General features: G+C 33.6%; 2 protein-coding genes across 2 annotated transcripts; one reads left to right on the forward strand and one right to left on the reverse strand.

The window, feature by feature from the left end:
- Nucleotides 1-406: 406 nt before the first annotated feature.
- LOC138329471 (beta-1,3-galactosyltransferase 5-like) lies at nt 407-2338 on the reverse strand. The gene has a single exon (XM_069276496.1). The coding sequence runs from the start codon at nt 1916-1918 to the stop codon at nt 860-862; it is 1059 nt and encodes a 352-aa protein (XP_069132597.1). The 5' UTR covers nt 1919-2338; the 3' UTR covers nt 407-859.
- A 16116-nt stretch (nt 2339-18454) lies between these two features.
- On the forward strand, nt 18455-56363 carry LOC138329031 (gamma-aminobutyric acid type B receptor subunit 2-like). The gene is made up of 17 exons (XM_069275728.1): nt 18455-18673; nt 26037-26174; nt 28116-28286; nt 28974-29081; nt 31460-31525; nt 36695-36895; nt 37455-37688; nt 39388-39448; nt 40898-40981; nt 41307-41457; nt 42520-42649; nt 42987-43094; nt 45880-46002; nt 49743-50075; nt 50819-50933; nt 51296-51345; nt 53496-56363. The coding sequence occupies exons 1-17, from the start codon at nt 18455-18457 to the stop codon at nt 53553-53555; spliced, it is 2352 nt and encodes a 783-aa protein (XP_069131829.1). The 3' UTR covers nt 53556-56363.
- Nucleotides 56364-72089: the final 15726 nt, after the last annotated feature.

Raw genomic sequence — 72089 nt, forward strand, 5'->3', positions numbered from 1 at the left:
TAACCTAATCCTCGGTAGTGACAAACAAATCAAAAAATCACATTACAACTGAACACGTCATAACTCACATGATGAAGATCAATGACTAGTGAAAACAGTGCAGGTTGTTGCCTCTTTACATATATACCTACAGATACTGGGATTGAGGTAGTAGTAAAGAGCCGTCGATTTCCACTAAAGGATACCCAACTTATTTTTTTTCGTTGATAAAAAAACTTCGAAGTGCATTCCAAATATCGATATCTACTACACTTTAATTTGTCTGAAGATACTTCTTTAAGTATAATCAGTGATTATCATTTAAGGATTAATTTGAATCGATTTTTATGTTATGGAGATATAACACATAAATCTGAGTGTACCCTAATTTAACCACCGAATGTTATATGATAACAGAACACGATGATGTTTGTGTTACATTTCCATAATATAAATATCTTTGTAATCCTTATAATCCAAGATTAACCAGTTGAATTCCAAATGAATTGAAGGATTCTTTTAAAATCATTTCACCATACATTTGTTTGAGTCAATTCAATCAGATACAGTGTAAGAAATATTGAATTATAACACAATTAATTATTTGCAATCATGTAATAATATCGACATTCAGTATGTGGATAATGTTTGATGGTATCATGGTGACCATTACAACGATTTATCATAACTTTATTTGGTGTCGTATATTATTCGAAATGACAGATGTGTGAATGGCTATCAATAGGATGTACTTTCATCATTGTTTTGGAAATGTCCAGATGATATTCGCCAGATAGCTCCTTACCAATAAACGTTTTGATCATCGCCGATTGGACAAATTCTTCGACAATGTTATCAGTAAAAACGGCATAAAAACGGTTCATGTTTGGACATTAATTCGTCTTCGAAGAATGAGAAATAGAAAAATCAAAAATGTAGATAATACCATGATTGTTACAGGTATCAGCACGTCCTTGTAGTCAACGAAGCACGCGTGAAGGTCCTCTACACCACGGGACCATCTTTGTCTACAGTCAATTAGTTGTTTAACATAAATTTCCCTTTGTCGTCCAGCATCGATATTTCGAACCGTTCCGACACATTGACAGTACTGGAAAGCGTCATAACCGTCATACTCTACATGGGCCCTCGGTATGTCGAGAATGTCGACGTTAGTTTTGTACGCACAGAATCCTATATAAACATCATCTAAAGGAATGTAAGGCGTATCCCCAAACACGTCCACGAATTTCACCGCTGTCCTGCGACTAATTACATATCCCGATCCTGTACAATATGGCGGATATTGTGAGCTCTTAAGATCCGAATACCTTTTACTTCGGTCGGAAATTTCACTTTGATAGTTGCAATGACCAGCTAAGGTGTTTTCTATATCGTATTTTCTAAGGATTCGAACTATATACGGCACACTTATGAACACATCAACATTTGTTTTCATCACATATTTCACACCAGGACACCGCCGTACAAACCAACGTAAGGAATGTACTACTTTCTCAGTGATGGCCTTCCTTGTATCTGGTACGTTAACTTGGAGAATATCTCTTTGATCCGAAGCCTCTCGAACTATGTCTGTCGACTTCATCTTGCCGATCACAAACACTATTCGGAAGTTACCAGATTTTTGGTCTGTTTCTCCACCCCATGTCTCTCTGATTGCCTCCCTTGAGTTCCTATCGTTCGCTGAACTCATAATTAGGATGAGTAACTCTGCCAGACCGGAAGATGTGTTGCCACCAATTCTACTACATACTTCCGGTGGTTCTATGATAGGTTTATCTTCGAATTTATTACAATCGATACATTCTATTACTTTCATCCTGTTCCAACTAATGTCTATTTGGAAGTTGTTTTGTAGGATAATAAGTCCTGTCAGCACACACAACGATATAAAAACGTTCCGGAGAGTCTTTCCCATGGGTTTTCTATGTCGTTGTATGATGACAAATTCTATTCTTCGGTGTCAAGAACGTCAGTGTGAAAACTGACAATTCGCCTGTTGTTTCTCATATATGAAGAGATATTTCTTCCCATGAAATACATAAAAGTTAATATCACGTGCCATTTTCATGATTAAATCCACGTACCATATTTTACGGATCATAAATCAGAATGACAGGTCTATATTGAATGTAGTCCTAGTGTCAGACATAAGATATACCAAGATAGCAGAGATATGCCGATATTTGTTATTGTCCTCACCTTTGTCTCAAATCTCCCAAGTAGAAGTAATTGACTCACCACGACATACATCTTCTGGCATTTTTAATTGTGATTTATTGGAATCAGCGTAAGTTTCACATGAACGGAGGAACTGCATTAACCGTCCAACAGTATATTACCACACACAGTCCGCTAACTCTGATGTCATCATTGATAAACAATTATAATCATAATTAGTCACACGATGGGATAGGTAGCACGCCTGTCAATCAAAGCCAACAGTAGAATAGGTCCATACACACATGAAATACAAACATGAAGCCAGTACGAATGCACTGTGCAGGTTGATTTTTATAACCACAATTTAAGGTTTTATACACTACATAATAGTGCTGGTTGGTTGATAATGCTTAGCATCTTGATAGCATTTAACGTTATGTGTGTAAAAAATTGTTTTATAGACCTACACATAGGACTACAAGTTGGGAGAAATAAGTCAATTAGGATGAAGAGAAACGATAAAATACCAAATTTAGTCGCCTTTTGTGTTTTCATGCAATGGTGACACTGGATCCGCGGTGGCTATAAGCCTTCTTTGAAGCGTTAGTTTGAACCACATGTGATGATATTGCAAGGTAATAGCCATAGTCCGGTGCCTTTTCCGGCTTTCCTGTACACTATAGGTACATTTCTGACGATCTTCTAAGGGGGAAGAAGGACAAGTCTAAGGAGATTTAAAATCTTACATCCCTCAAAGGTGTCAGAGTGACTATCGTGTCAAAGATTGGTGACTATCTTATATTATCATTATCTATGTCTTACATACATTTATAAAAAAAATATATATATTTATGTTTATATAAAATGGTTTTACTTCATATAATATAAGTTAACGAGACGTTTGATGTCGGTTTTATTCCCCATGGTTTTCGTGATATTGGCATCAGATTTTACCATAATGCTGTCTCGAAATATACAGACTTACTCATCACACGTGCGCATTGAACGTCCTTAAATTAAGTGTAAATAAACTGTCAAGCAAACTAAAAACTAAAATAATGTTTCATACAAGTTCTATAACCTTGATAAGATTTGACCCTGTTTGGATCTAAGTCTAACTGTCCACGATCTAGGCCAATACGTTTTAATAGGAAAAACATAATTTCTTTCCAAGGCTTCGTCTGGTTATTCTGACTGGATTGCTTATGTTACTTAGAGAGACATGAATGGAAAGTTAATTGTGTCTACTCTGTATTCTCTGTTCCATATCTGTGTTGACTCTGCAGATTCTTAAAATGTTTGTATGTTGAACCTATATGTTTTTGATTTGTCATTTGTATTTTTGTTTGTTTTGTTGATCTTATGTTCATGATAAAATATTGACATTTAGGGATAAAGGCAAATAAGATATTTCACTGATACATGATATCTTGTTGACAATGAAACGTGTTTTAATGACTAATCATTCCTCGATGAAAGGCACGACTCCTAGATAGTTTAGAGAAAACATCATCATTATATCAATTGGAAAACGTATGCCGCATTGTACAACGTGAGTGTTGACGTTCTTTGGCTGTTGGCAATTTTCATTTTTATAATGTTGTTATTGCATGGAAATGGAGGGATAAAATAACTATATTAAAATAACAATATAGGGGTATTATACTTCGATCATCATACACATTACCGATATTGAATAATAGATCGAATGAACATCAGAACAGGTAATTTCTTTTCTACCACAATAGGCGGTGTTATTCAACTCTCAGTACATTGAATAAACACTGCAGCTGTTGATTAACATTTTGTTTATACCACACGTGGTATAAACTCTGTACGCAGTCTGATTGGCTGACACGGTGAACTTTGACCGAACTAAAGCTCGTGCCTTTTATAACTTTTAAAAAAATGACTCACTCGTGTGGAATAAATTCAATATTCAACAACCACTCATTGTGTAACCTCTATATATACATTAAGTGTATTATAGCTACATAAAAGCGACTTATTTTTATCTCAACATTGGTTTGGATTGAACCTTTATTTTCTGGATATTTATATACTAAGGCATTATATTATAAATGTATACTGTCTGTTTCATAAAATAATCTTCGTTACGAAATGACGAAAATTTCCACCATTGCAAGCGTTACAATTGAAATGGCAGTCATGGAACATATTGAATATTTATTAGCTAATATATTTCAGGTTTTGTTTTATGACGCGTTGTAATGTATATAACATGTCGGTTATTGAAATCTTGCTTATTATAAATGACCGACTACAGTAGCGTATATTAAAACACACGATGTGTCACACTAACATTTATTACATTTTCTTTCCCAGTCTTTAAAAATTAAACATTTCCAATGACATGTCCAGTGTCTTATTCTATTCTATTCTCTCTAGCCAAAAACAATGTAACAACCGGATAGAGCAAAAATATCGCTTCCCTGCAATCTGAAAATCATTTGTGAAATAAACCACCACATATGGTATAATGTAAACAAAAACCGAAAACGTATATACATTGATTTGGCTATTGGAATTTTATATGTAACAAAAGCTAAGTTATAAATCTCTAGTCCCCATCATCAGACAAATCTAAGAAGTAAACATAACACGAGTATTGTTTGCTTTTATATGTTAGATAGACGTGTATTGCTGTCTTCTCTTCCTTTAATAGTGACAGGTATCGCAGTGACATGCTTTTTAACAGTAAACAATTCACTAAGTACCTTACATCTGATAAGACAGTGAAAACAGACGTTTTTAATATCCTTAACGACAGGAAATACGTATCATCGTAATTTCACGCTGTCACTCAAACACGCGTGCATATAAGGCAGAAATTTTATATGAAAAACAAAACATCGTTGTAACGATAACCTGATGTTATATTTATTTAAAAATGAATTATTGAATATGAAAGACTAAAATGTTTGGTGATGTACAGAGATATACAAAATAGATCAAACATAAACACATTGTGAGTAATCGAAATTAAGACGGATGTGTTTAATACGCTCTACAGAACACACGTCATAGTAACCTAATTGCACTATCCATCTTTTCTTCTTTATGACTTCTTTAGCAGAGCCAAACATATCGAACCAAAAAATGGTAATATCATTGCGTGATGACGTGAAATAAGTATGTGATAGGATATATATTATTTGTCGCACGATTTATTTTCCTTTGAATGTAACGACCATTGACAGAGAAGGTATGTCTAAAGGTGATTATAGATAAATAATATTGATAAAAACAAATCTATGATCAGGGATTAATAAATCTTTTTGTGTGTGGAGGAACATCTAAAGGATCAAAATCTTGATTTTGAGTGATTGAGGAAAATTTTGTAAATATTTGAAAATCGTTTCTAAAATCCTTTATCCCTTTCAAACAGTCAATATTTATGCTGTTTGTACTATTTTCACTCCCCTTTATATCGTTATTGTTTATGGAATAATGTAGGATTGTCGTAGTACGATAGACTTTCAGTCGTAGCAGACGGTTTGATTGTAGCTAAAGTTGATAGAATGTTAACTGCGTTGGGTATTAAGAAAGTTGCTTTTTTATTGTACTTTTTTGGGCTTATGTAACTCGTATTTCAGTTCTGCAAGAATTAACAAGTTTTCGTTTTTTTGTCATTCAGATGAAAAGTTTTGCATATTGTGAACCCAATCATACATTATTAGTTATATAGTCAGTTACTGACCCCCTATAAAGGCATAGAGGGTCAGTAAGATTTATAGGGGGCGAGGGCGTAGCCCGAGCCTCCTATACTTCTTACTGACCCTCTATGCCTTTATAGGGGGTCAGTAACTGACTATATAACGAATTTATCGCATCGAGGACCATTTATTTGTTTCATTAGATCTTTGTTTCCTATTTGTTTTCTCAAGAATCCGATATCAAACCTGAACCATGCTTGCGAAGTATACAACAATCGCCGCATTTTTAAATATTTGGCCTACAATAGGCCTACGTATTTATTTACATGTATGTATTTCTTTCCGGAATCTGCAAATAACTGTATAAGGAACCTGAAGAACAATACTGAGTAATTCATAAATCAACAATAATTCGACATTCCTAGTGCACAATATAGGCCTACCTCAATGCGACATCAGACTTGGTGCACAAACAAAAGTGACACAAACATCCATCCAACATTTATAGCGGAGACTCATGATCATCTCTGCATTCTCGCTGAGATAATCACTTAAAGTAATGCCGATAAATTAGCTGTAGAGTGAGGGTTGATAGATCTAAAGATACGAACCCCTCCATTTGTTTATGGTCGCAGTCAAGAAAACGCTTGAATTCTTACGTTTGACTTTCTCCGCGTCATCAACTTTCAAACTGGCGTAGGGGAAGGAACTCGTATTTAAAAAATGCGTTTCATTTAATTTGAAGTATTAAAACGATTTTAAATGAATTTTACATAAAAGATAATAAATAAAATATATTTTTACGGTAAAGAAATGGTATATTTAGTTGAAGAGAATGTGTTAAAATTTTGAAGCGAGGGCGACAGCCGCCATATTGCACCATAATAAAATTTACTGACCCCCTATAAAGTGTTAGGGGGTCACCACGTGACGGCTCTGCGCCAATCATTTGGGGACATTTCTGTCCGAGGTGCGATAAAATATCATATTGACTCCGTGGTTCGCTTTTTGTCAACTCTTATAACCTACTGCTAAATACCGCAACTTTTGTAGATCAACGTTAAAACCAAGTTGTGCAAAGATTTCTTAGCCTTACTCCGAAATATTTCAAAATATTGACATTCGATAATTTTCTTTGACACCACATACATTACACAAATTGTTTTCCTCCATTTTCCATTTGTATAGTAGATATTTGCTAGGAATAATACAACGTAACAATTTCTGTCAAAAAAGTTATGCTTATTTTATTTCAGCATATTGAATGTAAATTGAATCTTGTCTGTAAATCCCTTTATATCGCATTGCTTTCGCCAATAATCGAAACTATGTATGTGAATAAATTTTCTAATGCCTTGTTATATAAACTTATGTTATTTTGTTTATCTAGCGCCAAATACGTTTCTTCGTAATGTAACATAAATGCTTCTGCTGTTTTTACCCATGTTTTTTTTAATTCTTCCATCTTTAATACTTGTTTCCAACTATTTGGTATCATTTTTTTTCAATTTTGTGATTTCTCATTTCTTATATACTTTATTAAATCTTGTCCTGACTGTGTAATATTTATGCACATGTTACTATTTGGTGTAGCGATTTTTTACTTCATGTGTCGTGCAGGAAAAACTTTGTGATGTATGACATGCTACATTGCATTCGAATTCCCTAACGAGAATCAAGTTTCGCTAAATGAAACGAATACTACCTCAATGAATTTCATATGGCATAACAACAATATGCGGTATGTAAAGACATTTGTGAGATTTCAGAGTTCAGATGTAGCATTATAACACCATTAAAACTTATCTCCAAAAAATGATAAAAAATTAAAGTAAAATATTCAAAATTGAGAAGGGCAGTTTTCTTAAACAAAACATTTAATTGAGCTGTATCACGATTCGCTACGTTTTCTAAAATGCCAGTATAAATGATTGTTTTCGGCATGCTGACGTCACAATGTTGCCTCTAATGACTCAACAAAATATACAAAGTTAAACAATGAAAAAGTATTGCATCATAATTTTATTTAATGATTACACTTGAAAGGAACATTTAATAAATTAATACTGTTTAAATGTTCTGTTCATGATCTTCTAGGTCCATATTGGAAAAGTTTACTTTCAAGAGCACTCATATCAACATTCTTCAGTCTTCATATGATGCTAATTGTATGTATATGTATACATATACACTTGTATACAGGTCCAAGGGATGAACTTTCTGTATTCATGTCACTATGCATGCATGGTGCCTGAAAAAAAGAACCAACAATTTTTTATATCTGTTGAATATGACAAAAATTAAAATGATCAATTTCAAATATATATAAATGAATAAATGTAGGTTCATTCTACAGGTTTCTTTTATTTTAGAGAAAACATTTTATAAGTTGTGAATGTGTCACTGATGCATTTGATAGAATCAAATATTGTTTCAAAAAAGATACAGAATTCATTATCTATAGTTCCAACAAAAATTCAGAATAATTATAAATGATACATGGCTGCAGTACATTTCAACTCTGTAAAGTTTGTCATATACACATGAACCAGGTACAGTTGTAATAAATATACAAACAATATCTATTATTATGACCAGAAATAATACTGTATGTGTCCTCCAAATATATCTAAAGAACAAGCTAAAACCTACATGTACATATGTATATGTGTATATCAGAACATATACAATACAATTTTACCAATTAACCTACAATGTAAATCCTATATACAATGTATGTGTATAACACTACCAGAACATGTACAGAACAAAAATTTACAAATTAAAAATCTATAAATATATACATCAGAACTGTATGAATTGACCGGTAGCATAATATTATAGATTAATTGAAACAAATCTTAGCTTGATAATGCACTAGCGGTTACATTCTAACTGTACATGCATTACAACGGTACATTTTATAAATATACAGGGCATTCATTACCCCTAAAGAGGCCCCACGAAAGAACCGCTATTTACCCCAGGGTTACGTTTTACGCGATTGGGGAACAGGTATGAAACATGTGACCATATGTGACCACTCATTTATGAAAAAAATACTGCTAGGGACTATTTACATAATGATCAAAATACGAAGACTCACTCACTATCAGCTGAGCAGGGAGTACCGGGTAGTAGGCCTAGGTACGTACAGTAGCGGTCCGGAGCCGCGTGCTCGTTTGAACTGTTCTCTTCACTATAACAAGTTGTATTAACACTCTCCATGCGTCGTAATGTTTACCGAGTCAGTTGTAGGGATTGTCGCTGCTCCATTGCCTTTCCTTTCGCATTTTAGGTGAGTCAGTTGGTTGTTTTGGCGGAAACCTGTTGGTTCAAAACTACGGTAGCCATGTTTTGTTTACTACGGAGAGTGGTGGATGTTGCGCATGCGTTAAGATTGACCTGCACTCATAGCCGGTCGGGAGGACTTTTAGGATTCCCATAGATATTATTATTTTCTTCGCATGTACAGCGATTTTGACGGAAAGTTTTATTTTTCTTATTCATAAGAAATTATACCGGATATATTAATACCATTTTTACCGATTTTACAGTCACTTGCCCGACTATTCGCTTTAACAATGTCGTAAAATTTGTCAATATTTCGTATTATATGTTTCCTAAGGAATGAAAAACAATACAATTATGTCATATTTTACTTCGTGGCTTTGTTACAGAATCAACACGATTAATGTGACCGTAAGAGCAAACTTTGAACTTTAATTCTGGAGACTGAACTTTATATGTTTGTCAATAAGTTGTTGTCGTGTTTTTTAGAAGATACTTCATCTTGCTTAGAGTTTAGTGTTTTACATTTTGATATACTATTATACAATAAAGCATTATAATCAAGAGGGAATTAAAAATAACAGTAATAATAACCGAAAAAACCCGTTTGGATAGGTACAAATGCAACACTATGAACTTAAGTCACTGAAATATCTACAAGTTTAAGCATGAGTAATTTATTTACAAAAAGTTGATTTTAAAACTTTATTCATGTATGGAATATTAAATGTTACTCTCAATGCCACAACGTCAGTAGAATGTTCACCTTTGGTATTAATCTAGTATGGTATACTGGAAGTCATCTTCTATTTGTTGGATATTTAGGATACAAGATTCTGAATCCTTTTATTATGAACATAAAGAGATTAATTCGTAGTTATCGAAATCATTGCCTTAGCTGATGATGTAAGCGTGGATTTATTTGTGCTAGTGCTATACTGTAATTTAAAAATTAACAACAACATGCGGTATGTAAAGACCTTTGTGAGATTTCATAGTTCAGATGCAGCATTAGAAACACCATTAAAACTAATCTCCAAAAAATGATAAAAAATAGTTTCAAAATTCTTAAATAAAATGTTCAAAATTGAGAAGGGCAGTTTTCTTAAACAGAACTGTTGATTGAGCTGTATCACGATTCGGTACGTTTTCTAAAATGCCAGTATGAATTATTGTTTTCGGCATGCTGACGTCACAATGTTACCTCTAATGACTCGACAAAATAGTGCATACCTTTTTTGGACTGTCCGTAAAATAGAACCTAAAACGTCACACCCATGCACCGTAGCTGTAAATCACAATGGAATCATGATCGAGTTCAATACACTTATTAGTTCTTATACACTGCGATATTAGGTATATTTTAGGGTATTTGCTTGATTGATTATATCAATGATAGCCATGTGAAAGACTCGAAGAAGGCAGGCGTGACCGAATCTAATTTAACTGAAACAAACACTTGTATATATTTGTTTTATGTTTATCCCTTATCATATAGTATTTTGACGGAATAGAATATAAACTTTCAAAGTATTGATTGAATTAGAACGGAGATATAACAACATTCCGTCAGTGACCCACACAGTTACTGATGCTAGCTTTTTGTAGTTGTCCACAACGCTTCTGGTTTGGTGAATACTGCATTTTGCCTTCGGCTTCTGTATGATTTCGTTTCCAAGAACGGAAAGAGATGAGACGGCACTCCTATTACATTGTATATACGCCATTAGGTGTCCATTCAAATCGACTGTTGTCTCTGAAGCTCCTGAACATTCATTGTTCGGTAAGTTCATAACCGTGTGTTGACCTCAGTGTTTTCTTGAACAGTACAGGGGATAAGAGAAAACACTACATTTGATGATAAAAGCACCAACTTTAACATGAACATTTCTTAAAATGTATAAATCAATTTTAGATATGGAGGTATTCACAAAAAACATCACTTGTTAACTTAAAGTTGTATGTGCGATAACTGGGCGAAATATTTGACACGCAATTATTTTATTAATCTTTAGAAAACCTTAAAAAGATTTGATGAATTTAGCTTTGAAAATCATTCAACATGTTAAACCTTGATGCCTTCTGAACATCACAAAAATGTTGCACTGTAATAGGTCTTGTTTGTATGCTTTATGTATGTTAAGATGAACAAATATCTGCGGAAGTTACTTCACAATTACTAATAACACTGTAAAGACGTGAAATGAAACTATAGACAACAACTTAGGTTCATGGTCTCACCATATGTACTCATTTTACTTTACAAGTAAAAATGATTATTTAAAATAAAATATTTTGAGCTTCGTTTGTGTAAAATTACATTGTAAGTATTGTAATTAATCCGATATGATATAAACACATCTCAAGTTATATAAATAATAGAAATTATATAAATTGGTTTTACTGATATGCCAGAAACGCCCACTATAGTGAAATGTATGTAAAATATTAAAACTCGCTTACTGTCTGCCATTACACATAGTGATCGGATGTCTTGAATGCCGAACCCTGGCCCTTGCCAGTGTAGTAAAGATTTTTTTTGTCTAAAATTACTCAAATCGCTCTTATTCTGTCTTAACATAATTTCATCAACTTTCTCAGTATTGCATTAGTTTAACGTGTGTGACTTTTGCTCAGATATGGGTACAACGTACATGTTGTACCTGCTTAATAGTATTGATCAACGATTTGGAATTCCAACGGTATCAATCAAAATCCTTAACAATGTCGTAAAATTTGTCAATATTTCGTGTTATATGTTTCCTAAGGAATGTAAAACAATACAATTATGTTATATTTTACTTCGTGGCTATGTTACAGAATCAACACGCATAATGTGACCGTAAGAGCAAACTTTGAACTTCAATTCAATTCAATAAGTTGTTGTGTTTTTTAACTAAAAAATTCAAATGGTTTAATATTACTGCTCATGACGTTTAGCAAATACTACAATTGTACAATGTATACACAGACAATATTTTTTCACGTTAATCACGGCAAAAAAGTGAATTCCACATGAAATTCATACAAAATATACGTGAAAATTTTCACATAAAATTCACATGAAGAAGCTATGCCTATGTATGTAAATTGAGCGAATTTAGATAAAACGTTGAAAAGATGAATAAAAATAATTCCTTAAACATTAGTTTTTCAATGTAAAATGACATTTATCATTGTACACCTCTCTATTACAGGACATTTCCGGACAGAGTAAAATGACTGACGATATTTGCCCCACCTAACCTATTGCTTCCATCGTCATGTATTGAGACATATAATACGACATCCAATATAATATTTTATATGTGCTTCTATGTAGAACAGTTTAGACAGTGTAAGATCCCAAGACTATGTTCACTACGCAGGAATAGAAGATACTTCATCCTGCTTTGAGTTTGGTGTTATACATTTTGATATACTATTATACAATAAAGCATTATAATCAAGAGGGAATTAAAAATAACAGTAATAATAACCGAAAAAAAAACTGTTTGGATAGGTACAAATGCAACACTATGAACTAAAGTCACTGAAATATCTACATGTTTAAGCATGAGTAATTTATTTACAAAAAGTTAATTTTAAAACTTTATTCATGTATGGAATATTCAATGTTACTCCCAACGCCACTACGTCAGTAGAATGATCACCTTTAGTATTAATCTAGTCTTGTATACTGGAAGTCATCTTCTATTTGTTGGATATTTAGGATTAAGGATCCTTAATCCTTTTATTATGAACATAAAGAGATTAATTCTTAGTCGTCGAAATCATTGCCTTAGCTGATGATGTAAGCATGGATTTATTTCTGCTAGATTGATGCTTGCAACACTGACCGATATTTCCCGTTTTCCAGTATACAATTTTATTCATGTAAAGACCTGGTAAATGTTTTCCCCCTTATTATTACTAATTGAGATTGACTTCCATGATATGCATTGATATTTATATGTTTCTCTTTGTAGAAAAGGGTTACTACGGTTGAAATCTGGTGTTATATCGCGAAGTACGCTAATCTCTTACAAACCATTAAAGTTTTTTTTTCAATGAAATTACAAATTATAAAGTATGATAATAGCCTTATCGTATTGAAATATGGCGACCACATAGCATACTTTGGTTTCATATTAGTTTCATAGGCAAGGTATGCTAAATTAAAGAATCAGTTTTATAGGAAATACGAACTACCTTTCTATTTCCTCATTCGACTTCCATCATTCAGGTAGTCACATGTAAAAATGTCGTCTCCATATGTAAATGGCTATGTAAGAAGAGAAAATGCACCAAATCAAAGTATTCTTGTTTTAATTTGGTTTGTTGTTGCTTTTGTTTTATTACCAGCTGATTGGTATCGGATGAAATCCATAAAAATGTTCATTATCTTGGTATCGGAGTAAATCCAGTAAGATATTTGATATAACAATCACATTCTAATTAATGCTTAGTATCGATTGCATTCAAATCAATATGGTGCATTGTGTTGTATGCATTTGTTTAACCGCGGGCTGGCTTGGGAATCCCAATGGGAAACATGTTGATGGTTTATGGCAAGCATCACACATTCTTTCTCATTAATAAAACAGAGTGTAGGAAAGATTAAATTCTGCATTGTACAAATTGAAATTTCAAAGCTGTTATAGTGTGTTTGTAAGGGACATATTATTCATTGATGGATTTTTTAAGCATTGGTTGACATATTTTTGACATGCATTGATGTGTAACATACATACATGTAGGAGTTCTAGCATAGCCAACGGTGCAAATATGACAACCAATGCTTATATTTACATTTATGTAGTCATTACCGTTGTATAATGGGGTGAAATATAAAGTATAAAAATAATACGCTTGTATAGTGAAAAATATCATTTGATGAAACAGCCAATTGTTTGGCGGGAAAGAGATGGAATAGTCCCATCGATAAAACAGGATATACAACGATAAGTACATTTCAAGGCATTTCTAACATTTTCATAAGAATACACAAATTTCCATATTGATAAATTATCAGAATATGTTTCATTCTTCAGTGAATTATCATACTGACGTAAAACTCTGTCATTTTTTGACCTATTGAACTCTGACTGTGGTATTAGTACGCAAAAGCCTAACTGCTCATGTAAATACTGGAATATATCATGCCGTGGGCTTAGTAGCAACATATAGGTACTGTGCAATGACATTGTAAATTTAGATATGTATTGCAATCAATTTGCATTGTGAGTTACATTAATGGGCATCTCCGATACTCCATGGGTTACTATCACTGGCGTCATATCCATCCTGGACTATCTCAAAGTAAAACTGGAGATAGTTCAGGAGAAAAAAGCTGACCAATCATAGGCCTTCAGAGACTTCCTTTGAAGATTACAGCGGCGTCTCACTTCAAATCCGCCATGCTGTTAACCACAGAGTACCGTTACTCGATTCTTTTGATGCACAGTAAAGGACCAAATTTAGCTGAAATTACCTCTGTCTAATGTTGCTTTCAGTTTTACTATGATATGGATAATAACCCCTGGAGTATGGCGGATGATTAATGCGAGGAGGGAGGTGCTTGAGTATTGGGATACATTAATACCTATGTTTATGGCGATAATTGGATACATCAACACCTTTGTTTATGTTAATATTGGGTTATATCAGCATCTATGTTTATGTCAATATAAGGCTAATCGCCTTCTTTCTCATTAGCGATACATTTAATTAAACATGTAAATCCTGATTATATTTTCTAATTACGGGTACTTTGTAATCGTCTTAGGGTGTAACTAAACATACCTCGCCGCAAAATCATCGTAATTTCCGCACTCGCTTGACCGTTAAACATCAGCACATAGTAAACATGGATCTAGTAATAGGAAACGCGCATCAGAGATCAATAATCTTTAGTACTTATTTAAGGCTATTTCATGGGAAAACTGATAGAGAGCAAATTATGTTTTAAAAAAATAAATAGCTCATAATGCTAGAAATGGATGCCACGCGAAGATTGTTTCTCCGCGAATCCGTACTAAAGATATAACAATTAACGATAAAGTAGGATACAAAGTTTTCAGTTATACTTGCCGTAGAAATTATGGTAGCATTTTAGCAAGAAAACATTTCAATTTAAGACTTTGATCAGTATGAAAATCAAAATTACACATAAACAAGGTTTTTATTAATTTTCAGCCAAAAAATTGTTATGGTAATCAGGATCTTAAATGAGTATTCATTTCATTTTTAAGATTTAAGATACATTTCATTACATAAAGTACATTGTGTCACATGGCACAAACTGTATAAAAGTCTTCTGTACAATTAAAAATAATTTTCTTATTAACCATCTGTAGAAATTTTCGATGAATGGATGGCTGTATGATTGGATTTAACGTCTTGTTAGCGGCCCCTCCGTATAAAAAGTGTTGGATTTATAACGGTCTGTATCAGACGGTTGTGCTGTGTTTGTGTTCTGTATGTCTTGTTGTAGTGCAACCTCACTACAGCATGCCACCAAAGACATCGGACAGCACATCCGGCTTATTATGATGAACTGATATCCCAATATCAGCTTAAACACTATTTTCAAATGAAAACAACAGTTACTTCATCTGAATTGTCCTCAAAATATTCTTTTTGCAGCCAATAGTTGAAGACTTCATGAGAGCAGTGGGAATTCCATATATCTCTAACACACCAATGCTACCCTACTTTTTTATGATAGATGAGATCTCACTGCACTTTACAGTTTTCCGCTACCAGAGGTACTTGAATCTTGTGCTGGCTTCAAATAATTTCCTTCCAGCTCCATGGATAACCACTTATTGATCTTCATTTTATATGACATCATATCACGTTCATCTATGATGATTGTAATTTTGCCTAAACAATCTTTGGTAGATTGAGATATTTGAACTCTTCATTTTGTAACAGAGTTGTCTAAAAGACAAAACACAGGTTTTTGCTTTATCTATGGTCAGAATGACACACTTTGTAATGTCCCGACAAAGTGTTGTTATTTTTCCGGTCGATTCGAAATCCAAGATGGCCGCCACAGCCGCCATCTTGAAAGCACATTTTGAACTTCTTTTCAAGTTCTTCCGGTGTGATTTAGCACAAATTTGAAAGAAATGATCTTGACATAATCCCGATCAAGTGTTATTATTTTTCGGGTCGATCCGAAATCCAAGATGGCCGCCACAACCGCCAGCTTGAAAATGCATTTTCAACTTCTTCTCAAGTTCTACCAGTGTGATTTAGTTGATACTTGCATAAAATGATCCTGACATGGTTCCGATCAAGCGTTTTTATTTTTCCGGTCGATCCGAAATCCAAGATGGCGGCTTCAGCCTCCATCTTGAAAACACATTATTTCACTTACATGTATTGCTTGTATGTTATAAATACTTTTCACAGTTGCTGATTAATGTCGGTAAAATTTGTCAAAAATGATGCCAATTGAATATAGTTATTTGAAACTAGCACCTTGATATATACATTGATGTTACAACGCCTGCCGGCGTAGAATGGATACGATTGTACGTATAATATATAGGGGAAGATTATTGACCAGAAATGTTACCTGATTTATTTAGATTTACTCGCAATAATAAAAACATCAACAATCGAATAGCAGTCAGCTGATTGAATAGATGTAATTCTATTTTCTATCACGCCCACGTATTTATTCTGCTAGTAGACAGAACTTCCCAATGATCAACGCGTTACGATTTAGATGAGATTAAATCCCTGTTTATGGAGACAGATGTCATGTTAGGTAAGTATCCTGTCTGAACTGAATCCCTGTGATTGCGCTGCACAACTTTAAGAGAAAATGCTCGGGCTTAAACATTCTATATGAACAGCTGGTTAAAATAGGCCCACTAATTTCCATGATGATTCAAATTAGAGATTCATTCCTGATAGTAAAATATACAAAAAATAACAATAAATGAAATAAAATAACAAATTGAATACCGATGAACTCGCACAACGTAATTATACAATCAAGGGTAAGTAGAGCACTAAGTCAACATATTTGCTTTATTCCGTCTTTGCATATTAAATAATTGTATTACACTTTCAACGTGAAACATAAAGTTTTATCGTGAAAATGGTTGTCCTATTGTTCACGCAGTTTACACTCAATATTGACGAATCATAATACAACATTTATTTGTTTTGGTGGAATACTTTTTCAAAATATTAAACCAAAAATATAAGATAACGACGTGTATATTTCAATTTTTTTCTTCAGTTTACTTGTTGTTTTCATGGAAATTTCGGGAAATAATTAAAGGGGAGTAAGTAGGTAACGCGGCAGATAGAAACACCTGTAGTATGATTAGGTATAATATTTACCTAGGACATAGTCGTATACATATTATATACAACATGTAGCATCGGCAATTAGCGTAAACTCGTTTAAAAATAAGATAATCATTGGAAATTCAGGATTTTTTTTTCAATAACGAAGCAACAATATCATTGAAAACCATAATTTTGTATAAGGGTTATATGTTATTAATGCATTTTACTTATGTAATATGTATTAATAGGAGTCTGGTATAGAGGACGTAATATAGTCCTGAACCAGAATATATCTTATCTTATAGTGAAGTGGAAACGTTTATATTTTTCATATTCCCGCTTGATGAAATTATTAATCAAGAAACAAATGCTATCCTTTATATAAACCGTTGTTTGATATGTATAATTGTGAAGACATATGTTTTTACGGGCGTCAAGTCGCATTCAGCATAACAACGTGACTTATGTCCACAAAATAATGAAGTCTTAATCGGTACATTCCCGCAAGAAAAATACTCCAATTATATGCAAAGACAGAGTACTCCAAGACATTTTAACGTCATTTGCGATATGTTAAGCGCAAATTTAAGTCTTAAGACATTTCCATAATTCTGGGGCCTGGTGTCATGTATCCTTATTACATATCTAATTGATGTAAACAAAATCAGTAACTACTATTCTGGTACATCAAACATTTATAAATAGGTAAAATAACCCTAACATTGGTAGATACTGACATAATGAAGATGGTTTGTCCTAGAATTTTAATTGCAGCTACAATATGAATATACATTTGATATAGATAAGGGCTTTCGGAATATAAGGCGGTCATCGTCCTAATATGGTAAATGTGCTGTTCCCAATTATTTATATAACTTAATGACATGGTATTAAATATGTATCATGTATAAAGACAACTCTATTTCAGATAGATCTCCCTGTGCGTAAGCTATATAAAGGTCGCGCGTCGATCAATGTTACCTGCATATACAGGTGAGACGGCGGAGAGCGCTTGTCATTGAGGTATTATGTATATCATCAGGACCTATTATCTCTTGTTTCTGGGGTGGGCGAGTGCCACCAAATCACCTCTCTACATTGGAGCCCTGTTTCGGGCCGGCAGTACCTGGTATACTCCGTATTCAAATGCATTCAAAGAACTTTTTGATCTTGCTTTTGAGGAAATCGGCAACCGTACGGACATCTTACCTGACTATGAACTGAAACTGATCGTCAAGGAAACTGAGGTATATATGACATCAGCATTATACTTTTATATTTGTAAATTATATGTACAGCATTTCTATTTGAAGACATCATGCCAGATCGTAAATTTAACAAGTTAGATACTGAAACATATCATTAATTCAGTTATTCATTGACATTTTGCATAAAAGAATGGCATTCCATCATGAAATCATAAAATCATAATTACTGTTACTGTATAGTTGTTAAACTTCGCGAGAGTAAATTGTGTCGATTTCCTGTTTGGAACTGGAGAGGACTCTTTTTAGAGCCTTTGAAAGGGTCATTTACGTGCCATATATAATATAAAATCTCATGCATTTTGGAAAATTGCGCGAGGTATCAAATGTCGCTTATTTGGATGAATGAGAATTTATCGAAATTAAAACCTCCGCGGATATAAGCAAATACTCAGTAATACTGATTAAAAACAATGCAAAAAACAGGGTTGTATCACAAGTAAAATTTCCTTTCTTCACCTACTAACAAGCAGAACTGAGGACCCAGGCATTTACGACCGATGAAGATATATTTCATATAAGAAACACATATAGGGAGAATAACACAAACAATATTGATGTTGTGTTTTAACATCTGTTTAAGATATCAACATTAGAACTAGAACAAATATACGTTTACGACCTACTATACCTTTCGGCCGGGTACGAATTGGTCCCTGTGTGTCCTAGTGGAGCAGTGCCTCCGAAAATCACTCGGGCACAATTTTCTATACTTTTTTGTAGGTTTCCAATTAATTTGTGCGTTTACAAGCATTTATATATCATTTTTGTCGAAAACAAAAATAGCTACTATTTTTAATATCTACCGTACCGCTCACAAAACGTCAAAAACATACTTTGTAGACTTGCTGTGTAAATTCTCTTCAGAAAGGTCTTCATATGTGCATATTTAAAACCAAATGTCTCGTTGAGAATTTTATATTTTATATGGTTCAGTTTTATTCACTAGTAGGTAAGCAATATAAAACAAGTACGATAAAATGCCTGAAAACGTTTAAATAATGGTTTGTATAACCATTACTTTGCTCCATTAGAAGTAATAGGCACCAATTGAAACTCTAAAGACGACACCATTTTCTGTCTAAAAGTCTTTTGAGCTACAATATTACAGCTACATTAGAACATTTATCAAATAAAATCGATACAAAATTCAATATTGAAGATTTGAATGTCTTTTCAGAACACTTAGAGATAAAATTCGTTCTCATTCCATTTATGTAGAATATATGCATACCAAATTATTATTCCGATATAATGAAAACAGGAGGAAGAAGAATTATAAATTCACTCAACAGCAGGTGGTCTAAATTAGCATTTCGGATGTATTAGTAAACAAATGTCATACAATCATCGGTGAAATGTAGTTTTACCGAAGGCTACTGAACTTGTCTTTGAGATTGCATCGGTAGATGATCACGCATGATGAAATAAACACTGACCGTATAAATATAGCTCAGTGATCAACAGACTATACCTATCGAGGTCTATACTGACAACCGTGTCTGTGAAAAGGTGTCTACTAACATCGCGCAGCATCTCAGTCAATAGAATCCCAAGAAATTACAATGGACACATGATATATACCATGTTTGACCTATAAAGGGCACCTTCCCTGATAGTGGCACCCCTTTTGTATTCCACTAAAGGTTCAGATTAAAAAAGATTCCTAATTCATAAGATACCATAAAAATATGTAACGTATAATCATTTAATAAAATCTAGTATTTTGTCCTTCCGGATTCCATTAGTTGTAACATATACCATGTGACGGCAATCACGTTTTAATAAAATGAAACGATATCTGATAATAGCAAGTACTTTATAAGTAATGCGTGTGTTATGTGTTTTTGTTAGATGTCTAAATCATTTGTCAAATCGTTTTTAGCTAGACTTTGAGCAAAATTGCAACACTATTATTTTTTTTTTCGTGTGAAAGTCTTTTTGCTACAATACTTGAAATAATGCATAGTATCTTAATAAGTACTTTTGAAGCAACAATTTCTTTTACATTTTAATCAATAATCATCTTGTTTTAGCCCGAAACCCCTTTTAACGTAACTTCATTTGAAAATTTAATCTTTTTGTAAGTAAAAGCGTACGTTACCGTATGGTTAGCTCCGAGCACATCAATCGATTTGATACCTCTCTGGAGAAATGTATATGGGACAAATCGTTACATCGAATATTAATATTAACAAGTAATATAGAGCACACGTATACGATAGTGTCTCCGGCATTTAGTGCACCTGGGCTCAGAGTCATGCGATACAGGATAGAATGCTAGTGATAACAGCACCCCGAAAACACATATAAAATTCATGTTCGAATATTTAAAGATATAAAATCAAGGCAATGGAATCTTTGGTTACATAAACTGTTATTTATGAAGTCCATTTCTTTTGTTCATAAACTATTTTGGCAATTAGATACATAATACATAATCTATTGTATCATTTACCAAATGAATTAGCTACATATATTATTATAAATTCGATATTTGATTATCCAACATATACTAGTCGACATTCGACATTCATTAAGAATGTGTAACAATTGGAACATTTTTGATGAGCTATTAGCTAAAGCAAATTTTGCTATGATAGGCTTGGCTTTCATAACACAACCCTACTGCTCTCTATTTCCATAACCCATAATAATGTCATATGACAACATTGTTATTCGTAAGAGAAATAAAACAAGAGTGAATAAGTTCAGCTAGATGGAAGAATTTTCGACATCTGTCTTACGACCTACTACTAAGCATGCTTTCACAGCAGCAACAACAGTATTTGTCGTCTATTCAAATCGGCTTGATGCTTTAATTTTTTTTTCATTTCATTGGTTATGATGACTTGATAGTGCTATTTGCATGTCACTTTAAATCTGAAGTTGTTTAACATAATTTTAGCGAACTATTATAAAACTTAAGGCAAACTAAAGGATCTTCTTTCATTTTTTTAAATAGATATTATAAAATCTGTACCTATGTGACTAAATATATATAATAGTATACAGATTTCTATCAATAAAATTCTGATATTAACTTCTTTGATTTTTTACATCGAATATTTTTTATTGAAAATGCTGCTATGATTTGAATTGAAATCAGTATATCACATTGCTTTCATTGTACATGAGTGGGGTATATGCCTTTTTAATTGCACATGCCGGGATTTTATCTACTCCCCTTCTACAATGTTCTCACGCTGCCCTGCCTTTTGACATCCTCTTTGTTAACAGTAATACGGCAATATGGTTTTTAATGATATACCCGGCAAAAGAGTATAGTTTTCAATTATGTCTGACATTTCAATAAAGCCATATGAAAAGCAAATTAACCAATATTCGACGACGAAAATGTCAAAACGCATGAAACATAACACAAAATAACTAGCGTGCAAACACGTATTCCAATCCCAGACCTATATGTACTTGGAATACATAAATATTATACAATGTTATCAAATCTACAGATCTAATATAGACTAGATGCCGGAAACTTCTAATGGCTGAAAGCCGGTTTTAAAATGTGAGCAAAAAGAAAGAAAATAAAAATATTGAAAACAGTGTTGTTGACATCAATTAACAATGTATGTCAACGATGAACATAGCTATCTGAATGATAGACCGTTGTTATAATGAGACACTATTGTCACTTTTCTGTCGTAAATTGCCATACGCCGCCGTATTAAGGCTTAACGCAGACGTGTACAACATTATTAATGCTTTGACTTATAGTAGTAACGCGGATATGAACACAATACTCTTAGGATTAGACACGAAAGTTTCAGGTGCTGCATGTGCGAGTGAGACAGTAACCATTCAAATATGGCAGATTTAGATAATTGATGCATCACGTCATATTTCGATAGATCAGCCGATTTATCTTATTAAAGATCTCTAAAGGAATACGCGAACGAAAAGATTCTTAAAGAATAAATACGAATATCTATCAACGATTGTCGTTTTATTAATTTATATGACATTTTCAAGAGCACGTTAGTATGTAAAAAGGTAGGCGTTTCTTTTTTTTATTTCAAAGAGAGGGGTATTGATGTGATGTTGACACAATATTTCGAATACTTATATTTTGTCTATATAATGGTTATGAAATTATCATCATAAAAAATAATCTATATGACCCATTTTAATGAAAGCCAACCAAACTCGCCTACTTCATCACTTGGCGTCCACCTGTGTAAAAACGTAATAGAGCTGTTTAAAACACACTTTTATGTCTTTTTTTTCGAAACATGAATAAAAAGAGTCATGTATTCTCTTGTTCCCGACGGACTGATCGCTTTGATTGTATTGTATCATATCTATGACAATTAAATACGTAAACGACTGCTGTTAAGTACAAAAATATATTTTTGTTAAGGATATGTATGGTTTATACATTGTATTTTCATTTGCTCGGGACTGACACTATAAAACCTTACTAACCAAAAAGGGGATCATTATTTATTGATTATCGATATTTGGAATGGACCGCGAAGCGGTCCATGAAACAAATATCGATACCCTACTCAACTTTATCCTTCGATAGAACCACTAGAAAGTGACTTTAATCCTTATATTAACAGTCTTAACTATTATTTTCATTGCTCAAAATTTACCCTTAATATTGTTTATGGCATTTATAAGACTAAAATTGAATTATATCGTTTGGTTCCGACAGGCATTTGGAACAGCCACTCGAAGTGGATGAAATTCCCGCCAATTTATCAATGAACTTACAAATAAAATGAGTTCCGTTTGACGAAGCTTATATCTTGGGTTTTCCCAGTATGAAACTATAAATGTTAAAAACACCATGGTGCAAAGCACTTTGGTTTTAATCTAAATCACTTCGTATGATTACACACGCTTACACAATTCAATACGTGGCAGGATATTTAACGTAGTTGTGACGCTGCGTCCGATTCAAACCTCCTGTGTCAAGGAGGTGTGACAAACAGAGAGTTTCTTCAATTTTGTGATCAATTGAGTTCTACTTAATCAGTTCACGTTTGAAATTACTTGAATACACGGATGTTTACATAGTTCCGTGTCATTATTTCCGGATTTTGGAGATTTTAAAATGTATCGGACGTCGTTTCGAGGAACATGTACAAACACAGGTAGGTCCACTACTGTAAACGTTTACCGCTATCAAAATGTTAGCTTACATTTATATTGTTGTTTCAAACACTTCAATAAATAATAGAGATAACTATTTTAAGTATTGTAAAGCTACAATTGTAGGATTCCGTTTCATTGATATTTCGAAACACCCAAACGTACATTGTGTATGTAAGGCCTACTCTCGCCGATTCACAGTAGATAACGTACGGGACTTGTCTGTCCCCCGAGGCAAACAAAAATGCATTATCGTGCTAGGTCGTTTTGGTTAAACTTATGCAACTCAAAGACTGATGTTGTGCTGACATAACTTATCCATTTGCGTACAACCAAAGATGTTAAAAATACAAATAGGATGTAGATCTACATGTTGTAGCGAACAACACAGACTCACCGACACACAACATGTAAACATTGCAACGTCATCGGAATGTGCAAACTGTACATTGTACAACATTGTTTATTTATCATACGCACGGAGGCATTGCTCAAAGAGGTACGGCAGTAACATAAACAATGTAGCTTTTCTACATTTGTATTTACACACGGACATGTATATGTGTTCAAACCTATTTGGATACATGTACATGTTCATCGAACGTATGTTCGGTACTGAAAACACACCAAGTTTCTGATTTGGACCATCATAAATTCATCCGCGCTGCTCCAAATTGCGCGTGACATACTCAATCTATCGAGAAATAAAATTGAGTAGTCTTTGGTTGAAATCAACGGGGTTTATACTATCAATTTACCACTGAATGTAAATATTTCTATCAATTTACCACTGAATGTAAATATTCTCCTGTAACTCCCGTTGGTGTAGTGATATGTTTAACATGTATTGTGACGTAGTTCTGAACGAGTCATGACGTAATGACGCAATGCTCATTTTTGTGCGTACTTGCATGAAACCTGAATGAAAACCCCCCATCGTTCTTTGTTAGTTGTTACGATATTTGTAATTATGATTTTAAAATATCAAATATCCTAAAGATGGAACATATTGATTAAAATGTTGGAAGTGTACTGATGATTTCATGCTTATTTCCATGAATTTTTTTTCTACCGAATGACGTCGGGAGTTCTTATGACGTCAGAGTTACATGTACTTATAACGTCACAAAAAGAGGCTCAATATGAGACTTTGCCTGAAGATAAACTTATAATCTTTTAAACGTATGATAGATATAAGTCCTCACATACATCAATTACAGTATAGTTGTTTTTATTCGTGGTGTTTAAAATCTGTCTATATTTTTAGTCATTTTAGTTTTATTTACGGATATGTAAATCCGCGAATAAGATGGAAAGAATGGTGAGCAAGATACACGTAACCTGTATAGCTTATTAAAATTGTAAATTTTTAGTCCGCGATTGATTTTCCTTACGAATAATTCTTTAAGAGTAAAAAAAACAAATGTGTAGAATTTAAAGGTAAAATCTTAGACAAGTTAAAATGTTAAAAACTTGGTGATTCTATTTTTAGAAACGCCAAATTAATATTTTTTGTGAGTTAGTTTCTTTGCGTAAACGTTGAGTTCTTCAGGGTGGTGTCCTATGGCCAACACTTTTTGTTGCTAAGATGCACATTAGACAATTGTGTTGACATTGTCCAAAGAAGATTATAAGACTCTTTCATATGTGGATATGAAGGATAGGGATATTCTACCCGAGGGTCACAAAATGTAGTAAAACCCGAGGCTTGCCGAGGGTTTTGCAACATTTTGTGATCCCGAGGGTAGATTATCCTTATCCTTCATATCCATTTATGAAAGGGTATTTTTCTTCCATACCTTGACGTTTTATTGCAATTTTACAACTATAATATCCCGCCATTTTGAAATAAATTCGAAGAAATCTACGACTGGAAGTCAATTTTCCATACATGAAAAATTATGTGATATTTTCAACACAAATTTCATTGTGTGCATCTTTTATAGTAAAACCAGTCATATTTGTGAAAAAATGTTTAAATTTTACCGAGGAAATAGAGATTTTGTTGACGCCGTGACGTCACGAGGCTTTATTGCACGGGTAGCCATGCAATACAGCCTCAGGCGACATGAGTGTATTGCCCTGGACCAGCCAGTATTACACCTGTAGGTATGAAAGAAATATACATGTATCTAATATAAGAATAAAGGACCGGTATGGTCCCCAACAAAGGTCCATAATTGATATACATTACTGTGGTCCATATGAACGTTATATATTCCAGGATGTACCAGGCCAATCCGCACAGAAACTGTTCGAGTTAATCAATGAGCCACCAACTAAAATAGCAGTCATGGGTCCACTGTTTTCCGATGAACTCGTATTAGCCGGACAGATAACTCCTTTCTACAACCTACTACAGGTAGAATAACACACTATTGCTTAATAACATATATATTTAGTATAAAAGTATTTCGAATTCAAATGAAATCAGTGACATGACTCATTCACTACCACAAATAGCTATCATTATGTATTAAACATCAGAAAGAGTACATAATGTTTTTAATTTGCACCCAGTAACAGCGTTTTACTTGACTGTGTAAAATCTAAGCATACCTATAAATTATAAACAAGACACTGGTGACAATAATCATCAGATGTCCGCTTTAGGCGTAAGTCCACTGATTGGAGACCTTTGATAGCATATTGTGAAATGAAACATGTAGTAACAATAAAGAGGACATTAAAGGACCACAAATGGACTACCTGGTCATGCACAAGAACATTTGAGATAATTACGCTGGGAATCGCATAGCTGTATATAATATAATGTAGTATAAAACGATTTTAGCCAATTAGTTACAGGATATTACAGAACGATTGCTTATTCATTCTTTAAACAATTTGTTCACGGGCAATTGTATCGATACGTAAATAACAAAAAAGGAGGTAAAAAGAACGATAATTATTTAACAGATAATAAATACCAAACCAATATCTGTATCAGAGGGGCAATCGAGTATACAAAGGTGACAAGACATCATAAGAACGAAGACAACGCCAATCAAATAAAACTCCTTTTAAACTAATGATATTCTGCATGCCTATACTTGAACATAACTGAGTTGATAAAAAGTGTGTCTGTATCAGGACCAACAATAGGTAGGTTGTATCACAGTTGATTCGATATTGTTGTGTAGCTTTTATTTTGGCAAATTACGCAAAAATGTACATTTCAGGAAAGATAAAATAAATAAGTTGATAAACAATTTATGTTGATGCCTGTCTTAACAAGATTTACAGATTTCTGTTATTAATGTACATTTGTAAAATTGCACATGTAACACATCTTTTGGAGGGCAGTGTATATGCTTTTGTTGTAGACATTAGTGGACATTGCGCTATGGTTGTTTGGTGACAGAAATATGTCACGAACCTATGGCTTTGTAATACTGAAATGTATTTTATCGCATATTTTGCCAAAATTTACAAACCACATAACTCTCTATATGCCAACAGTAACACCTAATGTTAGTCCTGATGCCCACACACTTTTCATCAACTAAGTTATATTGAAGTACACCAAGAAGTGATATACAGGCATGTAAAATATCCCTAGTTTAAACAGAGACTAATACGACCTTTATTATTTTGTTGGAACTATTAAAAACTTTAGGTAATATGACATGTTTCTAATCTCGTCATGTTCCAAATTGAAAGAATCATGCGATGATGAACGTCTGAAATAATTATACTCCAAACAAAATGTTAGCATGAAGTGACAGAATTAACAAACTCAACATATTGATTCGGTAATACACACGCTTTATGATTGATTAAGCAATCTTCTGTTTCTGACATACCATACAAATACAGTAGCATGAAAAAAAAAGACTTAGCGTGCTGCTTTTGACTGGCGATATAACATTTTTATGGCGCAGCTGTCTTTAGCAATATTTGTCTCAGATTATTTGTTAAACTTTAATGGGTTGGATATGTCTCACAGATTGAATTATATAGTATGTAATATTGTGATAATTAATAATTTAGATTTAATTTCGTTCTTGACATTTTCAAAGATAACTTTAATAGGATTTTGTGCAAACGCTTGTAATATTCCGTATTATCCAAACAATTCTACAACAAATATATTACTTTCTAGATACCAAAATGCTGTGAGGTTACAGTATAATTTACTGTTAATTAGTCCCACATTGCAATAGCTGTACCATAACTCAAAGTACGCCAAAATATGACGTCACAATCACCAGAAGATGGTAATAATCGACGTTTTTGAATTTCAACGTATTATAGCTTCCTATTTGATGATCATGTAACCTTGTGACCTTGTGACCTACAGATGAGTTTTGTGGCCGGTACATCTACCATTAAGGACCGATCACTCTACCCCTCTCTGTATAGTGTCGTACCCATACAGGACGATCTGAATCCACTGCGTATCAGGATGATGAAATACTTCGGGTGGACAAGGGTGGCTACCATACTGTTCGATCAGGATTATTTTGGGTCGGTGAGTGTGGCAATATCACAATGTTAAAAATACGAATAAATAAATAAATGATTAAATAATTTTGATTTGTTTTCATACTATATCCATTTTTTATTGGCAGATTCTTTTTCGTCGTATATTATGAAGTTGATATTCGAGAATGGCGCGAAAATCTGACGTAAACATAACGTCACTGTAGATACGTCGACATTGCGTATTGATTTAGAAAAAAGAATAATCCATTTGAAAATCGATAGAATTGTACGCTTAAACGCATTTTACGTTATCAGGTAGTTAAAAAAATAATTATTAGTATTGAAGTCACTATTTTTAACTTCATAGGGTTATGAAATAAATTTTGTTTGGAAACGTTTTTGATAATCCGCTACGCGGATTCACACATTTTGCAAACAAAATTTCTTTCATAACCCTATGAGTTAGGCAACTATGCTACTAAATTTTCCCTAAGCTTCTATAAAAAAACAAGAGAAATGAACACAGTTATGTACTTCACATTTAACTCATGACGCCAGCAAATTATTTTGTCTGTTGATAAGATGCTATACGATAAAACACAATCGAGTGAAAATATAATTATTTCAGTTGAGAGCCGTTATTATTTAAATCTATTAATACCAGTTTCGATAGGACAATTTATCGCAAATACTCCAATTAAAATGAACATGTTTATGTTGCTTCGTTTTACAGCAAATAGACGAATTCCACTCGCTCTTACTGACGGAAAATTTCACTCTTTTGACCTCTAGTGTTATCGTTGATCTTAGCAGGACCGCAGAACATATTCAACGGCTCAAGGTGAGTACTATCGATAATACGTTCAACGGCAGAAGGTGAGTGCTATCGATAATACGTTCCATGGCTAAAGATGAGTACTATCGATAATACGTTCAACGGTACAAGGTGAGTGTTAGCGATAATACGTTCAACGGCAGAAGGTGAGTGCTATCGATAAAACGTTCAATGGTACAAGGTGAGTACTATCGATAATACGTTCAACGGCTCAAGGTGAGTACTATCGATAATACGTTCAACCGCTTAAGGTGAGTACATTTGATAAAACGTTCAACGGCTCAAAGTGAGTACAATCGATAATACGTTCAACGACTCAAGGTGAGTACTATCGATATACGTTCCGGCTAAACTGATGTAATTTGATTTTGTTATTAAAACATAGACGGACGTAATAGGACATAGTCAAGTTTTAACGGTCGGCCAATGGATTTTTCTCCGAATACATAACTACCCAATACCATTCAAACAAGTTAACAAAACTTTGCAAAGGTGGTGTTCAAGCTAATGTTAAAATCTCAGAGAAACTGCCCACGGCCCAATTTTCTTGAAACTTTACATATCGAAAATACTACTAGTTTTTCTTTAAAAATGGCACTACTTTTTCCTTTTGTGATTTTAAAAAGGCCCAAAGGACCTGAATTCGCCGTATTCATTTTCATTAAAACTTCCTGCGCAAACATGCCAAAATAGGTTAGCCATTGTTAAATATTCTACATTTTTGTTCATATTTCATTTGAGTAGATAATATTATTTATACTAAGTCATTTCTTATAGATTATTAATGGAAAATTTTGTTTCAAATAACAATTTTTACGAAAAATTAACCCTTTTGGGAAAAAGCGACAACGATACATTGCTCTTTGTCATCTCATTTCACCCTGTTACGGGTTTTGTCCACAATTTTACCCCAACCCCCATTAAAAATACACTCATTACATTTTCTGTCTATGTGTAAATTAGTTTTGAAATTAAAATCCGGGAAAACAGTTTTTTAGTGAATTGAAAATACTAGAGAGTGCAGGTAACAACGGACCACTTCTTTGTTAGTATACCTAGCAATACATTTCCAATTTATGATTCCAGAGTCTGACGTAAATCAAAACTAGTGTCCAGTAATATTTTTAGAAACTAAATATAATGGTGCATGTAACACCTTTGGAAATATTGGTTGCCACTGTAAAAAAAAACCCAGAGGCCTCTGATTGGCTGAAATTTAATTGATGTCAGAATTCAGTGAAAATTTCTGTATAAAGGTAATGAGGTATGCTGAATAATATTGTATAACTTCAAAAAAGATTGGTTGCAATGGAAACAAAACGGAGGCCTGTGTTTGGTTGAAATTTAGATATTAAAAGATATAAGTGAAAATGGGTAAATATGGGTCATGGGGTATGCCGAATGAGATAGTCACAGTTCAAAATACATTGTTGTCATTGAAGCGAAATAAAGGCTCCCTGAAATAAAGAATGTAGCCGTTGTGGTGCTGGTATTATTTTGAGATTAAACATATTTTATTTCAAAATCAAATGTAACTCTGTTTTTTCCCGGATTTCAATTTTTTTTAAAGTATCTGTTATAAAATATAACAATAGCATGTTTTTTAAAATGGTTTAAAAGTGTGAATAAAGTCGATAACAATATTTCGAGCAAAGGCAATATCCTCAATTTTTATCCTGCCAAAATTTTGATTTGTTTTTGCTTGAAAATCAATTTGAGGTAAATTAAAAAAAAATCATTATTAATGGGTAAAAATTAAAGAATGACGTATCTTTTAGTAACAAAAATAATTACAAAAAAATATGTCCTAAAGGTGGACATAAGGGGTCCCTTTGCCACATACCCAAAGTTTTATTAGAAAACATCATTTCAGGTCCTTTATGCCTGTTTAAAAATACAAAATAGAAAAATGGACCCATACAATTAATACTGCTAAATTTGAAAAAAAAAATCAAAAAAAAAAAAAAAAAAAAAATTGGATCGTGGGCGGATTTTGCAAACCTACCAAAATTTCATATTCGAAACTTAAATTATCAGTTTTGAAGTTTAACTGTTTTTGAAAATCAGTCATACAGCTTCCAATAAATCTCATTCTGCGACCTTTCGAGTCCTCTGTAAAAGTTTATTTATAGAAGTTTAGGTAACTACGGAAACTCATCGATACTTGTTGGGCAGTAAACAGGGTAGTAAACATGGTAGTGTTAATTTAGCGTCCGCATTTTGCTGAAAATTATCGTCAATACTAAAAATTGCGACGGTATCAAATTTTCAAAAATACTATTTATACTTATTTACTGTTTAAGTGCAAAAACAATTCACTTTAGTAACTAGCGGTTTGCTGTAATTTTGATTTACATAGCAAATATCTTATTTTATCTTTTCAGCAATACAACGCAAGAGTTATATTTGGGGCTTTCAGGTCCTCTCAGGCACCAGCCATATTTTGCGAGGTAACGCATCATTATAAAAATCGATATCGGAATAACGTTTATATCTGAAATTACACTCAAGATCATTTTGTAATTTATTTCTATATTTGTAGTTTCTTTGTTTGTGTCTGTAACATTTAACCTAACTCTTCCTTGTATCGTATGTGATAAGATGTAGGACGATGAATAAATCATAATTATGTCGTATATTTACGTATGCGGAGGCAGTATTGGTGATTCCTGAAAAAAAGGGATATTACGTATAGCATGAACGGAAAACAGGAGTCCTTTTTCATAAACGATGTCCTGAAATTGTGGCCTAAGACCTATGATTTGTATACAGCGTTCACAAGGCCTCCAATAGTGGTCATAGACAAGCTATCAATAGGGATATTTATATCAAGTACTCTAGAAAGCATTCAATATAGGCTTGGTGACATATGAACAAGCATGAAAAACGTGTAAATTAAAAATATTATATTGGATTTATATCAATGTTGTGATTTACATCAAAAACAATATATACTAAAGAGATAAAATCTGGTTCATTCTACATGTATATCCCGTGTGAGTAGGGCGAAACCGTCGATACTCAGAGTTAATCATTTAAATATTCGTGCGATGTACCTTTGATCGATGAATATGTAACAATTATGACTAGTCGTGATAGCGGGACTCGCTTTAATATGTAAAAATTATGACTAGTCGTGATAGCGGGACTCGCTTTAATATGTAACAATTATGACTAGTCGTGATAGCGGGACTCGCTTTAATATATAACAATTATGACTAGTCGTGATAGCGGGACTCGCTTTAATATGTAACAATTATGACTAGTCGTGATAGCGGGACTCGCTTTAATATGTAACAATTATGACTAGTCGTGATAGCAGGATTCGCTTTAATATGTAACAATTATGACTAGTCGTGATAGCGGGACTCGCTTTAATATGTAACAATTATGACTAGTCGTGATAGCGGGACTCGCTTTAATATGTAACAATTATCGTGATAGCGGGACTCGCTTTAATATGTAACAATTATGACTAGTCGTGATAGCGGGACTCGCTTTAATATATAACAATTATGACTAGTCGTGATAGCGGGACTCGCTTTAATATATAACAATTATGACTAGTCGTGATAGCGGGACTCGCTTTAATATGTAACAATTATGACTAGTCGTGATAGCGGGACTCGCTTTAATATATAACAATTATGACTAGTCGTGATAGCGGGACTCGCTTTAATATATAACAATTATGACTAGTCGTGATAGCGGGACTCGCTTTAATATGTAACAATTATGACTAGTCGTGATAGCGGGACTCGCTTTAATATATAACAATTATAACTAGTCGTGATAGCGAGGCCCGCTTTAATATGTAATAATTATGACTAGTCGTGATAGCGGGACTCGCTTTAATATGTAACAATTATGACTAGTCGTGATAGCGGGACTCGCTTTAATATGTAACAATTATATGACTAGTCTGATGATAGCGATTGGGACTCGCTTTAATATGTAACAATTATGACTAGTCGTGATAGCGGGACTCGCTTTAATATATAACAATATTATGGCGCTTTAATTATTAGTCGTGATAGCGGGACTCGCTTTAATATGTAACAATTATACTAGTCGTGATAGCGGGACTCGCTTTAAATTATAACAATTATACTAGTCGTGATAGCGGGACCCGCTTTAATATGTAACAATTATGACTAGTCGTGATAGCGGGACTCGCTTTAATATGTAACAATTATGACTAGTCGTGATAGCGGGACTCGCTTTAATATATAACAATTATAACTAGTCGTGATAGCGAGGCCCGCTTTAATATGTAATAATTATGACTAGTCGTGATAGCGGGACTCGCTTTAATATGTAACAATTATGACTAGTCGTGATAGCGGGACTCGCTTTAATATGTAACAATTATGACTAGTCGTGATAGCGGGACTCGCTTTAATATATAACAATTATGACTAGTCGTGATAGCGGGACTCGCTTTAATATGTAACAATTATGACTAGTCGTGATAGCGGGACTCGCTTTAATATGTAACAATTATCTTATAGACTGCTTTAATTATAAATATACTAGTGTGATAGCGGGACTCGCTTTAATATATAAAAACTAGTGATAGCGGACTCGCTTTAATATATAACTACTAGTCGTGATAGCGGGACTCGCTTTAATATATACAATTATGACTAGTTGTAGCGGGACTCGCTTTATATGTAACAATTATGCTAGTCGTTACGATCGCTTTAATATATAACAATTATGACTAGTGTGATAGCGGGACTCGCTTTAATATATAACAATTATGACTAGTCGTGATAGCGGGACACTCGCTTTAATATATAACAATTATGACTAGTCGTGATAGCGGGATCGTTTAATATATAACAATTAACAATTGATAGCGGGATCGCTATTATCGTGTGATAGCGGGACTCGCTTTAATATTAACAATTTAACTAGTATCGTGATAGCGGGATCGTTTAATATAAACAGTTATACTAGTCGTGATAGCGGGACTCGCTTTAATATATAACAATTATGACTAGTCGTGATAGCGGGACTCGCTTTAATATGTAACAATTATGACTAGTCGTGATAGCGGGACTCGCTTTAATATATAACAATTATGACTAGTCGTGATAGCGGGACTCGCTTTAATATATAACAATTATGACTAGTCGTGATAGCGGGACTCGCTTTAATATGTAACAATTATGACTAGTCTTGATAGCGGGACCCGCTTTAATATGTAACATTTATGACTAGTCGTGATAGCAGGATTCGCTTTAATAAGTAACAATTATGACTAGTCGTGATAGCGGGACTCGCTTTAATATATAACAATTATGACTAGTCTTGATAGCGGGACCCGCTTTAATATGTAACATTTATGACTAGTCGTGATAGCAGGATTCGCTTTAATAAGTAACAATTATGACTAGTCGTGATAGCGGGACTCGCTTTAATAAGTAACAATTATGTCTAGTCGTGATAGCGGGACTCGCTTTAATATGTTACATTTATGACTAATCGTGATAGCTGGACTCTCTTTAATATGTAACAATAATGACTAGTCGTGATAGCGGGACTCGCAATTTATAATATTTATGATTAGTCATGATAGCGGGACTTGCTGTACTACAGCTTTCTAGAGAATCAGAACAGCAATCTTATTCCGTTACATTTTCTTGAAAACGGTTGATTGAATCAGCTGAGGCTTTCATTATGACCATTTAGCATGACAAGAAATTACTCCGACACATCTTAGAGACAGATTTAAAATCGCATTGGTGAAAGCTTAATATAATTGTCATATGGAGTAGATAGTCGAGTAGATAGATATGATTAATCACATTGGTATTTTCAAGTAAATATAGAATGCAGTACACATACACATTTCGTACGACCTTCACTTCAAAAAGAAAATATGAGCGATGCTACTAGAGAGTAAATGGATATAGAGAATGCAACATGATATTGAAGGTTGTCCTTTCAAGAACATTAATAATGATTCCGTTTAGTACTGAATCAAAGGCGCACAGCAATACCCAGTGACTGTAGGCTTCTAAACAATTCGTCAGGACGTTGGCGGACAGACATATAATATAATCTAGGCACGGATAATTTAATTAAATAGAACAACATAATTCGTTCATTCAGTCACTCAGTATGTTTTGGTAACAAGAGATGCTTTATCAAGAACGGGCAAACAAAACAACTGAAAAACAAAGTAATAGTCAGCGGTTATTACCCGAAATGATTGAATAGTAACATTAAAAGCCACATACAATCTCCCCAAGCGGTGCGATGTACGACAATGAAGTATCCTATTTGTTATTTTCCATATATCCGTTTGTTCATAACATTAGATTAAATATATTACGGAGAGGTTCTCTTCAATGAATCAAGATTGTTCTTTTTTATAAGCTTTACATATAATCTACAGGAATTGCCGTCAACATATGTAAACTAATTAGTGACGTTTTACGGAGATGTCCAAACAAAAGACATTATCAATATTGCTCAAAGTCAATGTAAAGCAGTAGTTGTATAGGGTTTAATACATAAATGAAATAGATACAATCATCGAAAAACAGGGATTGATCCATAGAGCACATCCCTGGTAAATTATTTGTAATTATATACCATTGTTTCCAATGTTAAATACATATTGATGTTATCATATTTACAGTTACTTTGTTTAAATTAGAACGAGATTGATTTGTGGTGTCGCAAGTTACAAGCTTACAGTTAATACTATACTCATCAAAACATAATGAGGAATTTAATCAAAATAAATCAAATGTTAATTTTCTTTTCGCGGGTCATCTTATATTTTCTTTCGCCGTTCTACTTTAATACCGCCGGTAGTGTGCCAGATCGCAAAGCAGCGAAATGAATCTTCACTGTTAATATTAATTACGCAGGAAATCTTGCATTGGTTTGGTTTTGTAACCTCAACTTAGACTATATATATTTCCATATGTTATTATTGTCTTCCGAAAGGTAATCACCGCAAACTTAAATTGAAAATAAATAGCTTATATGACATATGTAGCTTCTTATTACTGTCAGAAAATGACAAAGGGGCGAAGAACTGAGCGTACATTATTATACACCATGCAGAGTATGAATTTTACCCCCTTTGCATATTGACCACTAAAAGTGGCACATGTACAATTTCGTGGGACCTACTATTCATCTATTATGGGAGCCATCGGCTCGGTTACTATTCCATCCCTCGACAATACTATGAGGCAATAGTGCCCTCTCAACCAGGCCATAATGGATTTAGTACATCACCCTCACATGATACCCGTTTTCATGTCATCGTAACAGAAGCACGTCAGGCGACACCTCGCAATGTTATTTTCATTTTCACAACACGTTCACATTACAAGTAAAACATATGAATTGTCGCAGAAATCTGTGATTCTATAAAATGGGATTCAGCTTCACGAAGATTTAAAAGTAGATCAATATCGAACATGAGTAACTGTCTTTTGTAGAAAAGCAGCATTTGCTTCCATCCCTGCACTGTCAATATTCTCATATCCCTTTGTTTCATAACAGATAAGGAAAGGATATGCAGCGTTGACAAGATCTGCAAAATATCTTCGAAATAAAATTAGGAATCGTGTCATTATTTTATACTTCAGGTGTACAAGCAGAACATGTACGGTAAAAAGTATGTATGGATACTCTCAGGGACTTCTTTGTACGAATCGTGGACAGGATCGAGTCTAGACGGGAGTGGCACTGACTGTACTCGTGAGCAAATACTAGAGGCAGCACAGGGCTACATCACACTGGACAGCGGGTCCATAGGGGAAATTGGAGAAATGACCGTTAGTGGCAGGGTGAGTTCTGACATAAAATGAACAATTTACCGTCAGTGGAATGGTAAGTTGTAGGGAAGGGTGGATAATCGACTGTCAGTGGCAGCGAAAGTTAAAAGGAAAGTTGACAACTGACCGTCTGTGGCGAGGTTAGTAGTAATGAAGGATGTACAATTGATGTACAAACTTGACTGCTTTTACTATAAAAGATACAAACAACGGAATTTTTGTTGAAAATATCACGAAAAATTGACTGTCAGCCATGGATTTCTTCGAATTTTTTTCAAAATGGTGGGATATTACAGTTGTAAAATTGCAATAAAACGTCGAGGTATGAAAAAATACTGTTTCATAAGTGGATATGAAGTTAGGGATATCATACACTCTGGATCACAAAATGTTGCAAAACCCCCGGCAAGCCTCGGGTATTACTACATTTTGTGACCTTCGGGTAGAATATCTCTATCCTTCATATCCACATATGAAAGAGTCTTATAATATTACGTTACAAGATATTGACTGGATATGGAAATCGTGTGCTACTTTTTATATGTCCTGAAAATATTGTTTTGCCCTTTAGACTGTTGCTGAATATGACAGCTACATGAGAGGCTATCTGGCTCAATTTCCTTCCTACAAGATATCTCGGAAACATACCTTTGCCTATGACACTGCCTGGGCAATAGCTTTGGGTCTAAATGCTTCACTTTGTTGTCTCAACTATTCGACGCTCTCTGACTTCAACTATAGCAACAGCGAGATGTTGGACATTTTCAAAGACCAAATGAATCGGTTACATTTTCAGGGAGTTTCGGTAAGTTATCTTTAATGTTCACTTAAATGAAATAACCGGCAAACTGATTGTTACTCAATATCTTTAAAATGTAAAGGAGGGGTATCACTTTATGCCGTTTTACGGCCACTCATTGATTAGCAAATTATGTTGCATGAAGATACCTTAGGGCCAGCTGAATATTGCATCAGGGTTTATGGTAATTTCAGAGGTCAAATGTCAACGGCTTAAAATTCATATTTTCATTATTTAAGTCCTAATTAATTTAATATTAGAATAGAGATAATATGTTTTGTTGATTGTCTGTAAATCTTAGGTTTGTGAAATTCAATATTAACAAAACTTATGAAAAATGAAAGCCGTAGATCACAATGACCTAGTTAAGCGTTTGTTATATTTTAGCATTAAAACCATTAAAGACGACTGGATTTGGAATCATAATTTCGTGGTTACCGAAATGAAAATTCCTTTCAAAGCTTTCGAGTAATGTTTTACACTTTATCTGTATTTCACCTTCAGATGTATACATCCTAGGGTCACATTTATTGGGCCACGTAATTATATTAGTTCACATTCACTTCATCACACATTATTTAAGTAATGCAGCATCGAAAGTTCTAAAACAATGAGAGGTTTGTTACAATGTATATTTTTTATTTTAAAAACATCAACTTATTGTGTGTGTGTGTGTGTGTGTGTGTGTGAGTGTGTGTGTGTGTGTGTGTGTGTGTGTGCGTGCATGTGTGTGTGCGTGCATGTGTGTGCGTGTGTAGTGCAGTTCTTTTTCTTACAACTAAGATGTACATTAAAGTTTTCTCAAATTAAAATGGCTGCCATGGTAACCAGAACACACTACAAATATTTTATAAAATGACAAATGCCTCATTAGTCTTTGGATCAATTTTGTCCAGTCTTTGGTAAGCGATATATGGGTGCTAATATTTCACAAACAGGTTGTTAGATAACGGTTACCATGGATACACAATAGATGCTTTAATTGGTCGAAGATATTTTCCGATTAAGCTGCAAATGGTTATATCGGAGTTTTAAACGAGTGTGACAAATACAATAATTGTAACGTTTTCACATTAAATGTCATTTCTTTGGCATGGTTACCAAATAAACATAACGAATGTATGTATCATTTGTGAACATATTTGGTCTTATTCTTAACAAAAGTAACCATGTCATTGTGTGGAATGAGAGGTACTACTTAATAATACCTATTGGTATAATTATTGTTTTTAAATGATATTAAAACTTGCGTGTGTGTTTCAATGCATTGTTAAAGAAAACATTTAGATAAACATTTTCAACTAGTCGAGGCAATAAGAACTGGTACTCACCATATATTTGATTAAGATTAACGATTTATTTGTTTTGCTTATGGCCCATATTCATACCTTATCAACTGACCAACGGTGATAAGAAAAGGGAGGTGATCACAGTGGTCTAATGTTAATTGATTTTGGAAAAGAGAAGTGATGACCGGTTTCTGTGAACCGGTTTCTATTAATTAAATCTGCATGTCAAAAGGGTATAATTTCTCATATCATTTGTTCATATTTCTTTTGTATTGATTGAAGTCTTTGTCATATCAAGGGTTTTTACAACTTCATCCAATATTAGTGCCCAGAAGTCCTGGCCGATATATGATGTGCCATCAATATAAACTGTGTTGTCCATGATACAGCAATTTTCCATTCACATAAACTTCCAGGGTCCTGTTTCCTTCAGCCATGGCCGACGAGTGGGTTTCTCCTATGTCCAGTCTAACAATGGTAATATATATTGATTTACACATCTTTGTCTAATTATAACTAGATCCTCTGCGAAGATTTCACCTGCCATTATCGCACTGTTCTCTATATAATTGCTTTCCTTTGGTAATAATTCTTATCATTATTGTGTTCTAGTGTTGTCTCCGGTTAAATACGTTGTTACTTCCGTTTTCATGTATAAATCATGTTGGATAATTTATCGAGTCTGTAAAATGCTTTAATGATTTTGTTACAAAAGCATTCGAGGACGAAAGACGAAAATATCGGACAATTAGATAATGAATACAAAACAAACGTGATTACAACGGTTCCTTGTAGGAGTATGAAGCCGGAGACTTCTTACCTTAATTTGATACCGTATAATGAGATGCATTAAAACCATTGAAGGCGCAATAGGTTTTGATGAAATAGAATTCATTCAAACTATTGAATCAAAATCGATAATCATTGTTTATAGTTATATCTAGGCCCTAATAACAAAATAAGAGATCGTAATTTTTATCTAAGTCATTTATTTAAATCTAGATTTCAATAAAAAAAATATATTATTGCTACTTATGGATAATTTCCACCAAGACAACTCTTCTGTATTGGAAATTCATGATCAAATGAGTAAACATATATCCTAACGCATGACGCATTTCGAATGTATGTTAATATAATATGTTTTTAGCAATCTTATCAGGTGATATAAGCCAGAGATCACAGCCAAATACTAACTAAGTGATCATTGATTACTACTTATATAGGAAGGCCTTCTGTAATGTATTGTATCAATTCATTAATGGGACTGACACAGGCTATGATGATATGGGGTAAGAAAAAAATTACTACCGTGTAGGCAAAATAGATAGCCAAGTTTTCAAGGCAGTCGGCCGTTTCATCAAGACACAAAACACTGTTACTTGCTATAGAATTAATTAACAATAGGAAGTACAAAAAGACAAAGGAGGTAAATATTATAATAGAAATTAATGCAGCAAACCCCACGACGGAAGCTGAAGACGGAATCTAGCGGGCTTCTATCATGTTCTTCAAACGAACGCTACAATGGAGACCGTTGAAATGGCCGAAATTATGATAATGTTTTTATCACATAACTGGCCAGTCCAGCCATGTCATCAATTTGACATCTATATATATGACGTCACATGGTTGTCTCAGTTGACAGGAACTTCACATCCGAGCCTGAATTCTTTTGTTTTGTATAGAGACGAAATTCAACATTTCAATTATATTTTTATTGATAAAACTTATGTGATAAATAGAATCTTACACTCCTGGGTGTGTAATATGAAATTTAACTCGTTAGATAATTTGTTAAAGGCTCGTGGCATATCATATTAATGAACATGATAATTTCACACTACATAGCCACTCATGTAAGATCCACTATATATTGCATTTAAGATTTTGTTAGGACTGATATTACCTTTTATTGTATTTCAGATTTTGTCAGGACTACCGTGGCCAAGTATGATCCAGAAGACGAGTCGTTAAATTGGACTATTAATGCAAATATGATATTTCAAGGTCTGTTATTAAAACATAAAAACATAGATTTGATAGTAAATACATTAGTTTATATATGTAATATATATTTATATATACATATTTTGGTGTTTGATATTTTCGGCCTATTTTGATAGAAACAACATTGTTTTCCATATTTCCTGTTTATAAGTAGAGTGTGAATATGACACTGAAATGTTGAGAATGAAGGTATGTAATAATTCAGAGCAGATGTTATTGCTTTATCATTTAAAAAATAATCTCGCTTGACAAATTTCTATTTTTTTAACCATGATTGTCGAATATAATCCTTAAAACTTTTTTTTTGTCATTGTTTAATTACTAGGCGGGAAAGTGCCTAAAGATGTGTTTACCTACGTTACAAAATACTTCACTATTCCTTTTGGTGCCATGGTAACAATGGCTATTTTGGCCATACTGGGATTTCTCATGGCAATAGGTTTCCTCACATTCAATACGTACTTCAGAGAAAACAGGTACGTTTTTTGTTTACATTGAACTTCATAAATGCAGTTTTAGACATTATCCATTGTACATAGTTTTAATTGACATATACGAAAATTGACATAAAATAAACTCAAACTAAGCCGGATAATTTAAACGTCTGTAGCCCTGTTTTCGCTGTCCAACTTATACCAAATATTGACCTGGAATTGTACAGTGTGTCTCCTATAAGATGACGAAGGTTTCCTCTCCGAAAATAAAATAAACAACCGAAGTCAAGTCATGACGTCACATCAATTAGATTACATCTTCAAATATCGCCCTTCTGTAGTTGCATATTTATGTACATCCATATAAAGCAAATGTTAAAACCAATGTAATGTGGACTAAATATTGTAAGTAATGCGTTGAATGGGTTACCTCTTGTGTGGAGACATTTTCATACGTCATTTTATGACGTATCAATAGAATTTACATCTGAACTTTGAAAACGGTTAATCTTAAAAAAGTTTTCATGATCTTTGGGCCTGCATGGTTTGCATTTCGATTTCATATCTTTCACGTCCACTTCCTATAATCTTCTCTCTTTGATTAGTGGTATGTATACTTATATTATATGTATGATTATCATTTCGGTCAATGATTTTATGTATTGAAAGCATTACTTAAAGTTGGTTTCGCCCAAGCAAATAGATATTTATTTCGTAAAATCCGATAAACGGAAGAAAAGGTGAAACAAACCCATATTAAAAATACCACAATTTAATTTCTTAATGCGTATGAGATTGAAAATATGTTTCTTGAATAAAAAATGAAGGAAATCCTTAATTTATTACGATCGTCAGGCTGACAGGATTGTTTGCAAATGAAGCTGCGATGGATTGTGTTGTCGAAGTTGCGCGCATGCGCATTGTTAGAATGGAATAGGTAGCATCCTAGGATACCTCTAGGGAATGAAACTCAGGGATGGCATGTAGCAATAGAAGAAACAGAAGCCACATCTCAAGTTGAACTCGCCCGGATTCTGTTGTATTTCGTTGTATGTATATCAAAGTGTGTGTTGTAAAGGTAACTGTATTTTATCGATTTTACAGGAACATAAAAATGTCAAGTCCCCGAATAAACAACGTTATCATCATCGGCGCATGCGTCATGTACATCTCTGTGTGTGTGTCAACCTATAGTGCCTACAGTTTACCAGATGTAGAAGATGTCACGTGCATGGTAAGGTCATTATCAAGGTCAAAAGCAGATTCTCAAAACATCCATAGTTCCAAAAACAGTTAGTTGTTTACTATTTCTCTTGTTTGTGTACCTTTAAGTTGTTAACGATTTTAATCTCTGTATATAAAAGGTGTCATCAAAATGTCAAGTAGTTGTCAATTTTCCTAGCATCCCTTAAGTAATGGTATCGGGCTATATTAAAATATATTAGATTATAATTTTGACAATGTTTATTTCTGCATGGTGCGAGGATAATATTCCAGTGTTACCAATGACTGTTTATATAATGAAAATATTTTCATTTGATTTTGATAAACTGTTCACTTTTACCTTTTAGGCAAACACCTGGGTATATTCTCTGGGTTTTACAACAGTTTTTGGGGCATTATTCTCAAAGACATGGCGAGTGCATATTCTCTTTAAACAGTCATCTATTACACGAAAGGTAATTATTCCCTGAGATCTATTGAAAATCACTTTACTTTCGCGTTGTATATATCTTCGTGTAATTCGCGAGAATTCGAACAAGTATTCAAATTTTTCACAAGAGCGCTTGAACACGAATTAAAATGTTTCGCGAGAGAGCTCGAACACGAATTCAAATGTTTCGCGAGAGTGCTCGAACACGAATTCAAATGTTTCGCGAGAGAGCTCGATCTTGAATTCAAATGTTTGGCGAAAGAGCTCGATTACGAATTTAAATGTTTCGCGAAAGAGCTCGAACACGAATTGAAATGTTTTGTGAGAGTGCTCGAACACGAATTCAAATGTTTCGCGAAAGAGCTCGAACACGAATTGAAATGTTTCGTGAGAGAGCTCGAAAGAGAATTCAAACGTTTCGCGAGAGAGCTCGAACATGAATTCAAATATTTCGGGAATTATTGTTATAAAAAGGAATACATTAATGCGTTCACAATCGTCGGTCCGAACCTTTGTTAGTTTATGCATTAGAGAATGTGTTAGAAATAATGATAAGGTAAAATATTGTATTAAAGGAAATAAGTTGGTTTACAGTATCTTGTGTTACCAAAATCAATAATAATGGGAATATTTCACAATAACGTTTGTGCGGGACTATGGTTTTATTGGTGATGGAATGACGTCAAAAGATGAGATCCCGCGCTAACGGCATTTGAGCGTGAAGATAATAAATACCTGCATTCCATCACCACTGGAGATACTAGTCCTTCACAAACGTTATCAGGTATCACGTGGTGCGTGAATTAGTTCCATTACATGACACCTCACACTGTTTCCGTCAGACATTAAAACAATAATGAGTGTATGTTTTCCCAATGATAAAACAAGTTATGTTGACCAAACAATATAATTTCAGTTATGTTTAAATTCAAAGGTGTCGGGGTGGATTCAAATCACGAAGTTTTGATTCGATTATTAATGATAATATTAACCCATGTTCTGATATCCTAGAAGTTATTGTACTATAATTGCAAAGCAATATAGACAATATAGTTCAATTTACTTGTAAAAAGTATTTCGTCTCATAAAAAAAATTAAAAATGTCGATTCTGCTTGGCTGAGATAACGGCGTAATGCTTTCATAGAAAAAATGAATTCTGAATTTCGAAGGGATGATCTGTAGAAAATTGAATACCATGGATTAATTTAAATAGCTTTTTTCTATGTTATGGAGATACACAATACTCTGAACATGTACTTTCAACATAAACAACTTCGAGTTAATCTTTAACATTGAAGTGTAATTGGAACATGTTGGGAAATGCAAATCAAAAGCAAAACGAATCACGAGAATCAAAGCGATCGATAGACGCATTGATTATTCATGAAATAAGGACGTTACTTCCAAACGTTCTGAAATATCAAGTGGGTTTGGGTTTTGATATTGTAATTAGCAAACAGCCACGCATAATATGCATGGAATTGTTAATTATCTTTAGATTCGACATCTGGAAAAGGAGTAGTAAGTATTGGTCGAAATCGTAACCAACTCTCAAGAGAACCATACCTTATAACTTCAAGTTGCAATTTCATTAAAAGGCTTATGTTTTTTCTTCTTTCATGATTAACGACTTCCGATTATTTTGTAGGGCAATATTGTGATATTGCTATGGAAACTAGGGATAGTGATAACAATAATTCATGCTACCAAAACAACGACCATCAAATCTAATAAATTTTATTTAAACATTATCCATATATATATGATTCTGTATAAACATTATCAATAAACAGGATTCTATTTACATTATCCATATACATATATTATTCTTTATAAACATTATCCATATATATGACCTATAAAACTTTATCCATATATTATATTCTATTTAACATTATTCATATATATGATTCTGTATGACTGAATTATGTGCCAGTTTAAAAAATACAAAAAAGTTTCAATTATATTAATCCAATTGTTTCGGCGTAGTTTCAAAGCGATCATTAGATGCGTTGATTATTAATTAAATCAGGAAGTTTGTCACAAACGTCCTGAAACATCGAGTGGGTTTTGATATTGTAATGAGGAAAAAGCCATACTTGTTATGCATGGAATCGACAAAGGGACAATTCAGTCTAAGAGTGCATTTACATTTGCACATATATCGGAAACAAATAAGTTCAATTTGTAACTAGAGTAGTTGGTATTAGTGTAAAATGTAACAAAAGCCCACTATGGTAAATGTGTGTGAAATGTGGATACTCGCTCACTGTCCGAGTCCTGTATGCCGAACCCTGTCAAGTGACATTAGCGTAAGGCAACTTTTGCCTAGAACTACTGAAATCGCTCTAACAGTAGTTTGTTTACCTTGTTAGATGCATAATCTTGTCTGGAAAACAATTCCATTAACTCCTCGGTGTTTACGTAATGCATTTTAACTACGTGATATCGGCTCGGGTATGGGTACAGCATATATATTGTACCCGTTTAATTGTATTGTTATACGATTTGGAATTTCAACTTTATCAATTAATTTAAAAGAGAGTGCAAATGAAAGTGAGCTTCACAATCAAGACTAAGTGATGATGGACCATTTTAGCGGTAGAAATTCAGACACGACCTCGATGTCAGGGAACGAAAACCGCAAACGTTTGGTCAAAAACTTCAATAAAAGTTCCGTCACTTATAATCTGGATTTGTTCTAAGCTGATAGAGAGCTTCCATTGTTTATTAGTATGATGTTTATCAGTTTGATCGTTTACCTACGCTGAAACACATGATAAATAGTAAAATATATGTGTGATTTCAGATCATTCGAGACACCCAGTTGTTTGGCCATGTTGGGGTATTGCTGTGTATTGATGTGGTTCTCCTCACGGCCTGGACGGCCATACATCCACTGAAAATGGAACAGAAGGAAGTCATCCGAAAGGTGAATATCAAAATCAAAAATATAAATCAAATATTAGAGATGCTGGGATCGCTTAAAGGTAGGTTTCGCCCAATGAAATATAAAGACTACGAAATTGAAATTTATCCTATACATAGATATAATCTTCAGATCATTTTCAATGCATAGAGCGAACGATATGGGTGGTCAGTTGCCTAGCTTGACCAGGAAAATACTCCTCTAAAAATAGAGCGAAGTCAAGCTTTACATAGAACATGACGTATTTTTTCCAAAACGAGGCCGCAGCAACAAACGGAAGCGTGCAACAAAATGTCAAATAGAAGTGACAGTCTTGCCACGGCATGTTTAGTTAAAAAAACAACAACAACAAATTGAAGTGCGAGGGACTGTTTATACATATCATATAATCTAAAACACTTCATGTTACTTACATACGCTCGCTAACTTTGTACACCAAATATACATGTAGTTAGTCTGCGGTTGTTTGTGCGCTGGCATATATATGTGTTGAAATTTAACTCACCGCGTGCAATGCCGTTACACGAGTCCCAACAGATCCCGGCAAGTTCCGCTTGAGATGTGGCTTCTGTTTCTTCTATTGCTACATGCCATCTCTGAATTCAATTCCCTATAGATATCCTAGGGTGCTACCGAATCCATTATAATTTCCTCCACTTTGTTGCCGATTCAGATATATTTTTTTCATCTCACACACTTTCGTTCAGCCATTTTGTTTACTTTAAGTGCGTGACAATGCGCATGCGCCAAACTTCGACAACACAATCCATCGCAGCTTCATTTGCATATTATTTTGTCTGACGGACACCGTAATAAATCAAGGATTTCCTTCAATTTTGGATTCAAGACACATTTGTTCAATCTCAAACACATAAAGAAATTAAATTGAGATATTTTAATATGTTTTTTCATCTTTTCTTCCGCTTATCGAATTTCACAAAAAATATTTATTTGGTTTGGCGAAACCTACCTTTAAAAAACGAAAAGAAATACCTCTTTGATTTACTAATGTTTATGCCAATTACCTCCCTTATCCTCTTATTTATATATTCAGCAATATTTTTATCCCCTAATGTTTTAAACCACGTTTACACCTTTGCAATTGAACATTAAGGCGTTACGCCGTTTTTCATTCAACCCTTTGCTTTAGCTGTAAAGGTTAGGAAGGTAATAAAGCAAAATAAATCAAAGCAAGTCAGCTCATTATCTGACAACTATTGCTAACAGGTATATAAATATCCTTGGAACGGGTCAATTAGCGGACATAGCGCAGAGTAAGTTATGGAGGATTCAGGACTGCTGACCTGTCGTATAGAAATGTTTAATAACGGGGAAACATTGGATATATTGACAGTAACAACACTAAGTCCCATTGCCTTCGGCAAGGACACCAACTCATTCCTACATTTCACATTTGGATACATGACAATGATAATGTCATGATGGAGGGATATTGTGTCATAATCAGTGGTTGTATAGAATACAGTTTAAGTATGGGGTTGAGTGATATAGCAATATTCTGGTTTCCCGAGGCGGAATCGAGGGAAATAGGTAAGTTCGAGGGAAACCAGAAACTTGCTATATCCCCCAACTCCATATTTTAACAATTTTTATATAACGATACTTACAAAAGCTATGATTGGAATAAAAATGCATTTTCTCATAGGCTATATTCCTGTCGCGTACGGCCATGGTCATTAGAGATTGTGAGACCTTTACAATGTAATAGATCTACCTAATCTTAGCTTCAAACATTCAAATTATTTCGAGATGATAATGGTGATTCAATGTCCGTTTTGTTTTGCTTCTATTCAAACCGCGGGTTATAATTTGATTCCGCTATTTTATTTCTCAATATTTTAATGTTTTATACCTCTAGGCATAATACAAAATTTATACACATGTATTGATTGAATGTTAAAATATTGAGAAATCATTGCGGAAGCTATGTATGTAATAGCACTATCGGTAGATTAAAACAGTGAAAGCATGGGATTGAGTGATATAGCAAGTTTCTGGTTTCCTTGGGAAAAAGAAAAGGAAACCAGAAACTTGCTATATCCCTCAATCCCATACTTTAACTGTATAATAGGTAATCTAAATGTGTACATAACAACTGTATGTACATGTACATCTAAAGGTATTGTCCTTTAACCCTATTACAATTTCACAAACCTCTCACTTACAAGATAAACAAGAAGACGTGGTCGATAACAGTTTCTTATCGATACTAACGTCGTTTGATTATGTCAACGAAGATGGCGTGATCGGAAACTAGTTCCGCCCAATTGTTACGTCACCTGGCAACTGATGGCGTGATCGGAAACAAGTCTTGCCTACCTTCATTGGTTACATGGATAAAGCCGAGTCCGTGTGTGTGCTATCTTCCAGGGGTGTGTTATTTCGAAATACTGACACACAGCTGAGCGAGTGTTTTGGAAAAAAGTAGGGAGCTAGTCAATTTAACCTGGACGTTTTATATATCGAAAATAAAGTAGATGTGTATTATTTGCGTTGTTGTGGTTAGTTTTGGATGGCAGTAAGTCTATATATGATTTCTGACTTTGCGGTTAACGAAATGAAAATGGACTTCAGTTTCTTACAGTGCCTCGCTAATCCATAGATCTTACTCCTCTGGGAAAAGTTGATTTAGAATGGACTAGGATAGATGAATGGATAGTGGGACTGGACAATGTGATTAATGGAGGCTGGATTAATAAAGGTCTTCTTTAATGAATGCCATCCACATATGACCAACATGGATATACCATATTGTTTCATATCTAGCACTAAAACCATCTTCTTGTAGAACACGTGAATTAGAGCCCAGTTTCACAAACTTATATATGGAAATTCCCTAACCTAAAATGTCTCACGAAAGACCATTAAAAAGATAGGGAAGGCTTCTTAACTTAGATTCTTTATAATTTTATAATGTGTAATGTTAAACTTTTAAGTTATTAATTTTGTTTCCTTAATTCATACCTCTACATAGTTTTCCTTAGCCGACTTATTTACGCCAAAGACACATTATACGAGTTACCTCCCATCTTCCATGTTATATATCATCGAGGCTGCAAATAAACAGCTGTTGTGGAACACGTGAAAAAAACTACTACTGTCCTTTTAGAAATGATGTCAGACTATGGTTAGAACGGTTTTAATTTTCTATTTGAAAAAACTGCATTTCATTAAGTTAAAACTGCATTTCATTAAGTCAAAGTTATGTTAGTAAATGTTATAATATTAAGATTATATGAATTTGTTAGAGCTGATTCTGCTTTTTGACGTCACTTGTTGAAACTTTCATTGTCTAAGAATCAACTTTTGAATTTGTTAAGGTTATGATAATGATAATTGAGCACGTGTTAATTATGTAATCCTGACCAAGGATTGTGTATTTGAGTTTTGCTTTTATGAAGGGAGAATATTCGCATTACGATTGCTGCATTTTGTTATTAAAAACATTTTATTAAGTTTAAATAAGTTTTAGATTTAGCTCAGTACGTGGTAATTGAATAAAGTAGCGAACTAATGTAACTGAACGAAAATACAAATTCGTATGCTTCTTTTTTGAGAGAGAAAATTACTATTCGTCAGCGGTGTAGCATCTTTACTTTGATTGATCGCATTTCGATGAAAAGAAAAAAATTCAACAACAAAAACAAAACAAAAAATCAAAACAAAACCAAAAAGCAATGCATGCATTTGTAATTTATTTCCAATACTTTATACTTTTCCAGGCCTCAGACGATGATGTGGTGCTATCCGAAGTGTTCATGCAGTGTAACCACAAGTACTTTGTGTATTGGGCGGCTGCGGAATACTTATACAAGGGTCTACTTCTGGCTTTTGGAACCTTTCTGGCCTGGGAAACACGAGACATCCATGTAGCAGCCCTCAACGATTCCATTTACATCGGCTTCTGTGTATATAACATCGTAGTGGTGTGTGCGATCGGAGTTCCAACTTACCATATACTGACGGTCGAACAGTCCCTCATCAAATACATCCTTCAGAACTGTCTCACAGTGTTCTGTACCTCTCTCGTACTCTGTATACTCTTCATACCAAAGGTTTGTTGATATTTTTAAATATAAAATATAGCGAGTCGTCATTGATTTCCTGATTAAAAGATATAAAATGATCGATTTAATGGCTGAGCTAGTGGCGGATTTGTACAAAGCTAGTTGTGAACTCTTTAATACTAAATGTTTTTAATCGTCCAACAGTTATCCATTGATATTTTGTAATCACTTCATACTAATCAGTGCCACCATTTTAACATTGATGTCACTATTTCTTTTAATTTCATCAAGGTATAGAAGAAAGTTTGCAATTTGTAAATTCTCACAAAAGTTTCTATATCCCGCTGAAATAAAAACTTGTGATACCAATGTTTATAATTAAACGTTTAGAGTATTTGATAAAATAAAATACGTGACATTACGATACGTCGTTTTTTTCTATATTTTGTTTTCATATTTTATAATGGAATAAAATACTAATCTAGGAGTCTGATTTATTAATGAAAGCGAAGAAAAACCAATTAAATAATATATAGGTCAACCTCGAAATAGCAATGTGTTGCCTCAAAATTAGTATAATTATTAATATTCTCTCGTATTAAAAGGCGTTCTCAGAAAAACAATTCTTGGCTTTGAAATAGTAATCCGTTGTTACTGGAAATTTGATATTCCTTACGACAACGACTTATCAATTCGATAAATGAATTCTAATATTGCATTTTTATATGTGTTGTAGTATCAAATTAATTGTATTTGACTTCACATACACAAACTTTAACATTGTTATGTAGATCGCTCTGCGGAATCAGACGGAGAACCTCCGATTTGTGCCGACGCTAAACGAGAAATCTAAACATGAAAACCCAACACCATCCACCAACACACAACTGTCTACATTACCGCGAAGTAAGTATACCTAGTCACATCGATATCAAATAGTTTTATTTCAAAGAACATACAAGTGTTTCACTTTATTTTCAACAAAAATAAAAATTTTTACCATTAATTCAAATATTTTGAGGGTTTGTTTAATAATTGTATAATGTCAATAACTGAGTTATATTTATGAGGGCATCTTCGTTATGAAATGTTTTTAGTGTATAATCTATATGTAATGATTCAAGATTCAAGAAAATTTACTGAACGTCGCTTTTCAAAACAGAATACAATATTTGCGCTGTAGTGCTATTCTATTCAGAATGTACTGGTATGTTACCGTTGAAAATTTCATCATTTTCTCAGCAATTATATAGAAACTTGCTTTCCAGGCCCTACTAACGATAAGATTCCAACAAAAACAGAAAGCCCAAACACAAAGGTAAGTCCATTAGTTGTCTGTTTCAAACCTACCCGATCATGAAAGTATGGCGGTGAACACACTAAGCGTCACTCTTTGTGAAAAAACGTACTCTATTCTTAATGAAAGGTGGTGTTCAAGATATTGTTAAAAATCTGATAGAAACTGCCCACAGCCCAATTTTCTTGGAACTTTTCATATCGAGAGTACTATTGATTGTCCCTTTAACATGACACTTCGATTTCCTTTTGTAATTTTAAAAAGGCCCAAAAGAATTGAATTATTCGTAATCATTTTCATTAAAATTATTCAGCCAAGCATGCCAAGATAGGTAAGCCTTTGTTCAATATTATACATTTTTGTTCATAATCCATTGGAGTAGATCGTGTACTTTATATTTAAGTGATTTCTGTTCGATTTTTGTCTCAAAAATTTGTTTGAAATAATAATTTTTAAGAAAAATAATACTTTTGGAATAAAACGAAAACAAAATATTGCTCTTTGTCATTTCATATCACCTTGTTGCAGGTTTTGTCCACAATTTTAGCCCCAGTTAAAACTACTCTCATGACATTTTCGTCTATAAGTAAATTAGTTTTGAAATTAAAATCCAGGAAAACAGTTTTCGAGTTAATTGAAAGTTGAGAGTGCAGGTAGCACTTTTCCAGTTTACGATTCCAGAATCCGATGTAGGTGAAAATCAGTGTACAGCAATAAATTCAGATGCTAAATATAATGGTACTGCCTTGGAAATAAATGGTTGTCATGGTAACAATACGAAGGCCTCTGATTGGCTGAAATTTAAATAATATCAGGATTAACTGAATATTGGTATGTAGGGGTTATGAGGTATGATGAATAACATGATATCACTTTCAAAAATATTGGTTGACATGGAAATAGAATTGAGGCCTCTGATTGGTTGAAATTTAGTTTTGTCAGATTTAAGTGAAAATTTGTATATTGGGGTTAGGAAGTATACTAAATAATAAAGTATCACATTAAAAACAATTTATTGCCATTGAAATTAAAATTAAATTAAAATTTAGATATTTATAGATGTAAGTGAAAATTGGTACATATGGGTTATGACGTATGGCGAATGAGATAGAAACAGTTTTAAATACATTGTTGTCATTTTAATGAAATACAGGCCCCCTGATTGGTCAAAATTAAGATTGTAGTCATTTCGGTGCTGAAACTATTTTTTTTAGATTAAACACATTTTATTTGATAATCAATGTAACTTTTTTCCCCTCTTTAATAATTTTTTATTCAGTCTTAAATAGCTTTTATCTACAAAAGAGAGATGGATAATCTTAATTTGAATCTTTTGAGTTTGAGTTGCTGACGAAAATATGTTTCTTTCCAATAATATCTGATTTCTGATATATATATATATAAAACTATTTGTTTGACCCAAGTGCACATCTACTTGTTCGTCTTTTTTGTACTGGAATTAAAAATAAATGGTTAAAAAAGCACTAATTTTACAGTAAATATGTAAGTTACAAAATTCAATCCCTTACTGTTTTATTTACAGTCATTTAGGGCAAATATTGATTCTTTAGAAAATTCTCCTTGCTACATTTTAGCCTATAAAATGCTACTTACCCGAATTTCATTATTTTTTAAGAAATTATCTATTAAAAAGATTATTTATATAGCATGTATTTCAAATGGTTTAAAAGTGTGGACAAAATGAATAGCATGCCATATATCTCTAACAAACACGATATCCTTCTTGTTATCCTGCAAAAAAAATGAATTTTGTTGCTTAAAAATCAATTTGTAGTAAAAATAATCAAGCGATATAATTATAAATGGGAATAAGATAAAGAATGAAATATCTTTTATTAATAAAAATAATTAAAAAAATATACATTTAAAAGGTAGGACACAAGCGGTTCCCTTGCCACATACCAAAGCTTTTGTTAGAATACATGTACATCGTTATAGGCCCTTTATGCCTTTAAAATTACAAAAGAAAAAGAAAAACACTAATAATATAGTTATGTACTTAGACTTTTAACACTGCAAATTTTGAAAAAAATAATCGGGAGCGTGGGCGGATTTGCAACCCCACCTTTCACAATAGTAAGAATGTCTTTATTTTTTTATATTCCGTTTGAGGTAATTATTACTTACATATATTTATTTGTTATGTGCAGATGTTGATGGTTGAAGTGAGAAGAAGACCTGATGACCCAGGTACATCATCGAAAGGATAAGTCGTGACAGGGCACCATACAACGTAAAGTTACGTTACAACTGGGAATCCAGTGAATATTGGACGTAAAGGTGCGAAATGACATTTCCTGAAATTGCAATGGTGTTACAAATTGTGTTCATTATTTATTTTGTATGTATGAGAGATGTTGTAAAACACGAAGATAAGAATGAAACTTAACATGAAAATTTAGTGGCAGGGGAACACGGGCTAATTAGTGCAAAGAAGAAATTTAAACGTAGCTTCGACTCCATGTAGACCCAACGGTGAGGAGATTAAAGAGCGTTATTCTTGTAAGGGTTTAGCTTCATCTTACAATTTTCGCATGGAAAATGCTTTTCTACGGTGAACATTTAGGCATTACACAGTAATTGTTTTTTTTTTATTTTGATGTGTACACACGTATCACATCGAACATACCATTACGTTTGAGTTAAATGGTTACTATGTACGTCTTAGTTTAATATTATTACGTTAACCTTGTGAAACGTTCGGCAAATTCCGCCTTTTTTTAAACAAATATGCTTTAAAATAGTTTATTTCCGTAGAAACCATTTATATCAAGTCGAATATTCTTGTTTAATTATCTTCTCTCGTAAGGTGTCAGTCTCGTCTACTGCTCATATTGAACAAAGATTTTTTCGTGATTTAAAAAAAAATATGTCTTTGTTGTCATGTAAAATATCCCAAAATAGACTTTTATTGTTTGGAAAAATATATAAAATTGATACTTTGGTGATAATTTAAGAAATGATGGCTTCTTACGTTTCGTAGAAATTACGCTTTTTGCTTTTAAATTTTTAGGAGCGTGCCAACGCGATTCATTGTTTAAGTCACCAGTATTAATATCAAATTCAATTTTACTATTAATCTGTTGACGGTTAACAAAGATAAAAATGTAAATGTGAAACCATAGCCAATTGTTTGTTCTTAACATTTTAGTGTGGTTATTTTTTTTCATTTTGAACAAGAAATGCTGAAAAATACAACAAACACTGACGCCCTATTGTAATGCCAGACTTTAAAAGAGCAACATTGTTTCTGGTAAGCTGAATGATGTTAGAAAAAAAAAAAAGTCATGTAGATTTTTTAATCTGTCAAAATTTTTGAAAAATTATATTGATCGTCAAAATGTGAGGGTAGTGGTAACATAATGATATCCTAAGCGAATAGAATTTGTTGACTATGTGCAGCTATGATATCGCCCAGAAACCAATGATTTTACAATTATGAAAATACTCATACATATAAGACAACCGATATTAAGTTGTTGGCTTAGCTTGTTTAGTGTATGATTAAAACAGTGTAAACCTGGTAACATTGTATTTGTACATAAATTGCAGTTATAATTGATTCACTATAACTCAAAATCAAACACCATATGTCTACAAAATAATGTTTATTTCATTTGTATCATAAAGCATAAAATCGTTTCTCAAAATTCTATACTAGAAAAATTATGTCATGAATATCATTTTATAGTATTGAATCGTATATGAAAAATTCTATACTAGAAAAATTATGTCATACGAATATAATTTTAATAGTATAAAATCGTATATCAAAAATTCTATGATGGAAAAATTATGTCATACAAATATCATTTTATAGTATAAAATCGTATATAAAAATTCTATACTTGAAAAATTATGTCATACGAATATCATTTTCTTTCATACCTACGGGTGTAAAACTGGCTGGTCTAGGGCAATACACTCATGCTGCCTGAGGCTGTATTGCATGGCTACCCATACAATAAAGCCTCGTGACGTCACGGCATCAACAAAATTTCTATTTCCTCGGTAAAATTTTAACATTTTTTTCGCAAACTTAACTGGTTTTACAATAAAGATGCAAACAACGGAATTTTTGTTGAAAATATCACATAATTTTCCATGTATGAAAAATTGACTTTTAGCCGTTGATTTCTTCGAATCTATTTTAAAATGGCGGGATATTATAGCTGTAAAGTTGCAATAAAACGTCGAGTTATGAAAGAAAAATACTCTTTCATAAGTGGATATGAAGGATAGGGATATTCTACCGAGGGTCACAAAATGTAGTAAAACCCGAGGCTTGCCGAGGGTTTTGCAACATTTTGTGATCCAGAGAGTAGAATATCCCTATCCTTCATATCCACTTATGAAAGAGTCTTATATTATAGCATAAAATTGTATATCATAAATTCTGTACTAGAACAATTATGTCATACGAATATTCTCAACAGAGAAGATTCGTAAGACCTGTTTTGATCAATACTCAGTATTCGGTCTTGAATTTGTTTTTGTGGTTCACCATATGTCATATTGACGTTAAACCAAGTCAACGTATGCATAATATTTTCTTGTTTATATACATTTGTATATAAAGCTTTATATAAAAATGAATTTCCATTTGACAGCCTTGTTATTTTTTTAACGAAATTATAATTCGTTTTTTTCTGGTAGACTAAAATTACATACGGCATGTGTAACGTAAGATATATTTTCACAGTTATATATTAAGATATTACATGGTTTTATATGATGTAAAATTTAGTGATTTTTGATTTGCTTTAAATATGAGGTTATGTATATTGTACATATATTTTTTTATTTTGTGATTTATTGGTATACGGGTGAGCATCTGACATCATGAGTATGTAGGACAGGACATCCTGAATACACACTGCACCTGGGGAAAAGTGTCCCCATTATGTGTAGGGAATGGTCCTCGTATGTGTACTAACGTTCTAAACGCTGAACATGTGATGAGATAATGAAGGTTTCTTGCTATTTTTGAGCTAATGTGAATTAAATGTTAAAGGATCCTACGGTTTTAGCATTTTCTTTTAATTGCCCGGTACTGAAGTATGCGTTTTTGCTCCAGAATTAGGATTTACACTCTTTACAGTGTGAATTCATTAACTACATTGGTGGTTTCATGTGAAACGATATTTGATATAATTTGTGTCAAAAAGAAAGATTCTAAAAGCCTGAAACTCAAATGTTATTGGTGACCTTGATGAACGTACGTGTAGCTGAATTTATACCCGTGTGTGTATTGCGTGCTCAGTGACTATACACAGGGACTTGTAGAAACTTTACATATATATCTACTGTACATTTTATTTGTATACGGTTCAACATTAACACTAATATAAATGACACGATGCATACGAACAATGTGTCATCCATGTATACAAGTAACGGCTTTAGTGACATCGCTTCCTGCTTTGCGCGACATCATGTACAGGTCTCATCTGTATAGACCCTAATATTTTTTTTCTTTTTTTTTATTTTCAAACATTTTACACAGTATATATAAATGGACACCAACACACTCACAATACTCAAACATCAAGGTGTACGTTATGTTACATATATGTAAAACATTATATAGCATGTCATAGTGTTACCCTGCATAATATGCATGTATGTGTACTAACATGACACAATATACATACATACATGCATGCAAATATACGTACATATATACATGCATGCATAGGTACATGCATACAAACATACTCTTACAACACATGTGTACACAAGCATACACATATACATATGCACATATGTACATATGCATGCATACATACACCTGCATGTATTCAAGCATACATACAATGCATAAGCATTATGGCAGTGGCATTGCATAACACACAAATACTTAGGATATAGAACATATAGAACACCATAACATATATACATTTACACACATAGATATATTCATAAAAACATATATTAGCAAACCATAACGCACATATATGTATATGCATGCTCTCACTCTCTCACACACACCATACACACACCCACACACACATACATACAGACAGACATACATACTAAAGAAGAAAGATAAAAAGGAAGAAGAAAGAAGAGGGAGAATGTACAGTTAAACATACAGGTATATTACAGTTTAAAGACATTATTATAAATAAAAAAACTGCTCTGAAAAATCGTTGTGCTGATCAACTATATAAACCCCAATAAAAGATAAAAAAAAAGAAAATTAAAGTAAGGTAGCAGTAGTAAAAGACTAAGTGAAAGGCTAGGGTAAAGGTATATACTCAAAGGTCCAATAAAGGTTTCCGTTTCCTCCAGCCTATTTCAAATTGCCTTTTAACATGGTCACTTTGATTAATAAAAGTGTATTTTTGGACTGAAAAATTATCCTTAATGACATTAAAAAGAGCATTGATATTTAAAGAGTTGCTAAGACATCTGGTTTCACAAATGTGATGTTTCATAATTATCAAAATTTCATTGTCAACAGAGCTACAATTTTGTAAAGCTTTTCAAAAAAGAAATTGAATCTTTATTGTATACAAAAGGGATTAACAATAAATCTAATAAAGTTTCAAAATTCTGAAGAAGACCCAAATAGGTGCCTTAACCAATTCGGTTTCATGTTTGAAACCCTTGTCATTAGAGGGGTTCCAGGATCCCTAAAGGAAGATCCGCGAGTTATGGAGAAGATTGTATGGAAATTTCTAGTTGACTCATTTAGTTATACTCATAAAAGTACTAACCAATTACTGTTAACGGCCGTTCATCGACTTCCTGGTGGATCGGAGGGTAAGATAATTTTCCAGCGTTTCGATAGTACATCAGGAATCATTTATCTGTTCCGATTCGTCCAATTAATTAGATTGATAGTCATGCATATTCATGAGTAGTGTCGCTGGCTGTTGGTAGTCCGCACGAGGGTTTCGTGCAGGTAAGGTTAGGATAGGCAATCACGTGGAGAGAAAAGTCATTCTAGCCTTGGATCTCAACGGGAACGGTCATGATAGAGAAGAGAGACATACACAACTTGATGCAAACCACATTGAAAGAAGCTCAATCAGGACTTCTCGACAAGCTAAGTTAACTGGTTTCCAAGAAATAAGACAAATTTCAAAGTCAAATTTCGGAGACGCAGAACGCTTTGAGTGATTTTCAAGTCTCCAAAATTGAGTTGATCACTTTAGAAAAATACCAATTTAACAAAAAATGGAATAAAGAGCAACACAAAGTAAACGCTAAACTAGGACAGTTCTTGAGAGAGGCAGAGGCCTCTTTACGTGAAGATATGAAAGATGAATCCCTCTATGTCATTCATACGTGAAAGGAATGCTCACCAATTGTTCGGAAGCATTTAAATATTCTGGCGAAAGACAAATGAATATTACATTGTGTCAATTACTAAATTATGCTGATAATCTAAATTTTGTTATATATATCTCTCAAAGAACTCGCCTCAATTCATTGATCTAGATATAAACATTCCTCATTCTATCGAAACTCACATTTATAGATATAATAGTAAGCATTTTAATGTGTTAGAGATACCGGACGCTTTATATAAGATGACATGAACACTAAGAGCATTTAAAATTTATTCATTAAGATACTGTGAATATTTATTAATATGTTGATAAATTGGTAACACTTGTGTTACAATTATTTCATGATTTATTTTCAACCTGTGATACTTTCCTTAATTGTATTGTCATTTTTACCAATGCAATACAACTTATACTTTCTAGTTGTGGATTGTGTGTATTGTACTGTTACCCGTGTAGTTATCAGGAGAGGGCTAATATAGGCATCACCTGTTGTCCAATTACTTTTGTATTGACCATTTTACAATAAAATATTCTGAAATGAAAAAAACGGTTTTCACAGAATATGTTTTCGTCGTATCTGTTTGTTTGAAAAAAAAATCGTTTCTATATTGATATCTTTCATCCAATAATGAAATTGAAAATTGCCCATGTGTATTTGCATCTCCGTTGTTTATTCGTACAATTAAGGGATAATTAATTATTTTGATCTTTTTTTCTCATTAATATTCGACCTCTGCATGGTCTTGGAATGATTTCACATTAGAATCCGTACCAACTGTTGAGTGAGTATGATGTGTCCAATTCTCTTACAGAAGCTTAATGCAGAGATAGACATCTAATACCCATATTCCCTAGATATATATATAGATTACGTTAAGGTGGATTATTTATAATGATCCCTAGATTTAACATGAAACGTCCAAAGATCGTATTATGTAATGAAACATGTGGTAACAATCACCGAATGCCAATCATTAAAATCTCTTGAAATTAATAATTTTTCACTCTCTAACGTTAATACATTATGATACACCCACTTGAAGCCCACTTCATACCTGTGTTCCTTTTGGGAGGATAACTTAAGTCAGACTATCATTGTTCCAATGGAAGATTACATGAATCGTAAAGGATTTTCCAATGTCAGGTAGGTCTTTGTAATCCTAACTTCTCATCATTAAGGTTTGAAAATATTTTATATATATCAAATGAGAAGATGTTTCGTAAGCCACTCATCATTAGCTAGCGGTTTCCAGTCGTGGCTTGTGTTGTGTATTAGTGTAAATACCCGGCGCAATGAAGATATTCAGTTATAAAAATATGTATTGTGTTTAGCAGTTTAGGTATTAAAAGTCAAGTATCCATCAAAAAACATTGGTATCATTCAAGTACCTAGTAAAAAATCCTAATATGAAAGCGATTAATTTGAATGATTTGATGGAATGGTATGTTTTAAGTGGTCGAGGTAAATTTAATGTCTATAATTTTGCTCGAGAATGCGTATGATTACGTTCTCTAAGAAATAAAAAGCAACCTCCCTTCTTGCAGGGTGTTAGAATATTATCTGCACTCTTCAGTTCATGAGGTAGCTAAATCTGGGATTTCCTCTGTTATAGTCTTCTATATTTGTTTCCTGACATCTCCATTAACATCAGGTTTGCAGGACCCGTAGTCTATACAATAGTTACTCCTGTTCTTTAATGAGAGTTGTATGATGGCTTTGCCCGTTAGTTATATATAGTAACCAGATGTACCGTTCAATGTCCAAAGAAATGTGTTTCAGTAAGATAGCACTATAAAATGACAACAATTTAAGAAGATCCATTATGTTTGCACAGCAAAAACACACACGCACTTCAAGCATCTCAGTTCTGCTAATAGGACAGTAGGCAGCATTAACAAACAGCATTCAATGAAATCTTTAAAATTGTAGTATACAGTAATTCATATTGATTATTATTAATATGTTACCTAAAGTAACTCTAAAATAGGTATATATGTAATGATTTTCGTGTGTTTTAGGCATATTTTCAAAAGAATTGACGGATAATGATTTCAGACAACCGAGTAGGTTCATAAGTCGTAATATGTATAGACAATTAGGTGCTTCAATTTTTTGCACTTTATAAAGCTGCCACGTCAGTGTTTATAGACGGAACGGAAATTAAGTTAAAGCAAGTTAAAACCAAAGGAATTACCGATGAAATCTAATGAAGTTTTTTTTTTAAATGAACAGAGAGTTAAAAGGTGCTTATCCTTTTGACAACCCACAAAAGAGAATTTAAAAATTTTCTTTTATGTTTTATTCAGATTTGTAAGCTTCAGGCACTTGGCAAAGTCTTTACTAGGACTAAACAAGATGCATTAGTTGTTCTGTGACATCGTTTGGGAGGGTATTGAACTTGTACAGTGGATACTTAACCAAGACATGAAAGATTATTCTTGGAGACGTGATTCCGAGACTGAGTACTGCCACCTGACTTGAGGTTACTCTCAAACGTAGCCGCACCTTAGATAATTTATCACAAAAGTACCATCAGTGTTGTAGATCCAATCTGACTTTACAAATTAATCGGGAAACATGTGTGAATCGGTCCAACAGAGGATTTCCCCACTGGACATAGTGCAATATCTCCCAATCTTCTAATGCGTTTACTAAACATTTCCTGCACATGTGCCAAAAACGCAAGTCTTTCTTTGATGACCTGCCTAAATTGTCCGACATCTAGTAGCCATATTTCCGATTTGTTTTCAGTGTATTAAGATGTATTTAACAATTGGCATGATGAGTGTTTGAAGGATTTGTGTCTAAAGCTCATAAGATTCCAGTAAGTCATTTTGCCTTCATTTCCACCCAAAAAGGTGAAGGAAATGCTGGACATTTTGCTTTCGATCGGTATAAACAGATAATTAACCGAAATTTTAGTATATAACTGCATGTTGTAAAATATGAATCATCTGATCCAATAACAGAGAATTTACAGTGTAAATCTGCTTCGTTCATAAATAGTATTACATATATATTTGTGAGTATCTGTTTTAACATATTAATACATTTATATGTATATACCTATGTTGTCTTTAGCAATAATTATCGTTCCACATTCAGTGAATAGAATTCGTTGAAGTATTTGTTCAAGTAAACTTTTATACGAATTATCTGGTTATTGCTTCCATATATAGATAATCTAAAATTACAATTGTTGGAACCTTTTGAAGAAATGCAACTATAATTCACTGTTAATTATAGTAAAATAAATAATTCAGTTAGAATATCTAAAAAACAAGTTATTTTGAAGATCCCCAACCACACGATATATGCATATGTAGAAATCCTAATAACGTGTCTCAAGCCATTCTATGGATAGTGGTTCATTAATATCATATTTCCTCTTGGGGAAAGTGAGGAGAATTGGAAAGAGAATTTGTGCCTGTAGGTGCCATGCGCCTGTCACTTTGTAATAATATGTTCTGTATCTGTTCGTAAGGACGGTGGAAATCGATTTCGTGTATCGATACGATTTGTTAGCTTAGACTAACCCATCTGAGAAATTCCAAACAAAGGATAGTGAATATATTTAAACATTCCTTATGTTTTTTAGACTGTAGACCTAAATGATCTGAAATGAAATTCGTTTCATAATACGCATGGATATATTAGCATATTAATTTTGATAATGATATGCGAGTTAAGCTAACAAATCACAAAATAATATACCCATGGACATCTGATCCCTGACCAAAGTCCAAGCTTACTCGTGACGCGAGACCTTGACGTTAGGCTCTTAAGTGGTTATTATTTGGTCATCGGAGGTGAGAACTGGTCAATCATCAGTAACATCAGGCCAAACCAGGCTTTCCTGTCATCGGCACATGACCAACGGTTCCAGGAGCCGTCGGTAACGGCATTGGCTGTGTACTCGATAACTCGCGATTTTTTTCCCCTTTATACTTTCATATTGAATTCGCGGTGTCATTATTTCGGGGTTTCAAAAACAGAGCATATTCACGAAGATTAAAATTCGTGGTTCACTGATTCCTAGAACGCTTTGAATTATGTTATAAGGTACGTCAATGAAATTTCTGAATATTTTACAGTAAAACCCGAATACAGCAAAATTAACTTCCCGCTTTATTTAACCTCTACACAGTATTACAGTATCACTGGGGAACATGACGCAACGGCAATGTAATATACATAGAGATTGAACATTGATTTGATTGCGTTAAAGGTGGTATGAACGCAATGGGATACAAACATATTCAATGTAGCGCGTAAAATGTAGATATATGTATAAAATTGAGATAATCGAGGCGGAACGACTACCCGTACGGTATCGTTGCCAGGGTAGTGATGCTGTCCGAAGTGGAGCGAACCGCCATATTCGATTTTGAAAAGAGGACATTTACTGTGATATGTTTGTCATGAATGTATCGGTTTACGAATGCGATATAGACTAAATTCTTCATAGTCATGACTTTTATTTTATTGTTCGGATAATAGGCAAGTGTTTGCGTGAATTTGGCCTATTTTGAATGCAAACGGGGGTAAAGCGGATGATACTGTTTCGGATAGGCTTCCTGTAATGTTTTTTTCTTCTTGAAACCTGTGTATGATCTGTTAACCTATTGTTCGCTTAGATGCTCCCGGAATGGTTCACCGACAATTAGATGTTCAGTATATTTAGGTGAGATGAGTGACCACACACACATGTACTACATGTACTGAAGTAACTATGAATTTCCCCGAACATTCCCGAGGAAAGCCCTCCGGTTGTAGCCCTGACAAACGAATAATTTTGTTGTTTATTACCGTTACAATGCTTGAACATGTCTTTTGTTTTGATGTCAAATACATATATTTAATTGAATCTAATAAAAACTCTTAATTGTTATTTTGAAATCCGCCAACTTATGATGAAAAATCTTATCGAAGCGTGAACTAGAAGTAGTCCGAACCTGTACTGCGTTTGTATTCATACATCATTGCGATTACGTTAATTTGACCGCAACTCCCCTCCCATTGACTATATAAGGGCATATGTAAATACATATAGAATAATTTCAAAAATGTAAGTATTACTTATCATTATATACGATAATCAGTTTGTGAAATATCTATAAATCATCTCATTAAAAGTTTGTGACAAAATTTCTACTGATCATAATTGAAAGTGTCATTAACTAAGAAATCATATTTCAAATTTAAAATCTCGTTTCGAATAATAAATAATTATATGCTACTGACTGTAATGCATTATTGAATGGTACAGAATTATGAGAACATGAATCTATTCTTTATCTGACCCTGACGCAATGCCAGGAAGAAGATGAATATGCGATATTTTAAATTATCTTTACTCAGTGCTGAAGTACTAAGTCTTGGCTTGATTAATTACGTTGAATTGCATCTATGAAAGCAAATGTATTTAAAAATCAATCCCAAAGAACATAAAAAATAGCCAACAGTCGACAGATATTTCCTGAATCTTTCAAATTTGATATCGTAAATCACTGAAAGGATATACCGTCCCTCCATCCATTTTGCCGGATGCTTACTGATCTTCTGTTTCTGTTTAATGTAAATTGTTTTATAGAGGGCAACTTGTCTAGACATTTGACAAATCACTTTGTCCGTATAAATGCTGTTGCTTCACCGATCATACATACTTTCCAAGCATGCTGTAACACAGGGCCTTTGATGGTGCAACATTTACCTGGTAAGGTGTGTATTTTTAGAAATAGAAGCGGTTTTTTGTAAATTTCAAGTATAAAAATTAATCATACATAAAAGTCAAAACTAGGTTAAACGTTGAAATAAATACATTCCTGTCGTGCATTGTTTAAGAATGTAATTAGTTCTGCATTGAGTTCAGCAGGTTAGTCCCATTATCATAACATAAGAGTCCAACAACAGTATATATAATGCTGATGATCTTAATTAGATACGAGGCAAACTCTAAATCAGCAGTCAAAATTTAAATAAGTAATTCCCGCGTCTCTGTCTATCAGCTGACGGTGCATCTTTTACTGAAACTGACCGCTGTACAGTGATGTATGAGATAACAAAAAGACGTCGGGAACGGCCATTGATCCATGGAACATAGCCAATTCACCAATCTCTTGTCTAGTGTCTATCTGTGCCCGATAACCACTGCTGTCGTAATCTTGGCCTGGTACGTCTATGGTAACACTCTCTCATTAACAATATCGCCTTTATGTATTGCTAAAAACAACGACTAGAGATATGGGTGTTCCATTTGCTGTAATATTTCACTCAACGTTAGTTAATCATAATTTTTAAAGCATAAACTAATGGAGTTCATACAGTGGAAGCAAGATTTGATTTTGTATTAATTTGTCTTTAAAATATTTTGTTAATGTACTTCGCAATTCAACAGTGATTTGATATTTAGAAGGAAATTTGTTCATACGTCAATAAAATTACGAGTATTTGAAATCTCTCGAATGAGTAAAATATCCAATCTACCGTTAACAGTACTAGTAGTCGAGGTGTTTTATGTATAGCCTGGTGTCTTTAAGTTGATTTCTCTGTTGCGCTTTACCTATTATCTACACATCCACGCTATGTTTACATTGTTAATACCTACGTTACAAGTTACTGGCGATGTTAAACAAGAACAGGATATATGTTAGACATGCTTATAGTATTGCCGAGTACAATTACCATCAAATAGCGAACAATATACACTGGACATTTAGCCCTTCAAGAGTGTTTGGTGTATATAGCTAACTCGAAGGAGAAAATATGTTTAGAACTTTACGAATTACCATCAAATAGCGAACAATATACACTGGACATTTAGCCCTTCAAGAGTGTTTGGTGTAGATAGCTAACTCGAAGGAGAAAATATGTTTAGAACTTTACGAATTACCATCAAATAGCGAACAATATACACTGGACATTTGGCCCTTCAAGAGTGTTTCGTGTAGATAGCTAACTCGCAGGAGAAAATATGTTTAGAACTTTACGAATTACCATCAAGTAGCGAACAATATACACTGAATATTTAGCTCTTCAAGAGTGTTTGGTGTATATAGCAAACTCGGAGGAGAAAATATATTTAGAACATTCCGAATACAAATAAATGATTAAAATGGAAGGGGGGGGGCGCAAACAAAAGGAAACCTCCTGAAACCTTAGAAAGAGATCATGAAACCTACTGTGTACCGGAAGATGTTACCGGAAGAGGAAGCGTTCTTTGAGTTATGGGATCGGCGACACCATTATAAGTCTATGCCACATCGGGGTCAAGTAAATAAAACTAAAATTCAGGTCAGTAGTACCATTTATGTTACATAAATTGAAGGATTTTGAAGAAAATTTGTATTGATGCAGCCATTATTCATACTGAAATGACCCATATACAAAATACATTTTAATTCAATAGATTTGGGTAAAACTTAACCTTAACTTAGAATGATTTATAAAACTTTATAAGAGTTCATTAAAAAAGGTTGAATTGTTTCAAAGGCTGGATGTGTTTATAACAAACTCATATAAAACAATACATTCTTATAAAATACAATTAACAAATATAGTTCTAACAGTATTATAACCTTCTTATTCAGCTTATTAAGACTACGAGTCGCCAACAACTGCGTGTAAATTTGAAATCATGCGTTATTAATAATTATCATTGATAACCTTTTACAATAGTAAATTAGTACTTTTATGTTTTGCTAAAAAAGGAAATTACGTGCATTTACTCATTTGTAACATATTAATAGGTGTTTTTTTTTCGACCGACGTGTTTGATCTAATCTTATTCCAATTACCAGACTTTCTCCTTTCCACACCATTTGCGCTGAACTACTAATTACCAAGATATCATTAATATGGATGATAAACCAGTAACTGTGAATTGTTCTCAGAAGGTAACTTCGGTGCTTTCGTGTCAACCGGTTCGTCAGTATGAATTCTTAATACGATATCGGTATCATCGGTTTCTGCTAGTGATACCGAACGAGCCAGATCTCAGACATACAAGATAATGTATGGTTAATGATTAAGTATGAGTGGTTCATTTTTAAGATGCAGGTATTGCTATTCTTGGTGATATCTTATGTGTTTATACTACTACTAAATATTATAATATTATAATTCTTATAGAATTAACAAGCAAACGATTATCAAACGATAAGAAGTCATGAATTTGTTTGTCTCCGCGTTTCGTTTGGGACTTTAATAGTATCATCAATCTGTGTACAATGTATCATTTAAGGTACTAGTGTCCATTACAAGATGTGTTTGATTAACGATGCTTTTTCCTCTATCCTTATTATTAGATTTTGACACTTACGTATTCTGTATCAGATTTCGACTTTTTAAATATTTTGATGAGGTAGAAAGTCCAACAACTTGTAGCTGTGGATATGTAGACTAATTTATTCAACATTTGTTAGTTACATTTTAAAGCGTGTGTCTTTTATAATTAATAAATAATCTCAATCGTGTGAAAGCAAGTCCATATCAAACATCCACTTTACTTCAGTAAATAAGACAGAAGATATCACTGGAAATCAAAAGATATAAGTGAGCTATACATGTTTAGTCGTTCTGGAAAACGTCAGTTGAATTTAAGATCAACATGACAAAGTGGTACAGACGAGAAAGTGCAAGCGACACACTAAATATAAATAGTTTCCCAAGAGCGCAGTAACGCGCCTGCGCTACCCTTGACATCTACATTGTATGTAATCGTCTGTATGTCTGGTATGTCACTACTGGGTGTTGACGAGGTATTGACGAGACATTCATCATGGTAAGAGGTCCTATCATCCACTGTAATTATCTCATTACCAACATGTGTTGCATCACGTCGAGTGATGTTATGTCGCCGTCGCTTCTAAATCTTAACACTATACGACAATATTGTCAACGCGAATAAACCTAAATCTTAACACTATACGACAATACTGCCAACGCTAATAAACCTAAATCTTAATGATAGATGTAGTACGGAAGAAACATCGTTCTTGGACAAATATATGCAGTACGGAAGAAACATCGTTCTTGGACAGATAGATGCAGTACGGAAGAAACATCGTTCTTGGACAGATAGATGCAGTACGGAAGAAACATCGTTCTTGGACAGATAGATGCAGTACGGAAGAAACATCGTTCTTGGACAGATAGATGCAGTACGGAAGAAACATCGTTCTTGGACAGATAGATGCAGTACGGAAGAAACATCGTTCTTGGACAGATAGATGCAGTACGGAAGAAACATCGTTCTTGGACAAAACACTTCACTGTAAAAACAAACAACAACTTTCAACAGTACAAAGAAGCCAGGAACAATGCCATCAAATTACTTCGTAGATCACAGCGATCATATGAACAGTCAATTGCAGAAAACATCAAACAAAATCCAAAACATTTCTGGAACTACGTCAGATCAAAAACTAAGACAAGACCTAATATTACAAGGGTCACAAAACCAGGTGGTGGTCTTACTGAGACCGATGAGGAAACATCTGAGGTAATGAAAACGTTTTTGTAAGTGTGTTTGTAGTGGACAATGATACCAATCTACCCCCACTGACAAAACGGGATGTCATCAATCACCTAGAAACAGTTGAAATCAATGAGATAGTGTCAAAGGCAGAGTCACAATAAGATCTCAACATATCTCCCGGACCGAACGGGATCCATCCAAAACTGATAAAGGAAACACATGCAAACACCGTCAAACCCTTAAAAACCGTTTTTAAGAAATCCTTGGATGAAGGGCATGTACAAACTCAATGGACAATAGCAAACGTGAGCCCGATACACACAAAGGTTCCACTAAAGATCCAAACAATTGTCGTCCCATTAGCGTATATTCCGTTCCATGTAAAATTATGCAAAGAATAATCCGGGATAACATTGTAAAGCACATGAATAACAATAAAAAAATTCTCCTGACCAGCATGGAATCATTTCGGGTAAATCATGTACAACATTTTATTAGAAGCAATGGAACGTTGGACACAGACCTTAGATAACAGAAAAAATGTTATCTATTAGATTTGAGTAAAGAGTTTTATACTCTTATACAAATTGGAATCCTATGGTATCAAGGGTAAACTACCAACGTGGATTCGAGAATTTTTTTAACAAACTTAAACCAACGAATACCCATAAATGGAGACAGTTCAACAACAAATAAAGTTCTAAGTGGAGTTCCACAAGGGAGTACATTGGGACCTATCCTGTTTTTTTTATTTATGTAAACGAATCCCTGAAACCGTTAATTGTGTAACAAAATTATTCGCGGATAACACTAAATCATAGTCCAAGATAACATCGTCTGAAGACTGCCATGAACTCCAAAACAACATTGACAATTGGAATTGGAAACCTACAAGCAAACAGCCATTACAACTTCAAAGACGCAAACAACAGAATTCCATTGGAAATGATGAAAACAGAGAAAGACGTAGGAGTCATTGTGGACAACACATTCAAATAGCAGTGACAAATGAATACAACATTATGGGCACCATCTTCCGGACATATACTTACCTGGACAACAATACATTTACAACATTGTACAAGACCTTAGTTAGACCACAGTTTGAATACTGCTTAGTAGTTTGGAAACCCTGGATTAAGAAAGACATAAAGGTATTGGAAAACGTCTAAAGAAGAGGAGAAAAGAGACTAATTTATCTTAAAAACGTATTATATCCAGAAAGACTCAAGGCTTTAGGCTTTCCTACCTTCGAATACAGAAGATTAAGGGTGGATATGGTTGAGACCTACAAAATTATCAATAAATTGACATTGTCAGTGACACAATATGTATTCCAATGGCTCACACAAGAACCAGAGGACATGGGAAAAAACTGTTAAAAACCATGCCGTCTAAATATAACCAAAAATGTAACAGCAACAGAATTATAGCGGTATGGAATGCCCTACCTGAGCATGTGGTCAACTCTGGAAATACCAACATTTTTAAACATAAAGTAAATAATTACTGGAAGAACCGTGTCATGAAATTCCTACCATCTACGTAGACTAGTACAACTACGTATCCAAACAGTGCACATCTATATAAACATTATAAATATATGCTGAGTTCTAGAAAGTACCATTAATTAACTATTTTTAAATACATGTAACCACACGTCGTAATTTATTTTAACAATATATGTAAATATATTCATACATCCCAACAAGCCAAAGAGGCTTTCTATTGATGTAGGACAGATGAGATACTGGTGAGATTAACACTATACGGCAATACTGTCAGCGCTAATAAACAGATACGGGCTATATTGTTTAAAGTTCCCAAAGAGACTTAATTTGGGATATTTTTCTCTTTAATCTTAAAAAGTGGTAGTTTTTTTTGCTTGTATTGAGTGCTTTCCTAAATAAAATTTTCCGTTTGTCAGTTTAATGTAATGTGTGGGATGTACTGTTTGGTGTTTGCGCCAGTACAATAACAGTATTGTAACAATATAAAGTAGGAAAGTTGATTTTGATTATTTTATCGTCCTTATAATAGCAAGGGTAATTTCAGGACGTGTCAGGCTAATATGACGGAGGAAAGTCGGAGTTCCCGGCGAAAAATCACCGACCTACGGTCAGTACTTTGCAAATGCCCCACATGCGATTCGAACTCGCAATCCAGAGGTAGAGGGTTTGTGGTAATATGTCGGGACATCTTAACCACTCTGCCACCGCGGCCCCTAAACATGAAAGAATTTCAACCTGAAAATACGCGTATAGAAACCAAAAACCCCAAACAATGTTTCACCGAATCATATTCAACGGTTTTTTGTCTGACAGGCTTTTCTGGTAATATTGCCGGATCTCAAAGCAATGTTGATATAAAAACTCTATGATACTTTGATCGATTTTTATTGCACATATCAGCGGTTTATTATACCAGACTTTAACCGCATTTTATTAATATTTTTTATTTATCTTATCGCAATTAATAAAATTACAAGATGTTTTTATTTTTATTGTTTCATTATAGTGTAAAACACAAGTCCATTCAGGAACAACCACCACGAGGATTTGATATCGTTACTTGTAACTCACGAGATGGCTTAATGATGAAAAACGCTAATACCTAATAACCGGTAAGTACTCTGAGGGCATCATACAAACGCCGTCTCTATCGACAGTAATGAACGCTTCCCATTCCATAATGTGTCTGTCCGGTTTTAGATGATCAGATATGCACCTATTAAGCCCCCGATACATGTTTCCTCTGCTATACTACTCAGGTCGCTTTACTTCATTATAACCAATCGATATCTGTGTTCCACCGATAAAACCATGCATCTTATATGCCTTGGTGAATATCATAATTGGATCTTTAATATGTTCATTGATGATCTGCAAAATTAGCACTATTATCCGCTCCCGCCAATGTTCACCATCTGGATTTTATTTGTGACCTAGATGTGTTGGGTACAAAACATCATAACGCTTGAGAATCGGAATTGATACATGAAGGTCTTTTTTTCTCTGAGTGCTTTCGACGGTGGTCGTCGCATTCGAAACACTTTTTTCATTACCTTTCTTGAACTCAAAACAATCTTTGTGTGCGATAGTTGTCAGAGGAACTGTTACGGAAATTGGTTATGTTTTTGTATGCACAAAAACCACATCTTTCTTCAGCCTGATAAGAGTATCTGCGAACTCATTCAAGATCCGTATTTTCAAACCAAATAGTTTCATATACATTAACCGTGAAGAAAAACAAATTTCATCTTCTTAACTTTATGAGAAAGACAGATTCATATATTGATAATACACACAACGTATTTAGTAAGATTTATACTTGTTTATCGTTGATATGCACTCATTTGAATTAACATAAAAATCTACATTGATGAGATGCACTGCTTCAGAAACATTTCATAACTTTAAACGGATATTCAAGACAAATTATGCACTAATTATACACTGGGGAAAGCAATTGATACCACCATTTGTTGAATATAATAACGAACAGATATTCTATCACGATAAAACATTATGATGTAATAAATGACATTATCAACAATGACACCTCGGCTTTTACCAAGCTACCTGTGATAACAAGGACTTACATTGTTGTTGTAAAAATAATTATTTCAACGATGAAACTGCATCAGAGGTGAATTGTGGGTAGGTAATGCACATGTTCCTCCGTTATACACAGAAACAAGAAAATGTTTTTATTGCACCAGGATCACATTTTGAATCTTTTGGTGGAATAACGGAGACATTCAGACAAATTATTGACTAATATACATATGACACTATAAAAATGACATGATTTACGAAAACTGTTGAAATTGCAGAAGTTATCTTTTGCATGTGAACTCCCTAGATCGATACAAGTTTATTTGTTTATTACTTGATCAATCTCAATAGACCAAGACAAGTGTATATGTTTATTACTTGATCAATCTCAATAGACCAAGACAAGT

The sequence above is a fragment of the Argopecten irradians genome, chromosome 8 (assembly GCF_041381155.1).
Source record: "Argopecten irradians isolate NY chromosome 8, Ai_NY, whole genome shotgun sequence".
NCBI lineage: Eukaryota > Metazoa > Mollusca > Bivalvia > Pectinida > Pectinidae > Argopecten > Argopecten irradians.

Excerpts from the sequence above, each read along its gene's own strand:
- LOC138329471 (XM_069276496.1), bottom strand. The coding sequence starts at position 1,918 with ATGGGAAAGACTCTCCGGAACGTTTTTATATCGTTGTGTGTGCTGACA.
- LOC138329031 (XM_069275728.1), top strand. The coding sequence starts at position 18,455 with ATGTATATCATCAGGACCTATTATCTCTTGTTTCTGGGGTGGGCGAGT. Across the intron at positions 36,896-37,454 it reads AAATGACCGTTAGTGGCAGG|ACTGTTGCTGAATATGACAG; the intron begins GTGAGTTCTGAC and ends TTTGCCCTTTAG. Across the intron at positions 40,982-41,306 it reads TGCAAATATGATATTTCAAG|GCGGGAAAGTGCCTAAAGAT; the intron begins GTCTGTTATTAA and ends TTTAATTACTAG.